Source organism: Ylistrum balloti, unplaced genomic scaffold (assembly GCF_031769215.1).
Source record: "Ylistrum balloti isolate Yb309-2 unplaced genomic scaffold, AGI_CSIRO_Ybal_v1 Utg370120, whole genome shotgun sequence".
NCBI lineage: Eukaryota > Metazoa > Mollusca > Bivalvia > Pectinida > Pectinidae > Ylistrum > Ylistrum balloti.
Genome location: NW_026782137.1, coordinates 1,247,738 through 1,319,826, shown reverse-complemented (window position 1 = coordinate 1,319,826; position 72,089 = coordinate 1,247,738). Strand labels below are relative to the sequence as shown.

At 33.3% G+C, this 72,089-nt stretch overlaps 3 protein-coding genes across 3 annotated transcripts; 1 reads left to right on the top strand and 2 right to left on the bottom strand.

Moving 5' to 3' along the window:
• Window positions 1–6,997: 6,997 nt before the first annotated feature.
• Window positions 6,998–7,726, bottom strand: LOC132550322 (con-Ins Tx1-like). The gene is made up of 2 exons (XM_060214367.1): window positions 7,531–7,726; window positions 6,998–7,263 (listed from the first exon to the last, which is right to left on the bottom strand). Exons 1-2 carry the CDS (start codon window positions 7,724–7,726, stop codon window positions 6,998–7,000), a joined length of 462 nt encoding a protein of 153 aa, XP_060070350.1.
• A 14,877-nt stretch (window positions 7,727–22,603) lies between these two features.
• LOC132550321 (uncharacterized) lies at window positions 22,604–43,299 on the bottom strand. Its single transcript, XM_060214366.1, has 18 exons — window positions 43,203–43,299; window positions 42,894–42,953; window positions 41,399–41,742; window positions 39,756–39,891; window positions 39,356–39,576; window positions 38,629–38,761; window positions 37,075–37,222; window positions 36,685–36,839; window positions 36,205–36,340; window positions 34,942–35,187; window positions 34,213–34,348; window positions 31,810–31,855; window positions 30,732–30,880; window positions 30,093–30,314; window positions 29,804–30,041; window positions 29,321–29,427; window positions 24,224–24,520; window positions 22,604–23,413 (listed from the first exon to the last, which is right to left on the bottom strand). Exons 1-18 carry the CDS (start codon window positions 43,297–43,299, stop codon window positions 22,604–22,606), a joined length of 3,681 nt encoding a protein of 1,226 aa, XP_060070349.1.
• A 10,703-nt stretch (window positions 43,300–54,002) lies between these two features.
• Window positions 54,003–69,680, top strand: LOC132550367 (afadin- and alpha-actinin-binding protein B-like). Its single transcript, XM_060214419.1, has 13 exons — window positions 54,003–54,212; window positions 55,707–55,840; window positions 58,092–58,260; window positions 63,069–63,207; window positions 63,495–63,567; window positions 63,936–64,101; window positions 64,602–64,683; window positions 64,935–65,042; window positions 65,268–65,402; window positions 66,027–66,223; window positions 67,442–67,541; window positions 68,467–68,590; window positions 69,104–69,680. Exons 1-13 carry the CDS (start codon window positions 54,003–54,005, stop codon window positions 69,318–69,320), a joined length of 1,854 nt encoding a protein of 617 aa, XP_060070402.1. The 3' UTR covers window positions 69,321–69,680.
• Window positions 69,681–72,089: the final 2,409 nt, after the last annotated feature.

The following is a 72,089-nucleotide window of genomic DNA, read 5'->3' as shown; positions in this document are numbered from 1 at the left end:
ACAAAGTTCTTCAACAGTACACACATAACCCACAAAGTTCTTCTACACATATAACTACATCCAGTAGTGCAGTTGTTTTTGTGTCATCCCCCCACGCAGATTGGTCTTGGTTGTGCGGAGAGAAAAAAGAACCTACCTTTCTGGAGTCGCTGGAAAATAATTTACCGGAATTTCTGAACACCGCAGCCGGACACACTGCACTGAATGACTTATTATGATAGAACTTCTAATCATATTCATTGTTATCATAAGAAAATAAATGTTATGTCTTTAAGAACAAGTAGCAATGTTGGTTGTCATGCCGGTGAAAACGATGTAATATTAGACATTTTTACCCACGTCCTTATAAAATTAATTTTAGCTAAACATATAAAGCAAAGAGTTGCAATTACTTGTACAAAGAAATAGAGATAATATCACTATGACGATCGTAAAATTCCCCCCATAATTTTCATCAATCTGCACCTTTTGGAGCCATGTGTTACGAGTTTGTCCGTCAGTTGACTTCTTGCACGGAAATCGTGATAATGGGAACAGGCCCTTAAATATCGAATCATGTGCGACATGTAAACACTGCAGGTTAGGGATGCAGGGATGTATAAAATGTTTATCAGTATAAGATTATACAAAATGACAAACATGTACTGTCATTGTTAAGAAATGTGCAATATATATCACCAATGCAGGAAAAGTAAGAATTTATACGATATATCTACGGGAACAGACATGAATTATTAATTCTTTTATGGTTGTGCACATCAAGTGGACTGTATTAGGAATCCAGAAAATGTGGTAAATATTGGCTGAATCTCGGTTCCTTCCATTTTAGAACTTAATCTGATCCAAATACGATCTCCGGTCTCCAGTAAAACTATAGCCGTCGAGGAACCGGAGTTGGGATAAGCACTGATATCCGTTCCGAGGACACTTCCGTTTCGTACCAGTTCACTGACAATCCAAGAGTTGTAGTCGGATTTTACAGTCCAGTAGAAAGCATAAAGTCCCGCCTGAAGGCTTGTGAATATTCCAGTGAATTTATTAAATTGTCCACCCACATTTGTCACCACGTTCTCAAACATCAAGGGGATGTCTTGGCTCACGTTGGGAATTTCATGAGCAAGGATAGCATAGAATGCCACGATGGTATCGGGTGCATCTGGAATCAAGAACAGGAGAGTTTCCACTAAGAGATGTAAAAGAAACAATTTCATTAAAAATCACGTTTGATAATAACTCAAATAGAGCAGCTCATAATGATCATGAAATTTTGACACATTTTTAATGTTTGACACGTTATTATAGGAGTTTCCAGAAGATTAAAAACAAGTAACCTGTCGGAGTATCCCGTAGCTCTTTATTCATCTTCGAATTGGCACTGCCCTTGTCTGTTCTGATATCACCGTTTTTTTCTGCTTTGGCTACTTTTCGTATTTTAGATTCCTCTCCATTGTTGGGATCTGTTGACCACTGCGTACCCGGAAGTAGTTTCGTGAGCATGCCTAACTTTTTTTGTAGGAGTTCATTTTCGGTCTTCAACTCGTCAATGTTGCTTGTCATTTCTGCAACTTGTTGCGCATCCCTTATGTGCCTAGTCTCTAGATCTGATAAACGACTTATGACTTCCGATAGGATTCGCTTGTCTACGTTATGTTGATGCTCCAGTTCGTCCATTCGTCGAATAACTTCGGACAAAATTGGATCAAGTGAGTTATCCAAGCCTTTGTATTCACTGAGGGTCTGACGAGAAAACTGTCCGTACACTGTAGACAAAAAGAATGAAATGATGGTCATGCAAATAATATTTTTGGTACACATAGTAGATGCAGCGGAATCCATACGCATGTACACAATAACGATAAGACAGTACATGGTCATTTATCAGGCAATAGAATTAATGGTACGGTTCAAGTCTGGTTAGTTTAATACCAACCTGGTGTGAACTTAAAACAAAATACGCTAAACTTTTAAAGGGTGTTGATTTAAAAAAACATTTTTATACATTTATTTGGACCATTAAAAGCAAAGCAATATTATAATTTTTTAAACATCACCTTTAAGTCTCTTTTTTCAGAGAATTATAAAGCTGATCAGGATTTGCAGCATTTGTAAAGCTGATAAAAATGGGGCTCGATACAGGGTTGTCTGTAAGAATTCAATGGCGTTTAACCATTGATGTATTTCACGAAGTTTTGTTTTTTATTGGGAACTCCAAATGCGACACCTTCATTTTTTCGTCTGTGTTGTATGGAACTAACGTATAAAAGTTAAGGTCAACCTGTAAGTACAACATAAGACACCAATTGAAGTGTTCTGTAAAGGAAAGCGTGTGATAATTAAATAAATAAAACGTTCTCAGAATATGAACTTGAGTTATGAAAATGAAATTATCGGGCACAAAGGCAAAGATAATGACTAGGAAATTGTTACGTCCAGGTCCATATGTAATGAGCCTCTAAGACTGTACAAAGGACACATAGTGAAAAGTACCTCCCAACACAAATTTATTCAATTAACCTGGATTTACAAAGTGCATGTAGCCACTTTGTACGTATAAAATTAAGTAAGGTATATATCTATTCCGTTGCAGCTACGAACTTGTTTATCAAGGAACGAGATAAGATTGAGATATTCCACTTGTGTGTGAAGCAACCTGACTCAAACTGATCTCCACCTTATAGCTGGACTAAAGCTTATACTGAACATACAGAAGCATTATTTGACAGTACCGAGGGCTTCTCTATTTCGTACAAACTCTGTGAACATGCAATCCATAACATGTGTTTCAATGGAAGGCAAACATGCCTGGATATACGTGAAAACGCCGGTTTTCTGACAATAGTGTTATCGAAGGCGATGACATGCCCGTTTCCAGGACTCTATGATTTTGCCGAAGAATTGCATGGAAGGCAGGAATGTTACTTGTCGAACCATGTAACACAAAAATAAGAATTGTTTTGAATGAATTTAATTATCTGCGAAATTTGTGTCATGGGAACTGACAACAATACATATCTACACGTGTCTTCCTTTCTAAAATGTTTCCTAGTTTTTCGTCTTTGTACAAGTTTCTAGCAAAATCCACCTACAAATTCATGGTTGTGTCATTACCGTTGCTTCCTCTACCCATCTCGAACTATTGTGCATAGCCTTTTGGAGACTAAGGTTTAATTCGCTTGAATGTATATACAACAATTGCTACATCAACATTCGCGTTAATTTAATAAGACATCGTTGATTTACCTCTTACATGATATTTTTTGGTTACAAGGACTCTTAAGATCATGCGATATGATGTCGACGTTCATTCATATTACTGGTGCTTTCTTCTGTTGTATGCCTGTAACATATTAATATGCCGAGTGGTTTCTTTTGTTATAAGCATGTGACATCATCTCCTTGATGTGAAAATGGTGTGTGTCGTCTATGATGTAGAAGACTCTTATCCTTCCGGAACATGTCCAAATTCTCTTGTAAATTTATCTCTTGATCATATTTCACCATCATCGGTTTTCAGATTGAATTAAGATTCTTTTAGAATGTCTGTATTTTCTTGTTGAGTTTGTTTAGGACGAAATACTGACCCATGACCACTGAATGATAAGAAACCACTTGACATCAAAGAACCATATCAGTCGTAAAAATGCTGGATTTGTGTTTAACACGTCCATGTTTATTATGTTACACATGTTCTTTTCCCATGCAGTTTTACGTTAGGTTTATAAATTTGAATATTTTGAGGATTTATTCCTCTGTTGATTGATGAATTTATTTATATATATAACTGTTTCAATGGTACGACGAGAAACTTTATTGTATATTTTGTTAGGCAAAAGGTCCTGCATGTTACATCAGGAGCATCTTTCTGGCTGATTTATAAAATACTTGGCTACGAGAAAAAAAAATAAAAACTTGTAATATTAAGCTTATGTAAGGACTAATGTACAAGCTTTGCTTGGAGAAGGGGATTTAGCAATTATATATCAGTACCTAACATGGATGGTCACTGAAAGAAAGATAAAACATCGAATAAAAGTTTTAAAAGCACACATTATGAGAGAATGACAAATGCATGAAATGCTGTAGACGTGATTATTTTCATATAATCAGCTTCAACAGGCACACTATGATAATTTTTTTACTTATCATAGTCTATATATGTTATAAAATAGTTACCAAAATGGCATGTGTATGACATAATCAGATAGATGATGGTGATGTCCGGAAATAAATGTTTTGGATTGTTAAGTGTACGGGTCAGTACCATGCATGTGGTACGGTTATTGTGAGGAATGTCCCGGTTAACAATTTATCAATATGTGTATTTCAAAAATGAGAAACACTTTGCGTATCGTATATATGAAAATACAAAACATTAACTTGCAAAATGAAGCTCTCAGCTCGAGTATAATATTTTCCTTAACCTTTCGTTAACCTGTATAATCCTTTGAGAAATGCGATAAAGCTACTCCTGAATGTAGATTGGTGCCTGTTATAATTGATTAAACACTATCTAATATTGACATCCCGGTTAAGATTCATACAATAATTGATTTCTAAGATCTTGAATTTCTTAATGGATATTGTTGTCAGTTACCCTTCAAATTTGAGGAACAACACTGGAAACTTCCGATGGAAATCACTTTTGGTCCTTGAGCATTACTTACTCTGAAAATTCAAAATATTTGTCTATAAAGGCAAAGAAGACTAAAAACTTTCACCAGAATAAATCAAAACTAGTACATTATTGACTGAATTCCATTTAATTGTGAGTTATGGTTTGAATTTCTATCACAAGCTTTATACTTTTAAATAAATGAAAAGAAAAGATTTGAGGTGAAAATAAAATTAATCGAGTTCTGGTATAATATACATATGAATTCTATCGACGAACATCTGAGCGTTGTGGAAACTATTGATAAGAAACAAAATAGTTTCCGGAAGTCACCAGTCATTCATATAAATGATATCATGGGAGCTTAAAACTGATATTCATAAGGACGACAAAAATATTACGATAGCAATTTGAGAATTCACCACTAATGGTAAATCAATATACCTCATAAATCGGACCATTTCAGTCAGAAATCAAAGTTCTGTAGCACGCTGGAAGCTTAAAATCTTTGCGATGGGTACTTTGTGGTAAAGATATCGCTTTCTGCTTATATAGTTGAAAATCCGTCAAAAAGATACCAATTTGCAGCTACATCTGTGATCACATACATATGTCAAAATCTAATTGGACAATCAGTTGGATACCCGGTATGGAATTGCAATTGGATAAACGTTAGTGCACAACTTTCAATATCAAGTGTTTTTCAACTGTTTTCGGAAAGTAAAGCAAAGGAAAGCAAACACTAAATTACTGGGGAGTTTTTCACATAAAGAAGACATAAAAGTTTATTATCATATTGCTATATCTCAGAAACACGATATTGTTATAGAAGCTGGCCAATAACATTTCCAGCCTTCTTCATTACATACCTGACTGAATCAACAATGCTGATTCATTACATCCATACATAAATAACAGAATGCGGACAGAATAATCACGTTACCAAAGAAACCGTGGATTTTTTTATCATTGACGTCATAATTGGATCCGGCCTATTCACTCGACATATGATGTACAAGCAAGGCCAATCGGAATCGTTAGACAGTCGACAAGTGCTTTTACAGGAATAGATAATCACTAAAAAAAATTCAATAATCTTTTCGTACGCCCCTCGAATTTTGGTGGACTAATTATGCAATACAATTTCCCCCGTCTGTCCGTCCGCCCGTTCTTCCGTCTCTCAACGATAATTTGTTCAAACTTTTGGGAAGTTTTCTTTAAGATCTAAAACAAGCAAGACTATAAACGTTTACAATCCCTCTTTTGCTGGTAATGTTTTCTTTTTCATTTCTCTCCAGTAACGTAAAAATATGTGCCACGTTGTTGAATCTTTGCATGGGTGTACTTGTGTGGTTTAGCTTTGCTCTCATTTTGTAAATTCATTTTAAGAACTATCTTTTTTAAACTTTACGTTTAAACTTTTTCTCATAGATCTATACTTCCGCAAAAAAACGTACTACATTTTTTTTCTTCAAATGAATGCTATTGTATCAAACAGATCATTTGACAGAATGTTTTGAAAATAATTTCTGTTTTTCAAAATGCTATTTTTGCAACTTCCGTTCCTGGCCATTTTTCTAATTAATCTTTATGCTTTTGTCTTATTAGCACATACTTATTTCGATATGTCTAGATTTATAAGGAAGTATAGCAGTTGTTATTCTGCTGAAAACAAATGGATGTATAACGAAATTTGTGTTGTTCATTTCTATAGATGAGAAAGTGATAATTTATTCACCATTAAGTAATTTGAAGACAACATGGAGATGAATCAAAATATCATGAAAGAACACTAGGTATTGGAGAAATGACAGTGACAGTACAATATGACATCTATATTTAATCACAGTTTCAATATTTTTTAAAGACAATATAATATGTCGATATTCTTGATCATTTTTGTGACTTCAAAAGCCAGATACATGTACATTCTCCAGATCGCATCTAACATACATATATTAAAAGGAACGAAAGGACTGTATCCAAATTGTGACCGGTAGCTGAATGTCTTCATGATCTGATATGCTTCAAACGACCTCATGTGCATGGATCTAACTTCTGTTCTCACATCAATATTATGTTAAGGTTTAGTTGGTATAATCCCGTTGAGAAAACAATATGCGTAGAGTGGGCTGCAGCAAATGTTCAGCTGGTTTGCGCTTCCCATAATATTACAACATCGTCATGACACAATTTAACCGTCAATCTCCCGACAAAACAGGACAAAGTGATATTAAGAGGGAACAGAAATAATTCATATAAAGTATCACATGTTTTGAACATCAGACACACATTTGGCGAAAAAATGATAACATCCTTTGAATGTGCCCAAAATTATCTGACTTACAGTTACTGCAAATCTAACGCATTACGAGTTTGATCTTGTCACTGGTCGTCTTCCACATTTCCACAGTACATTTTCATTTCATCAAGACCACAATTGTGAACACAACACTCGCACACCAATCCTCCTTGCCTTATTGTAGATATATAGGCGAAAGCGTTTCGTTTTTCAAGTGCTACCTTGCCAAGTTTTTCCATGTTTTTTCTTTTTACTTTATCTAACATATTCGCAGTCTTTGCCCAGTCCACTGTAGGGATATTCGTGTCTCTCTTCATCACTATTTTCGGGTACTGGGACCACGTAACATCTGTAAAAGGAAATAAATGTATAGGATGTACAGGATGATAGTTTTGTGTAAAAACAGGTGTGTCTAACGAGGCTGGGATGGGTTGGGAGCCATAAGAAAAAATTATATAAAAACGACCACTTTAAACTATTATGTGAACATACTGAGACTCAACTGAGTTATTTTTAAAAACTCACTCATATACATGGACATTTATGATGTATGGCAAGATGGCATAAAGTGAAAACTATTTTGCCTGAGCAAAGATATTTTTTCTGTTTGGATTACCTCGAACTTCAGAAGTTCCGCGCTTATTGTATACTGCACGACAGACTAGAGATAGATCATCTGCAAGATGTGTTCCGCAAACACCCATTCGTTCAGTTTCATCAGATGAACACAAGTGGTCTGGACTAGCCACGGCATTGAACAGGTAAAATGTACAGATGATGGCAACAACCATGAGCTTCACCGAAAAAGGCATCACTGCAATTAAATATAGATTAATTAAAGAATGAAAGTAATGAAGAGAGAGCGGATTTAATGCCAGTTAGTAATATCGGTTTCTTTGATTTGTCGTTGTAGTAAAATCAAGAAGAAGAAAAGGAATGTGATTATTTTGCACGACCTGGACATTCATTGTCACAATGAGAACGAAAGAGACTTTTGTCTTTGTGACATTTAAATAATAATTTCCTATGAGCGATGACTGCAAACCACTACATGAATCTGCTACAGTGACAAACCTTTAGAATATGTCCTATACAGACTTGTGAGAGACAAATTGGCTAATGGGCGAATCCTTAACTACTTTATCAATCAAACAAATATACAGTGAAGTCCTTGTCAGTTTTCTTGCTACGGGCGACTAATCCACTCAATCGTAGAAAGATAGGCTAAATAAGTTCATTCGGCCTCACAACTATATTCGTTACGAAGACTTTATTTCATTAAAAAATCATTCTGAAATAGTAAACTAACAAATGATCAAAGTAAATGACGCATTCCAATTTATAGTTAAAGGTTCAGTTCAATTGCGAACCAGTTAAATATCATAATTAGCGGTCATTGTTGATCATAATTTTTGCCTACATGGTAAGATTTAATATGACATTTAACGACTGGCGCAATTGGTATTGAAATAATTACCATATTGATAACCACACATTAAAATCGTCCTAACTGGTTATTTCCATATGAAAAATATGCAATTCGCTCTGTAACCTATAAACGTATTTAATGAATTTAATTACCTACTATTCAATATGAAGATGAATTAACTTCAGGTTTATTCATTTAAATACTGAAGAGTAAAGAATGCTTTTATAGTACACTGGCTAAAATAATGGTACACTCACATTCATGATTTCAGATTTAATATTAAGGACAGTCAGTTAATTTTTTACAGTATTAGAATAGCTAACGGTATATTAAGCCAACTGAACACTACATGCATGCTATCATCAGAGTGTCTAAATCGTTAATGAATTATAACATTGAAGGGCAATTTTTCACATTAGTAAAACGTACTTAATTAAACATATACTTTTGTTCTGAAATATTCAAAACCTAAACTGATTCAATTTCAAATACATGTCTTGTTGAAATATAATTTAAGTATAATACGCAACTAGAAACAATAAAGACAAAAGCAGTGTATTTGTAACAAACAGCAGAATGTTTTAAATTCGAAACTGGATTAAAACCTGAAGTCATTTTTTCTTACCTCAAGTCAATACTTCCTGTTTGTTTGGACCGAATAATACAATCTTCTACGTAAGCTCCAATATTGTAGGCACCAATTTTGGTTTGGTTACGAATCCCAGCGTCCTTATTTATATTGTCCAAATGTATATAAATCTGTTTCTTATGATGGCGAATCCTTACAACTGTTTCAATATCCGACAAATATCCTGGGCAGAGAACAACAGGAGTTTAGCAGAGACCGTTTTAGCCATCTGTCACCTCATGTCGACATATTGACGATGTGTATGGATACTTTATTACTAGAGGAAATGTTCAGCTACGTGTATCTAGTAATTTTAGTTTTTGTATCAAAAGAATATACAAAATGTCTTATTCGTTTAAGCATTACTTTACACATATCTACGCAAAATTCCTTTTAAACGGCAGATAACCAGCCTACTTAACCTTTCTAGCCATTTAATAGATTATCAATATGAAGTATTTTCTGAAAATAAAAATAGTTTAAACTACAACATTAATGACACATAATTAACTTACATCTGTTCATCCCAGGCGCAAGTTCGAGAACATTTGTATTATTAAGCCTATATATCCAGATCAGAGTTTAAAAGAATTAGTATCCCGAATATGGATCAGAGTGCTATTATCTAGGTCATGATTATAAACACATTCAGTTAGCCTCCAATGTTTATCCAATCGGGATTCGAAAGTTTTGACTGTTGGTGACGTTACAACGGCATTAGGAAGTGAGTTCCACTGGTTTACCACCCGTTCGCAGAAAGAATACTTCCTCAGATTTAATCTGCTCCTCCTTTTTAATACTGGAAAACTGTGCCCTCTTGTTATCTTGTTATTGTTTTGTATCAGGAAATCCTCCGCGACAACCCTATCATATACTCCATGTGTTTATTTGTATACTTGAATAATACCTCCTCTCAATCGTCCGTGCCTCAGTGTCGGTAATTTTAGGATCCATAGCCTGCTTTTATAGCTTACGTTTTTTTGTTTTTTTGTTTCGTTGCTCTTCTTTGCACATTTTCCAACTCATTTCTGTCTTTTTGCAGATAGGGATTCCAGACTGTAAATTTCCGTATCATCTGTAAATAAATATGTTCTTGCGTTAATAGTTTCCAGAAGATCATTGATGTAAACTACAAAAAGGGATGGGCCTGTGGGATCCCACTTGTTACCGCTCTCCAGTCTGACATTTCCCAATTTACTGACTTTACTGTTTTCTGCCAATTAAGAAATTTTGAACCCATTTGACTATTTCTGGTGATAGTCCATATGTCTTTTATTTGCCCAAGAGGCTCTGACATGGGACATTGTCGAATGTTTTCATAAAGTGTAGATAAACAGTCTGGATTGATCCGCCCTGATCGATAACCTCTGTCCAATGATCAATGACTTTTATCATCTGTAAGACAGTTGACCTTCCGTTGACGAGTCCAAATTGGTGCTTACTTAGGAGATTATCTTCCAGGTGGGTCATTATTCTTGTCCTGGTGATTTTCTCCGTAGTTTTGCATAGTACACTCGTAAAGCTAATTGGCCTGTAATTTGCTGGTGATGTATTGTTCCCCTTTTTATGTATTGCAGTAAATCTGACCTTCCTTCCAACTTTCAGGATATTCTCCAGACTTTAAGAGTTAAAGATATCACATAAAGGGGTTTTCGATATATCAGCAGTTTATTTAAGTACTCTCGGATGAATGTTATCTGGTCTTGGCGATTTAGGGGGGTTCAATGATTTTAAAATGCTATTGTTGAAGCTCTGAAATTTCGGTATCGACACACGGACTGTTTACGGAAAAAAACCTTTTCAAAACTGGGATATAGCCTTGCGGTTCGACCGTGAATACACTCGAGAAAAAAGTTTGCTAATCATTCGCCTTCTCCTTATCAGTTTTAGCGACTAATGCTTCGTTTCCACGCTTGATGAGCAGATCAGGGATTCTGGATCTTGTTTTCGTTTTTGAGCTTGTATATCTCCAAAACTTCTTACGGTTAGTTTTTACTGAAAATATTGTTCCGTGATCACTTTTTCCCCAGTGTGCTTCGTTTTTTAATATTACTTATCATATCCTTTTCATTTGAAAATAGCAAACCTAGAATGCTGGGCTCGTAATTCGCTCTTACTCTTGTTGGAGTATTGATATATTGAAACAGAAATGAGTCTTTCACCGCCTCTAGAAATTTATATTCCAGACTATTTGATCCCCTAGACGATATCCATTGATACCAGTCTATATTTTTCAAGTTGGAGACTCCCATTATCAGTAAGTGAGATGTTTTTATTTCCTCTATATTGGTAAATAGTGTGCATAAATCCAAATCATTTTCATCTATGCTGTTAGGATTCCTGTAAAAGCATCCGATTGTTAAGACATTCCCATTATCCAGATTAATTCTAATCCACATCTGCTCGTCAAACTTAATTGTTCTTTCCGCTGCTCTTAGATTTTGTGCCGTGTATATATCGATTCCTCTCAATCCATGGTCTTGGTTTATTTCCCCAGGAAAAACTTCGAAGCCTTCTATGCACAACTCATATTTGTTTATCCAGTACCTTGAATTTTTAGGAAAAGTCTCGACTATTCCAACGATATCCAGTTTCTCCTGTCTGGTGATAGATTTTAGTTCTTCTATTTTGTTTGTAAGTGTGTCAGCGTTTGTAAACATGCATCGGAGTTTATGTGTATGTTTTATTAAGCCCTTTTCACTGCAAACCGTACGATCCTCCTGTTCCACGGCGGTCCCAGTACCCGGAGTATATATACCCTCGACTCATTTCTTTCTCTTGATTTTGCCTCTTCCCTCAGGGCGGCTTCCTCTTCCCGTTCCTTTATGGTAAGATCGTAACGTATCCAGATGCTGCTGTATTTTCATTGTCCTTAAGTGCAGATATATTTTGAAAGAAAACTTTCTTTTTCTCGGACGATGAAAAAGAAACTAAGATAGGCCTACATTTGTTCTTGGATTTATCGTACTTGCCAAGTCTAAATACTTTGGCGACATTGTCCTCATATTTCACTCAGCATGTCTCAAACATTTTCTGTATTTCCGTTTCATCTACAATTTTCCTTGCTCTCCCGTCGTTAACAGTTTGTTCCTTTACGCCGAATACAACGATGTTTAATTCCTTAGATTTTCTCTCAATTAGTTCTGAGATAACATCTTGCTGTGTATCTTTATATTATATATCTGCTATGAGTTTGCTTACCTCTTTTCTAATTAGTTCCTTAACATGTTCCTCGTTGCACTTGCTCTGTATCAAATTCTCCATGGATTTGATTCTGTCCTCCAAGATCTCAATGATTTCGGCATGTATTTGCTCAATTTGGATGTCTGTTTGGAGATTTTTTTCTCTACAGTAGCGAGATAACAAGAGGACTAGCGGCCTTGACTGTCACCTGAGATAAACAATACTTAATATAAAGGTTAAAGGATAGTTATCAAGTGTAAGTCATTGTCAATACATGCATACCATCAAAACTCTCATCCTAAACTGATAGTTCTCACAAAATTATTTCCAGTAGGAAATAAACAATGTTATGCTCAAAAATGCAATTTTCCTATGAAAATAACAGTAAAGTCTCAAAAAATATTCCTCCCCAGGAAGAAATATGAGACTTATTTTGGTAATAAAAACACCTTAAGATGCTTCCATCCTTGCAGAGCTTTTTATTCTTCCATATCTGGGTGTTGAGAAGAAGATTTTTGAGATTTAAGTCAATTTGACTGGACGTCAGCCAGGATCAATATGGGCATACATCAAGCCATCATCCTTCAATCATAATTCTAACAAAGTTTGAAATATTTCAATAATTAAATTTTAGGCCCCAGAAGGTTTCTACAAAATTTCATTGAAATCGCATCTGGGGGTTTTTGAGAAGAAGTTTAGAATGTTTAATTGTTTACAGATGCACACTGCTGCATGAAGGTGATTAGAATAGGTTCCCATGAGACTTTGTTCAACATAGTGCAAGACCTGAAATAACACATCAAACCACAAACAAATGCAATTGTTTATTACTTTACTCATTCATCTGCAATACAACGAAATATCTTAAATATTTAATCACTTGGTCTACCTAAAATATTTGTACTGCAAAACTTACATATGTTAGTATGTTAATAAAAGAACTTATAGATAAAGGACAGGAGACAGGTCAGTTTTCATCAGTAAAGGTAAGAGATTGCCAGTGTACATCTGTATATTTTGTCTCGTTTATTAATACAAGCATTTACTAGCAGAACTTTCAGCTAGCTATTTATATGACAAAACATCTGCATCACTATTGTCATTAGACATATGAATAACATCTCCATTATAAAAATAAAAAAATATACTTGACTTTCTTTTCAGCAAAGACTGAAAGAAATGGAAGAATGACCTATCAGAAAACACACTGCCTTCTTATGAAACCTTCCTATAATGTCAGCCTCATTGTTCATTAATAATTATATGGATGTCATAGCTCAATAATAATTATATGGGTGTCTTTGATACATAAATCAAAGAATTCTAAACATGTTCGTGTTTATCTACATCTGTTACATTGTCTACATATTCCGACGTCTTTGATAAATAATTGTCTATTTATGCAAGAAGCCCAGAAAAATGAAAAATTCTTATACGTTTCACTTAATTCAATCTCGCACCAAATGGAAACAACTGTAAGACACTCTATATCAAATCTTTAATAAGTCAATGTGACCATGGTGTGAAAAAAGGTTTTAAAATTTGGAAAATGGTTTTACTTTTGATTTTGATGGTCTATACAAGAGGTTTCTCCTACCCAAGGAAGCAAGATATCAAACTTGTGCTTAATGTCATCAAAGCCTTATTGCATATTGATTTTAGTAGCATTTGAGAGGCATCATTGACAGCTCTTCTTCAACAAGAGGACTAGCGGCCTTGACTGTCACCTGAGATAATAATACTGAATATAAAGGTTAAAGGATAGTTATCAAGTGTCATGAAACAGAAATTGTGACACTGAATGCAGTAAGTCATTGTCAATACATGCATACCATCAAAACTCTCATCCTAAACTGATAGTTCTCACAAAGTTATTTCCAGTAGGAAATAAACAATGTTATGCTCAAAAATGCAATTTTCCTATGAAAATTTCAGTAAAGTCTCAAAAACATATTCCTCCCCTGGAAGAAATGTGAGACTTATTTTGATAATAAAAACACCTTAAGATGTTTCCATCCTTTCAGAGCATTTGATTCTACCATATCTGGGTGTTGAGAAGAAGATTTTTGAAATTTAAGTCAATTTGACTGGATGTCAGCCAGGATCAATATGGGCATACATCAAGCCATCATCCTTCAATCATAATTCTAACCAAGTTTGAAATATTTCACACTATAATCACACTATATCCGAGTGGACAAGCTTATAATTAGATATATATGTTATGTGTTAAGATGACCTTTGACTTAAAGAGTAGCATCGGCCTCATACAAATAATAATAGAAACTAGAAATTGTTGTTAACAATTTGGCGGGCTTTTCACTTCTTTGGCGACAAGTTGACCGGAAGTTGACATTTATCCTGATAACAATATATGAAAAAGATTCCTTGTTTGTTAGTCTCTACAACATATCCAAAGATGAGCTTTGAATCTCACTTTGAATATGTCACTAAATGGTAGAAGACATCTGGGGAAATCTTCTCAGTAAAAATTTGATAAAATATAGCCTATCAATATTGATCTAGAACGAGTTTTTCCTATTTGTCGGCATTTTTAAAAGATCAAAGGAAATTTTCAAAATGGCGCACAGCGGAAATGGTAAACGTTTCAGAAGAACTGAAAACACTAAATTCATCGGAGGGACGTTCTGCATCGATCTGCTGAAAAAAATATTTTAAAAGTTCAAAATTGAAAAAAATTAAAAATTTGTTAAATTTTGAAAACTTTACCCAACAGCGAGCTTTTTTATTCGACATATTCTCTGATAACATGTCATGACAAAAATTTAGATAAGGAAATTCTCTACAAATAATATACCCTGCACAAACTCTGTATAATCAACGGTTTTGGAGATATCGTCGTTTTTAAGTTTATAACTTATGACGTCATGGCGGCCATATTGGATTTTTGACCTACTTAAAAAATCTGCATCGTCACCTTCCAGTATGTACCTATAACATAGTCAATACATATTAGGTGTGGTCTTTACCGTTTAAAAGATTACGAACCCACAAATTTCGGAAGAAAAATAATAATAATAATAGAAACTAGAAATTGTTGTTAACAATTTGGCGGGCTTTTCACTTCTTTGGCGACAAGTTGACCGGAAGTTGACATTTATCCTGATAACAATATATGAAAAAGATTCCTTGTTTGTTAGTCCATACAATATATCCAAAGATGAACTTTGAATCTTGAAACATTAAGGAGATATAATTACATAATAACAAGGAAATACACTTTTTAAAGGTTCAAACATATTTGACCCCTGTGACCTTGAATGTCGGTCAAGGTTATTCATATTTGCAAGCCTTATAATGTAACATCTGATAATCAATATATCACCAATATTAGTTCTCTAGACCTTGTGAAACTTGACAAGAAGATTGTTGAACACTGGTACCCTATTTTGTATATTTGAACTTTGACCCCTTTGGGAAACCGGAAGTCGACCTTTTGAGGGAAGTTTTCCTTATGACAATCACTTGGAAGTCTCCACAGAAGGTTTATAATCAATTTTCATCATTGTATGCCTTCTAGAAATTGCCAGTTACATATCCTTCTTGTACATGAAATATCAAGCCTCTAGGCCTTCCAGAACTTGAGAAGAAGTTTTTCAAAGATTGGTACCCTTAATAGCACTTTTCAACATTGACCCCTACCGCAAACCGGAAGTTGAATTTTGAGGTACGTTTCTCTTATATCATTTGACAGGAAATGTCCACAGAATATTTATGTCCAAAATTGAAGACCTTGGGCAGCTTAACAAAGGAGAAATTACCATTACCAATTTCTACATAATTGACCCATGTGACCTTGAAAGTGGTTCAAGGTCATTTATATTAACAAACTTGATAGATAATTGATCAGATATCTTACACATGAAATATCAAAAAAAATCGGCATCGACAAGTTCATATACTTATCTACATATAGGTGAATAGACTGTATATCTATATATTTCAATTTAAAAGATTACGAACCCACAAAATTGGAAGAAGAATAATAATAAGAATAATAAGAATAATAAGAAACCGAACAAAAACAATAGGTCTTTTCACCACTTAGTGAAAAGCCCTAATAATAAGAAACCGAACAAAAACAATAGGTCTTTTCACCACTTAGTGAAAAGCCCTAATAATAAGAAACCGAACAAAAACAATAGGTCTTTTCACCACTTAGTGAAAAGCCCTAATAATAAGAAACCGAACAAAAACAATAGGTCTTTTCACCACTTAGTGAAAAGCCCTAATAATAAGAAACCGAACAAAAACAATAGGTCTTTTCACCACTTAGTGAAAAGCCCTAATAATAAGAATAATAATAATAATAATAATAAGAAACCAAACAAAACAATAGGTCTTTTCACCAAATGTTGAAAAGCCCTAATTAAGTTCCTTGCTTAACTATATACTATCTATTATTAATGTGTTCCCCTTACATAAATTGGGTGGGATGGTGGCTTGAGAAAATCCAAGAATTATGCACTGGTTTTCTAATATAAATCTGGTATTTTGAGACAATTTTTACCAAATTGTGCAAATTACATTTATCTGAATATCTTAATACATTTAAAAACATTTTCAACTCTAATATTTTGATAACTACTGTATGATAAAATGCAAAATGCACTGAAATGTTAAAATACAGCTGTTAATATGACATGTGCAACTTAAGAGCAAGAAAACAAGTAAAAAAATGAAAATTCCCTCTACTCTACCTACTTCAAATTCTCAGTTAAGATCAACATCAACTTCAGATTACACTAATTTTAAAGTACTTTAGTACCTTCCACATTAATGACAAATATGAATATAAAAAAAACCCAAAAACCCTGAAAAAACAAAAATCAGGTGTGCTTATATACTGATGCTATCATTTACACTGGAAAACAGCAATTATTAGGAATATGATCACCATTGACAGTAAATCTGTTTAATCTCAAACAATTCACAAATTCATTTTGAATTTTCAACATGTTTGTTGTGAGGTAGAGAATTCTGGCATGGAAGAGTTAATTCCCCTCTTTAGTGTTATTTATGAAAGCATTATCTATCCATTATCCAGTATTCTCATAACTAAGTCACCATATTTCCTCATTTCTTCAGAACATTGCCACTTTAACATAAATACCATAAAAACAAATAACCAAATACTAGCTAAAACAATTATACATATTGTATGAAACTCCAATGAAATATATGTTTATATATTGCATAACTTGCATTACATAAACTAAGATGAAATGATACACCTTCTTGCTTTCATCGACACGAGTTTCAACTAATTATTGCTTCACAACTGCTGTTAAATACATGAAGTCAACTAAATATGAAATATATAACAAAACAAATAACAGACAAAAATAAGATGTATCACATCCTTTTGTTTCAATGAATATTATCCCAAAAAGACTTTGGAATCACATCTGTTCAATAGATTGTCCTTTATGAAGTTCCTCACTGAATTCGGTCAAATTCTAAAAATATTGGTATTATACAATTGGTATTTTTTAATATTTGACTACACAAGTGATATGTTCTGATTTTTTCTTTGAATTTGTCCATAAACATAAAATAGTAATGACAGGATACTAGTCAAACAAAATGTTAGTCCTGGATCACAACTTCTTTCAGAAGTAACAGAATTTCTAATAGCTTTTCTTTGTACTTAGTACTTGATAATGACATCTCATTTTCACAAATATGTACCTAATATCCAAATAGTTCTGTCTATCTCAACATGTGATCCATTTCTGTATCCTTTCTGATCAAGTAATCCCATTTCAATTATAATCTCATAATGTGACTCATTTCAATAATAATCTCATAATTTGACCTTTTTCAGTATCCCATCTCATAATTTGACCTATTTCATTATCCCATCTAATGATTTGACGTATTTCATTATCCCATCTCATAATTTGACCTATTTCAGTATCCCATCTCATAATTTGACCTATTTCAGTATCCCATCTCATTATTTGACCTATTTCAGTATCCCATCTCATAATTTGACCTCTTTCAGTATCCCATCTCATAATGTGAAATAATTCAGTATCTCATCTCATAATTTGACCTCTTTCAGTATCCCATCTCATAATTTGACCTATTTCAGTATCCCATCTCATAATTTGACCTATTTCAATATCCCATCTCATAATTTGACCTCTTTCAGTATCCAATCTCATAATGTGAAATAATTCAATATCCCATCTCATAATTTGACCTATTTCAGTATCCCATCTCATAATTTGACCTATTTCAGTATCCCATCTCATAATTTGACCTATTTCAATATCCCATCTCATAATTTGACCTCTTTCAGTATCCAATCTCATAATGTGAAATAATTCAATATCCCATCTCATAATTTGACCTATTTCAGTATCCCACCTCATAATTTGACCTCTTTCAGTATCCCATCTCATCATGTGAAATAATTCAGCATCCCATCTCATAATGTGAAATAATTCAGCATCCCATCTCATAATGTGACCCAATATATAGTATGCTGTCTAATCATCAGATTGATCTGTTCAGTACCTTGTTCAATTTCTAAACAATCCAATTCAGCAAGATGCAAATGCAAATTTTTGTGAATTAAGACAAAAATGAAGCTATGAAACCTTTATCAAATTTAAATGATAATTTAAATAACCATAATCTGGTCCATACTACATACAAATACTAAAGAATTCATAACAAAACAGATAAAATTACACACCGGGATTATAAGAACTATAAATTTACACTATAACGATCTAAGTGAAAGTAAAAATTCATGGAGCACATCTGTGATTACCCAACATTAAATATGATTACCTCTTGGTACAACCAAACAGTGTACCTGCATGAGTAAACAAGCAACTCTTTTATATGGCACATGTAATGCTGTAACCTTTGCCTGGGTTTAAACTTGAAAATTTACCACAAAATATTATTATTGCTAAATATCACACCAACAATTTTTCAATCTTAATCTGTATTAGGTTTAATCTAATTGATGACAAAAGAGGAAAAAATGAAAATATTTCAAATGTCATTAATATATATATATGAAATTCCACAGGCACAACATAATTATACCTTACCTAGCCTACTTTGTTAGTATGATAATTTGTTAGCAAAATGCAAAATACATAAAATACATGTCTCCCACACCTTTTAAAATATCAAATTTCCAAGTTATTTCTAACAGACCTACACAATATTCAAGACATCGACGTTAAAATATCTGAGTAAGATGGAGTTATTATTATAGTTAACACTGAATCTTAAAAACACTTAATCTTAAAAACAAACAGGATGTTTCAGGATTTTCTTTTACATATGAGATTCGTGAAACAAATTTGATTAAGGTTTTTATATTTGACTTGACCTATGGCAACGTTGAATGAAAAAAAATTGTGACAATTTCACATAACTTAGATACTTTTGCAAACATATAAATACATATAAATTGGCAATACATCTTATTCTCACTCTAGCTTTATTTGATGATGTCACATGCATAAATATGATGTCACAATGAAAACAATGAGAATTTTCACAGCTACATCAGGTTATATTACCAGGTAAAGCAAATACCTATCTAATATGTGCTGACACAATAGGGTAGTTGTGTGAAATATCTAAACAGTTTCAAGCACTATACCGCTATCAGACTGTCAAAAAGATGTGAATGAAATTCTAGCAATTGTCATATACACGCATAATTAACTTGAATGGATAAAGAGGGACTAGTACATGTAGAAGATTTAATATTCTTATATCAATAGTGTTACGATGGTTAAGTACTAGATTACTTGTTAAGTTCTGTAAGTCTTTCAGTAAAACAATGGATAAGAGAAGCAAAAGTGGTTCAATAAAATGTACATGTTATTATTATCATTAGTAAGTAAAAATAATGATTATATTGATATATAGCTTCATGTGACATATGCCTGCATTTGTAGCAGAACTATTTCTACTGGGTTTTTCTATGATAAGAAAAGCAAAATACAATTTCAAAAATAACTTTTAAGGCTTTTTTCTTCTGTTTCTGAACATATAAAGTTCTGAATTGTTGACTTCGGTATTGTGATCGCTTTAATTTGTATAAATTTTTCTGTCTTAATCAATACAGATTTCACCTAGTTTGAAATCTTCTTTTTTCTGTCTTCATTAATAGAGATATAATCTAGTTTGATATCTTCATTTTTCTGTCATCTATTCAGATACAACCTAGTTTGATATCTTCATTTTTCTGCCTTCATTAATACAGATTTAACCTAATTTGATATCTTCATTTTTCTGCCTACATCAATGGAGATACAACCTAATTTGATATCTTCATTTTTCTGCCTTCATTAATACAGATTTAACCTAATTTGATATCTTCATTTTTCTGCTTACATCAATGGAGATACAACCTAATTTGATATCTTCATTTTTCTGCCTACATCAATGGAGATACAAACTAATTTGATATCTTCATTTTTCTGCCTTCATCAATGGAGATACAACCTAATTTGATATCTTCATTTTTCTGCCTCCATCAATGGAGATTTAACCTAATTTGATATCTTCATTTTTCTGCCTCCATCAATGGAGATTTAACCTAATTTGATATCTTCATTTTTCTGCCTTCATCAATGGAGATACAACCTAATTTGATATCTTCAGTTTTCTGCCTACAACAATGGAGATTTAACCTAATTTGATATCTTCATTTTTCTGCTTACATCAATGGAGATACAACCTAATTTGATATCTTCATTTTTCTGCCTACATCAATGGAGATACAACCTAATTTGATATCTTCATTTTTCTGCCTTCATCAATGGAGATACAACCTAATTTGATATCTTCATTTTTCTGCCTTCATCAATTTAATATCTTCATTTTTCTGAGATACAACCTAATTTGATATCTTCATTTTTCTGCCTCCATCAATGGAGATTAATTTGATATCCTAATTTGATATCTTCATTTTTCTGCCTCCATCAATGGAGATTTAACCTAATTTGATATCTTCATTTTTCTGCCTTCATCAATGGAGATACAACCTAATTTGATATCTTCAGTTTTCTGCCTACAACAATGGAGATTTAACCTAATTTGATATCTTCATTTTTCTGCCTTCATCAATGGAGATACAACCTAATTTGATACCTTCATTTTTCTGTCTTTATCAATGGAGATTTAACTCAGTTTCATATCTTCACAACAGTAGTTACCATACTCAGTCTTACAATTCTCTGACTATAATGTAATAATCACATGACTACCTTCAAAAAATGTAAAATAGTACTGTAACCCCTATGAAACCATTACATCATCACTATTAATACATTTTCTGAATTTCCACAATGACGATCAATATAACTGCATCAGATGTGGGTAAATGATAGTAGATAGCACAATCATGCTAGACCAGAATTAAAGACTTGCTGCATATTGAATTAATGATACTTACAGCTTATCGTCTATCATCAGTGGGTCAAACTACATGTACCTTTCTACGAAAGTATGGCAGAGACCTTAGATTAATCTAATTCAAAGTCCTTCAGTTGGTCCTATCTCTAACGTGGGGACACATTAGCTTGTTTGGTAAAATGTTGGCCTACATGTAGCTATAGGTATTGATCTAATGCTTTGTTTCATGATCCGTTCTCATGATCAGTGCAGTTTTTTTTTCAGGAAGCATAAAAACGGACCAGTCTGTGCTGCTGTGGTTGTGTCTTTTGTCAAGACACCTTACCTAAATTGCTTTGGATGGCATGTGCATGTTGGGACTATCGTACATTGTTCTGTGAGGTAGTCATCAGGTATTACAAGGAAATCTCGCTGTGAATGACTCTTGGTTGTCCATGTAGCAGTAAACCAAGCAAACGAGGTAACTAATTAACATATCTCTCTCTCTCTCTCTCTCTCTCTCTCTCTCTCTCTCTCTCTATATATATATATATATATATACAAACATCATACACACACATGTGTCTTTAAAAACTCAACTTTCATAGCAATCATAACAAAGTCATTAGTGCTGTACTTAATTCAGTAACAAATATTATAGACATCAGGTACAACTGAAAACAATTCCATTCCATGTGTTTAGCACTATGTTCATATCGTCTTCCTTTCTATCAACATGTATATAGCTTACAAGTACATTACATGCCATACTTTTGGACATATTATAACATATATGAAGTAGCACAAATGAAAAGAAAGACATTTTAATGTCCTGTAAGCATCTCAATCAAACAATCTATTGCTTATCTATAGCTTACATAGTTGTACTCCTTATCCCTCACCTTTTGCCTCTGATCCAAATCTATGGAGGATTTAATCCATCAAGGAGGTCTTAAGATATCTTGTAATCAATCCTTTTCATTCAAAAATCAGGCACACTAATATTTGTGAATTTTGAATCCATTGATTGTAAAAATCCTATTTCATACTCTAGAAATCCTGGTGTAGTTCAGGGAATTTTGAGTCCATCAACTGTAAAAATTTCTTTTTGCCACGATGTAGGCGTCTGATAGAGTCAGTCACATTCCTTTTAAACAGAGCACTTCCATTGTCAACATATTGCACACAGTGGTTCCGTGCTTCTTTCATCTCTTGCAGCACATATTCATATGAGCATCTGCCACAGGTACGAAGACGCTTTTGAAATCGCCTCTGATAGTTACCAATCAGATGCTCTCCTAAAACTTGTTTTGCACGGTCAAACAGGGGTCTTGACTTTTTCATTTCACTGAAGAATGAAACAAGCAACTGGGAGTCATTTCTGATAGTTTTGGCTAGATCATCCATGATTGTTGAAAATTGTGAGCCTTTCACAATATCATTACCATAGTTAGTACCAAACTTGCCACAATCTGAGATTTTCTCAAAAAACCACAGTAGATGAACACGAAGATCTACAGAGAATGTCTCCACCTCTTCATTGGATTCATTGCTTATTTCTCTCAGCCTTCTAAATGCCTGCTGTATCAAAAGGAACACATTTTCAGAAAATATATCTCCATATGGTAAAATGGAAGATTCCGATTCATTATGTTCGATTTTTGCCAAAAGTAGTAGTGCTGTTGGTGTGTAGTTCTTGTAGTTATAGATGACCTTTTGTAGTGCATCTTGCCTTAGAGCACGGTCATGGACAAATCTGAGGAATTCACTGCACTCCTCATCATGTTTATAGGGAGCCTCAAAGTACTTCAGCAACATGTCAATAATCTCCTTTGGAATATTGTCAACATCCTTCATAACCTAAAAACAAAAGAAGCAAGTAGACAATAACACTTCCTGTACCGCACTTTTGTATCTTTGATATACCATGTATATCTTATTTCACTTTGTACTCTAGATCTCGTTACATGAGGATCTTAGTCCTGTGTATTAAAATCACTATGTTGATAACCAGACATCACACTTTTAACAGCCAATCAGGGTGGTAGAATTTAGAATTTTGCACTAAGAACATTACAAAAACACACCCACTAAATGGTGTTAATAAGGAAACAAAGATGGCATTTCAATGTCAGTGCTAACCAAAATGTGATGTGGGTTTGACCTAATAAAACATTATATTTTAAAAGACAGCTATAACTTTGACATAATATTATGACAAAAGCTGAAAATTTCTTGCGGAGACCATCCCCCACCCTACACACAATTGTCAATCTTTAATGGAGTGGATCAAACTGAAGAAACTGAGGGGGTCAGCCATTTTTTCAATTTCAGAGAAACAATAGAATGAAAAATGACCTATGCCTGCATGGGAGATTTCAGGCTCTGTCAGATGGGCATGTATAGTATGAAGTGAAAAGAAATTTGATTTTAATTAAGATTGAAAAACTTCTAATGACTCCTATGTTTACCTTTACAAGTATCTCATCATCTTCTAGTTTGTTAAATAAAGAGCAAAAAAAAGGGAAAGAAGAAAAACTATGGTGAGAATTCTCTAGAAATAAAAATCAAAACAGACAATCAGATCAGTATTATGGCTAGTATGAAGGAACAGATGGACCAATTAATTACTTTAAAGTATCATAACCTTAAATGGGACTCTACGATTACCTGTATGATCTTCTTGAGATGCTCTGTGTGAAAGAAGAGACATAACTCCTGCCAGTCAGGAAGAATCAGGCTAAGAAATTCCAGATGAATGGGTAGGCCTACTTCCACAAATGAGGTACAAAGCATAGCCTTCTGTCCTGCCTCTGACTTGTTACAAAGCTTGACCAATCGCAGTAGAAATTTGATACAGGAGATTTTTTGCTCAAGCAATGTCAACTCTTTCTGGTAGTCCTTCAGTACATCGTAGATTAGACAGGCGTACTCCACATCATCAATACTTTCTATGAAGGCCAGGAACTGAATAAAATCATTCTTACAGATATAGTCATCATCTGAATGTTCATAATTACATTTCATGTGTGCTTTATTTTTTTGATAACAATAGCTCTCATGTTACCTAAAACAAGTATAAGACTACACTGGGTACGACAATATCCCCCCATGTCCAAAATTCCATAAAAGAAACTACCTGGGCACAATTTACAACAAAAATGTTTTGGACCATTTGGTTTCAAGGAAATGTTACATTTTAACATTCAGACACTTTCAGATCACTGGTCTGACAAGTCTATATACACTATCAGAGACATGAAACAACACAGAAACAGTGAAACGGATATATTTGTTATTTGTTTCCATGGTAACTATAAAACTTTTAACTCCAAACTCTAGCGGCTTCCCTAGGGCTGCTTTGTGCCAAGTTTGGTCAAAATCCATCCACTGGTTCTTGAGAAGTAGTCATTTAATGAAGGTTTTTACATATGGCCCCTTTTATGGAAATTTATTTAATTTGAGTTTATACACAACATATCGTCATCCTTATTTGCTGGCTGGTGTGTGTAAGCATGGGTGTATAGGTTATAAATTGATGTAGGTTATTAGTACAGACTTATTACTGACGGTAGATATTAGTTTGTTTACACTTATGTAGGGTGTCTAAATTTAGTATGACGTATAAGTTCACGTGATCAGAATCAACCAGTGAGAGCAGTTGTTTGTAAGAGAGAGAAAAGTGTTGAAAGTGTAGAGAGAAGCAGCACGTGGGCAGGTTTTTAGTGGCATTGGACAGTTATAAAACTTTCCCACCCACCATCCCCGTACATCACCCTTGCTTTGTATATATTTCTTAGTATTTTCAAAGCCATTGTTTAATTTTACATTTTGTTAAGAACATGTATTTGGGCTACTCATCATGTTTTTGTTGATGGCTATTCCCAATCTTTTTTGCATATGTATTTGTGTGAGTGTTTACCTGGTATGTTACAAATTTAATGATGTATTATTTTAGTCATATAAGCTGTTTATAGGTTACATTGTGTAAGTTTTCAAGGAAATGTTACATTTTAACATTCAGACACTTTCAGATCACTGGTCTGACAAGTCTATATACACTATCAGAGACATGAAACAATACAGAAACAGTGAAACGGATATATTTGTTATTTGTTTCCATGGTAACTATAAAACTTTTAACTCTAAAATGTCTGACCGCAAAAGCCACATCTTGCTGGCACTAGCTAGTGTGCCACATTTTGTTATGATATGCACAACCATTTCTGAGTTGTAGTCTGTGAACTATTTGTTAAGTTTGTTTGGAAAGATTTAGATTACATGGACTGCATAATTAAAGGTAATAAAATTGATAAGAAACCAAATGCCACTTGCTTAAAACATCACATACTTATACCTGTAATACAAGTTTTACAGTGTTGTTGTTTACCTTTAATAAAACTATTAGTGTTGTTGTTTACATTTAATAAAACTGTTAGAGTGTCATTGTTTACCTTTACTACAACTGTTACAATGTTGTTATATACCATTAATACAACTGTTACAGTGTCGTTGTTTACCATTAATACAATTGTTAGTGTTGTTGTTTACCATTAATACAACTGTAAGAGTGTTGTTGTTTATCATTAATACAACTGTTACAGTGTTGTTATTTATCATTAATACAACTGTTACAGTGTTGTTATTTACAATTAATACAACTATTAGTGTTGTTGTTTACAATTAATACAACTGTTACAGTGTTGTTGTTTACCATTAATACAACTGTTACAGTGTTGTTGTTTACCTTCAATAAAATTATTAGTGTTGTTGTTTACATTTAATAAAACTGTTACAATGTTGCTATTTATCATTAATACAACTGTTACAGTGTTGTTATTTATCACTAATACAACTGTTACAGTGTTGTTATTTATCATTAATACAACTGTTACAGTGTCGTTGTTTCCATTAATACAACTGTTCAATGTTGTTGTTTACTTTTAATACAATTGTTACAGTGTTGTTATTTACAATTAATACAACTATTAGTGTTGTTGTTTACAATTAATACAACTGTTACAGTGTTGTTGTTTACCATTAATACAACTGTTACAGTGTTGTTATTTACAATTAATACAACTATTAGTGTTGTTGTTTACAATTAATACAACTGTTACAGTGTTGTTGTTTACCATTAATACAACTGTTACAGTGTTGTTGTTTACCTTCAATAAAAGTATTAGTGTTGTTGTTTACATTTAATAAAACTGTTACAATGTTGCTATTTATCATTAATACAACTGTTACAGTGTTGTTATTTATCACTAATACAACTGTTACAGTGTTGTTATTTATCATTAATACAACTGTTACAGTGTCGTTGTTTCCATTAATACAACTGTTCAATGTTGTTGTTTACTTTTAATACAATTGTTACAGTGTTGTTATTTACAATTAATACAACTATTAGTGTTGTTGTTTACAATTAATACAACTGTTACAGTGTTGTTGTTTACCATTAATACAACTGTTACAGTGTTGTTATTTACAATTAATACAACTATTAGTGTTGTTGTTTACAATTAATACAACTGTTACAGTGTTGTTGTTTACCATTAATACAACTGTTACAGTGTTGTTGTTTACCTTCAATAAAAGTATTAGTGTTGTTGTTTACATTTAATAAAACTGTTACAATGTTGCTATTTATCATTAATACAACTGTTACAGTGTTGTTATTTATCACTAATACAACTGTTACAGTGTTGTTATTTATCATTAATACAACTGTTACAGTGTCGTTGTTTCCATTAATACAAATGTTCAATGTTTTTGTTTACTTTTAATATAATTGTTACAGTGTTGTTATTTACAATTAATACAACTATTAGTGTTGTTGTTTACAATTAATACAACTGTTACAGTGTTGTTGTTTACCATTAATACAACTGTTACAGTGTTGTTATTTACAATTAATACAACTATTAGTGTTGTTGTTTACAATTAATACAACTGTTACAGTGTTGTTGTTTACCATTAATACAACTGTTACAGTGTTGTTGTTTACCTTCAATAAAATTATTAGTGTTGTTGTTTACATTTAATAAAACTGTTACAATGTTGCTATTTATCATTAATACAACTGTTACAGTGTTGTTATTTATCACTAATACAACTGTTACAGTGTTGTTATTTATCATTAATACAACTGTTACAGTGTCGTTGTTTCCATTAATACAACTGTTCAATGTTTTTGTTTACTTTTAATATAATTGTTACAGTGTTGTTATTTACAATTAATACAACTATTAGTGTTGTTGTTTACAATTAATACAACTGTTACAGTGTTGTTGTTTACCATTAATACAACTGTTACAGTGTTGTTATTTACAATTAATACAACTATTAGTGTTGTTGTTTACAATTAATACAACTGTTACAGTGTTGTTGTTTACCATTAATACAACTGTTACAGTGTTGTTGTTTACCTTCAATAAAATTATTAGTGTTGTTGTTTACATTTAATAAAACTGTTACAATGTTGCTATTTATCATTAATACAACTGTTACAGTGTTGTTATTTATCACTAATACAACTGTTACAGTGTTGTTATTTATCATTAATACAACTGTTACAGTGTCGTTGTTTCCATTAATACAACTGTTCAATGTTTTTGTTTACTTTTAATACAATTGTTACAGTGTTGTTATTTACAATTAATACAACTATTAGTGTTGTTGTTTACAATTAATACAACTGTTACAGTGTTGTTGTTTACCATTAATACAACTGTTACAGTGTTGTTATTTACAATTAATACAACTATTAGTGTTGTTGTTTACAATTAATACAACTGTTACAGTGTTGTTGTTTACCATTAATACAACTGTTACAGTGTTGTTATTTACAATTAATACAACTATTAGTGTTGTTGTTTACAATTAATACAACTGTTACAGTGTTGTTGTTTACCATTAATACAACTGTTACAGTGTTGTTGTTTACCTTCAATAAAATTATTAGTGTTGTTGTTTACATTTAATAAAACTGTTACAATGTTGCTATTTATCATTAATACAACTGTTACAGTGTTGTTATTTATCACTAATACAACTGTTACAGTGTTGTTATTTATCATTAATACAACTGTTACAGTGTTGTTATTTATCATTAATACAACTGTTACAGTGTCGTTGTTTCCATTAATACAACTGTTCAATGTTTTTGTTTACTTTTAATATAATTGTTACAGTGTTGTTATTTACAATTAATACAACTATTAGTGTTGTTGTTTACAATTAATACAACTGTTACAGTGTTGTTGTTTACCATTAATACAACTGTTACAGTGTTGTTATTTACAATTAATACAACTATTAGTGTTGTTGTTTACAATTAATACAACTGTTACAGTGTTGTTGTTTACCATTAATACAACTGTTACAGTGTTGTTGTTTACCTTCAATAAAATTATTAGTGTTGTTGTTTACATTTAATAAAACTGTTACAATGTTGCTATTTATCATTAATACAACTGTTACAGTGTTGTTATTTATCACTAATACAACTGTTACAGTGTTGTTGTTTACCATTAATACAACTGTTACAGTGTTGTTATTTATCATTAATACAACTGTTACAGTGTCGTTGTTTCCATTAATACAACTGTTCAATGTTGTTGTTTACTTTTAATACAATTGTTTCAGTGTTGTTGTTGTTTATCTTTAATACAACTGTTACAGTGTTGTTGTTGTTTATCTTTAATAAAACTGTTACAGTGTTGTTGTTTAACTTTGAAACAACTGTTCAATGTTGTTACTTACCTTTGACACAACAGTATTGTTGTTTTCTTTGTTGTCAACAAAACCAGAGAATATACTCTTGATGATCAAAGTCCATCTACTCTTCATATCATCATCGTTCGTTGTGTCTGCAAGGAATTCATTTCAAGATAAATTGAAGAGAAACTCTATTATTTCTGAAGCAAGATTCTTGAGTGATACATATACAATATACCACAAATCCTTGTCTCTGATATCTACCAATATGGCACTTTGGACAGCAAAAAGATGGAGAGATGCATAATCACAGATTGCTTCAGTGCATCTGTGTAAGTTCATCTATGTATAGCCCTAATAATGCTACATATTCATTACAAAAGTTAATTTCTGGTATGGTTCAATATGTGAACCCATCATACAGTACTTCAACACTGGATTTTGGTTTACGGTCATGGTCTTTAAAAGTGTTGTAAAGGATGCCACTAAATTTGTAATTTTTGATACAAGACAAAAAAAGACACTTACCAAAAGGATTTTCTGGTATAGTAAGCTTCTTCAATGGACACGTGCTGAGACAAGCCCCCTCTAATGATAACATCTGTGCAGTCTTATCACTTAATAGGGAATCCTGTATTAAGAAGCTGAGCAATCCTACGGCGTAATGATCACCATAGAAACTAGCCTGGTGCTCTTGGAGTGCTGAAGTGTACTTCTGAACAGCCTGCTCCTGGTAGGTCTGTATGGTACAATCACAGTCTGAAAGCTTGATGTTTAAATCCTGCATTACACTTGCAGTGTAATTTATGTCTGAAACCTTAAAGTATGACTCTTGTATCTTCTTGTCAAGGAATACCAGCCAGCTGTAATCTTTGACTGATATAGTGTCCTCTTGTGCTATTGCTCTGAATCTGCCAAGCTCCATAGCACGGAAAGTAGCATCCAGAATTACTGGAAATCCATCAAGTCCGAGACTGAGTAGGTCTTCCAATTGGTACAGTGTGTAGCAGACAAACAGAAGACCATAGGATATCTGAGCCTACAAATAAAATAAAAGGAAATGAGTATAATCTCTGCTTCCTTTGAAAGTCAAATTATACAATGGTTTACTAAATACATGTTGAAAGAAAATGTGCATGTAATGTCTGTCAAGTGTTAACCAATATCAAAACACATGCATTATACATTATAATCCATCTATATACTAATCTTATCTTGAAAGCAACAGCAAAATAGAATCAGTGACATGGCAATAACGTCAATAAATAGCAACAGAATCTCTTGTCTGTCAACTAGATCTGAGCATTGTAATTTTGTTAAGATAATTAATGGGAAAAAACAGTTCATTACTTGATACTGACATGGCATTTCACAATTAAACACTAACTTTGCTAAAAATAATTGAGTGCCTGAACTTCAAAAAATCTAATTTCCAGACATGCCCATAGAATCTCACCTTTGTCATGCCTTCCATATCAATCTCCATAGTTTCTAAACGAGGTACAGAACACAGTTTCTTCTTTGGTCTATTTTTCTGTTTACGTATCCGCTTTTTTGCATAGAAAACCGATTCATTCTCTGATTCATCAGTTTCTGAGGATGAGACTGAAACCAACAACAATAAATTAATCAGTGTCAGATTTATGTTATAAAAACCACTTTTTCTACGAAGCAGAACTAAAAGTCAAATACAAACAATAACAAAAAAATGGGAATATAAAGCATAAAAAACACCCCACAAACACTCTTTTATTGCGCATTTTCCAATGTCTATTTGAATGTCCTTCTCACTTAAGCTGTTGAAATGGTTGGATCGGTTGAATCAGAGAGAATAATGATAAGTACAGATCAACACAAAGGCTGTTGAATTTTTGGCAAAATCAGTGGGAGAATGCCAGTGGTATTAAATAGAAACAAACTGAGTGAATATCATTTTTTTCAGAATCCTTGTGTAAAATAGGGAGCTCTTATTATAATGTTTCTAGCATCTGGTACAAGTGCATTTGGACATTATCATTTAGGTTACATGAAAGTGATCTCAATAAAGTTTGCAAAATCATGAGTTGTCTCCCTTGAATTATGCTCGATTGCTATAGCAAGTTTTCATTTCCAATTCTTCTATATTTCATTTTATCACTCAGTGAACTGTTCCATTTTCTATCAACAAATCACATAACAACATAATCTCTGTACAACAGTAGTACTTTGCAGTTGTCATAAATCCAATCATTATGTAATTACTGGAGGAAAAAAGAACTGTAAAGAGCTGAAATTAAGCTTAGAAGTATATCAATTTGGAGATTTTTGTTTACTTTTCCTAGAAATAAAAGTGACATTGTGATAAACAAGTTTCATATCTATGCCATTTACACTATCATGGAAACTATCAAACTGATCATCAATATTTAGACATGTCTTTTAAAGAATTATGATTTAACAACAGCTATCTAGATCCTAAATATCCCTGGTAATGAATTTTAATCCAGGAAAAAAATTTGAATGTCTTCTGAGTGACTATCAACATGGTAACATACCTTCACTGGAAATCTCCTGCACTTTGTTACAACCAATGACGGAAAACTGAAACAAAAAGTTTGTAATGTCCATAATAAATTGTCACTCAAATTCTAACAGATGGTCCCTGGAATCTTGAGTCTCAGAAATACAAAATATTTTGTATGGTCAAACTGTAAATTTTTATATATTCGATACGCATATCATATGTTAAAAACAAACCAATGAATAATCTGATGCCGAATTATTATCCATCTTAGCTTTAATTCTACTACTTCTGATTGTAAACAACATAAAATTATCAATGATCAGACATTCTTTTAAAACTTCTATGTACTGATGTGAAAAATTCTGTTCAGGATGATCTGGGTTTTCTCAGACATCTACCGGAAGCTGTGGATAAGGATGCACTGGTAGTAACATTTGATGTCATCGACCTGTACACCAATATCACTGTTAGAATTAGAACTGAAGGCAGTTGAATATCAAATAGGAAAACACCCAGAAAAAAGGAAAAAAGATTTGAAAAGAAATTTGTATTGGAAGCCATGGCAATAATTCTGAGAAACGATACATTTACATTTAATAAGGAACAGCAACAGGTATTAAGATAGTGCCAATGTATGCTGCACTTACACTTGGCTACTTAGAAATTATACTATATGATAAAACTAAAGAATTTTGAGAAGATTTTGTAATATTTTTAGCAGAAAATCGGAAGAAATTTTTTAAGTTGGCTGTTTCATCATTTGGATATACACAAGTGTATGCTTACTAGAATCCAAAAAATTAATGAATACCCTTGATCCGGATATAAAAATTAATGATGGAAGTCAAAGATTATCAAATCCCATTTTAAGACATACCAGTGATAAAGCCAATATGAAAGTATTACTATAGATATCTACCACAAACCAATGGAAACGTCAATATTTACATTTTGGATCTTGCCATCCGAGACGCACAAAACATGCGATCCTGTACAACTTGGCACGAACTATCGTTAGCATTGCGAGCGAACAACAGGTCAGAGAGGAACATCTCACAAATTCAAAGATGTATTAAAAACTACAGCATTACTCCCATAGAAAAATAGAAGACATGATAAAAAGAGCCAAAGAACTAAACAGGGCAGTATTGCTACAACCCAGAGAAAAAGAAAAAGCTAGCTTACTAATTTATTCAATTTGTATCAACACAGAATCCAAGAATAACAAGAAGCCCAAAGGACCTTAACGGTCACCTGAGGAATATATGTCAATAATCTTGGGATTTTAAATTGTTGCAAAAATGTAACAAGACTTGTGCAGGACCATGTGTAAAACATCTGTACCAAGTTTGATCATGACCCACCCAATGGTTCTTGAGAGGAAGTCCATAATGTCTTAGCCAAACAGAGGCCAGGGTGGCCATCTTGGATTTTGAATCGCCCCAAAAAGTTAGAACACTTGCCTGGACCTTGTGTAGAACATTCGTATCAAGTTTCCCCTTTTCCCCCCTCCTGGGACCCCTATTGGGGCCACGCCCTTTTTCTTCGCAAACTTATAGCGGCTTCCCTAGGGCTGCTTTGTGCCAAGTTTGGTCAAAATCCACCCACTGGTTCTTGAGAAGTAGTCATTTAATGAAGGTTTTTACATATGGCCCCTTTTACACCCCTTATGGGCCCCAAAGGGGACATTATCTCTTTTTTCATCATAATTTCATATGTCCTTCACTAAGGGATGCTTTCTACCAAATTTGGTTGAAATTGGTCAAAGTTGAATTTTTGACCCTTTTGAGTGCCCCTAGTGGGAGCCGTTTTTGACCCGATGCCATAAGAACCCTAAATATCAAATAGGAACTTAATCTGACTGTTGGTTCATGAGAAGAAGATTTTTAAAGATTTACCTAATTTAACCCCTTTTTTCCCCCTCCTGGGGCCCCTATTGGGGCCACACCCTTTTTCTTCGCAAACTTGAAGCGGCTTTCCATGGGAATGCTTTGTGCCAAGTTTGGTCAAAATCCATTCAGTGGTTCTTGAGAAGAAGTCGAATATGTGAAAAGTTAACGACGCACGACGACAGACAAATCATGATGGCAATAGGTCACCATGAGCCTTCCGCTCAGGCGACCTAAAAAAGTACTTTCAAATATTTTTCAGTATTTTATAAAGTTTTATCAGACAATCATATATCAAGGAAAGAGAAAGAAAAGTATTTTATAAAAGCATTTAATTATAAACTAAATTGTCTTACCTAAAATTATCAGAGCTGTAACTATATTATCTCCCGTGTCAATATGACGTCACTATTAAACTGTAATTCATGACGTCACATTTCGTATCTATGTAAAACATCTGAAGAAGAGATGAAAGATAATTTGTTTTACAACTTTTCCAGTTTTCCAGTCTTTTACCTATTGTATATATACATACTAATAAATACCTGTCTAGACAAGTTCAACAACTTCCTCAATATGACCACTCCTAAATTGTACAGCTTTTTGTCCATTTTTTTTGTTCCAAAGTGCATCAAGGCCTCAAACCGCAATAACATAACAGGAAGATGTTCCTCGTATGATCTAAAATATAGACATTATGTTTAGGACTCACAATGCTCTGTGTAACATATATCAGTAAATCCCTACATCCTCATCATAGACTCTAATAACAAACAATTATGTCTACATCTTACAGACATAGGATTTTTCGGTTGTGTATAAAAGAATTTATTCCAGTACTAAACTGTCACACCTTAACCAAATTGTTTCTTCAAATATGGTACTTACCAAAAGCATCCCAGAGGTCTACTGAAAGAACTGCAAACTATTGTTGAGGCTTTCTAAACATTCTAACTTATTTCTGTAATAAGCCTATGCTTGATGACATGCTCATCACTATAAGAGACTTACATGGTAAGTGGTATGACATGCCTGTCACTATAAGAGACTTACATGGTAAGTGGTATGACATGCCTGTCACTATAAGAGACTTACATGGTAAGTGGTATGACATGCCTGTCACTATAAAAAACTTACATGGTAAGTGGTATGATATGCCTGTCACTATAAGAGACTTACATGGTAAGTGGTATGACATGCCTGTCACTATAAAAAACTTACATGGTAAGTGGTATGATATGCCCATAATAAGATACTTGCTATAGGATACTTACGTGGTAAGTGGTTTTTGTCTCCCACACAGTAGATCCTCCAGAGAATCGGGAGGTTCAGGGATCAGACTTGCACACACAGGCTGGTAGAAAGGTGCCCGTCGAGAAGCTCCCAGAATACCCTCTGAACTGTTGTCATGGTAACTCATGCAAGTACCTGTTATGTAATTCTCCAGTGGGATTGAACCAAAGTCTGACCATTCTGAAGCTATTACAAACTCATCAGAATTGTCCATGCTGTGGATGATACTAAAAAGACAAAACCAGAATTGTACTGTATAAGGACAACCTTAATGAAGTAGACTGTTGTAAATTGAAATCATTATGGGTAGCGAAACTTGTTTAATCAGACATCATTTTGGAACAGAATAACAGTTAGAATAGAAAGGATCTCAGTTAAGAGGCCTAGCGGCCTTGATGGTCACCTGAGATAAGCAATATTGAATATAAAGGTTAAAGGTTAGTTATCAAGTGTCATGAAACAGAAATTGTGACACTGAATATAGACAGGGTCAATACATACATACCATCAAAACTGTCATCCTATACTAATAGTTCTTATCAAGTTATTTCCAGTGGGAAATAACCAACGTTTAGCCCAAAAATGCAATCTGACACTGTTTGGCCCCGCCTATCACCCCTGGGAATCAGTCAGGATCAAAATGAGCATACCGTGAAGTCGTCATCCTTCATTCATAATTCATTCATAATTCTAACCAAGTTTGAAATATTTCCAAAGGAAATTTAACAAATAATGCTCAAAAATCTAGTTTTCCAATGTAAACTATAGTAAACTTATCCCACTTCCATCAAGGAAATGCAAGATACTGGGGCCATGACATTCACAATTTTGGTAAAGCACGTTAAGATACTTTCATTCATGAAGAGTTTTTGATTCTACCATACCTGGATCTTGAGAAAACAAAATTTGAAATCAGAGTCAATTTGACCCCTTTTGGCTCAGGACCCTGGGGGGAAGGGAACTGTATAATTTCAGTTCATCTTAGGACACGGAAGGTTTCTGCAAAATTTCATTGAAATCATCTTGGGATACAGAAGGTTTCCGTAAAATTTCATTGAAATCGGATCAGGGGTTTGGGTAGATTGTCATGATTGAACTGAAGTGTATGTCTCCTGAAGACATGCAGCAATAGATTGCTATGACTCAAACAGTATGTATTAGAAAATTTTACTACAATTACATTCAAAATTTTAAAAATTGAAATAGGATGTATTTCTAATTCTACAAATACTTTGTGTACAGACCTGTTGATATCAATTGCAGCTTGGACAAGATCTTCACAGATCTGCCCTTTGAAACTGGCAACAAAACAGGTAAAGAGCCTCTCAATGTCATGAAACAGACGATTGATACACATTGATTGTCTCTGGGTGTTGATTTCTGTAAATACAAGTAGCGGATTCATCAAACACATCACACTATGGAAGAAAAATCCCAGTTCTGATGATCAAGATACATTTTACTTATATCTATCTAAATTGATAAATACTAGTATTAAAATGCAGAGTTTAGAATGTAAAAGATGAAAAATTTTCTTTGAAAAAGGGAAAAATTCAGATGACAACAAAAGTTTGATTGATAAATTGTCACCTTGTAATGATCCTAGTTTTCTTTGTGACATTTGATTTACAATATCTAATTTGTGATATCTGATGAGGCAGTTTTGAAACAACTGAAAAACAATTTGAACAGTATCACAGGGTTAAAAAGCGCTGAGACTTAACCATTAAGTGTGCTGTTGGCCATGTTGATGAGCACTCTCCCTGCAGAGTCGATTTCTGCACTGCCAATTAGTTCTGCTACCTTTTGGAAGTAACAGCGGTAGATCTGTGTCTTGGCTTTCTCGTCAAAGTTACATGTGTCAGGGTATCGGATACTGCTTAGTCTGACAGGAAAATCATTACAGATTTAATTGGAGTCTATAGATACACGGTATCAAAGAAATAAATGTTAAGTACACTGTATACTAAAGTTAGACAATTATAATCTGTAATAGTTACCTTTCTCAGGTAAAATTTGAAGAAGTACAAACAAACCAATGGTAAACTTTATATGTGGGTTACTTGGGTTAAATGGAGCTGTAACTACTTCAAAAACAGGATAACTAAATATACCTGACCCTCTGTATATCATCCCTGAAGTCCTGGTCGAGTTGGGTCAGTGTCAGATCAACGGCTGGTTTCTGGTCAGGACAGATACCAAATGTTGGATCAGGTGCACCCTGCATTTGATTAATCTCTGATCTAGAGTCTCTTATAGTATCTAAAAACAAAATGTAACTATGTAACATCAGTTGGAAGAAAACTAGCAGTTGTTAAGACATAAGTTTTCAACCAAATTTGAATTAGATTAGACTGTAATTATGCCATGAAGAGTCAGTGACCTTGACTTTTGTTCAAGTAAGAATAATCCCATTCCTGCTTGTTGTCCCTCCCTGATTTAGAAGAATTCCCCTATGTTAGAACAGTTCCCCTATGTTAGAAGAATTCCCCTATGTTAGAAGTGTTCCCCTATGTTAGAAGAATTCCCCTATGTCAGAAGAATTCCCCTATGTTAGAAGAATTCCCCTATGTCAGAAGAATTCCCCTATGTTAGAAGAATTTCAATAAAGTTGTTCACAATTGCTACTTTTGCTGTTGTATTTATTGGGCAAAAAAGCCCATGGCTGGTAATAAGCCCAAATTTATCTATCGCAGATGAGTGAAAATGCTGACAATAAACCTAACTCCACTTGGAATTTTGTCAAATTGGGCATTTGTATATGAAGATACATGACTTTAACTCCATGATTCATAGTTCTATGGTAAGGATTAAATGTTTACATTTTGTCACACTGGATCATTAGCAGCAAAGTACAAAGCAGTTTATGATCCTGGGACGAGGCTATGTAGCATGATTATCTTTGCCTTGTCATGCATAGCATAAACATACAGCTGTAAAGTTGTAGGGAAGTGATTTGAACAGTTTCCTAGTTATGACCCAAGGAATCAGTAGTAGGGTATTTAGTGAGGATGACAGCATAGAAATTGGGTCCTCAGTTTCAATAATCAGAGAAGAAATGTGTTTGGATCTTTTATTCATGAGATGGTATCATTCAGTTAATATCCTAATGGTCAAGTTCCCTTGGACAAAGCTCCAATGTTATACTGGTAGCATGATGATGCTAGGCTCTTTAGCATACCAAACAGTGATTTTGTCTCACTTCATCATCCTGGGTGGTCCGAGACCCTCGATTTGTACAATTTTGGTTCATCATCACGTAAAATTGCTTCTTTTTTCCAACCAGTAGTTGACAATCAACAACCATGATATATTTGACATAAAGTAACATATATGGCCACACGACCCTATTTTTTTCACCTTGCCCCTTATCTCCCTGGCCTGGTGGTGGGAAGAAACATGGTCATGAGTCCCTCAATTTGTGTATTTCAAATCATTACCTATGGATATGTAAACCAAATATGGTTTATATTCCATCTAAATCTTCCCGGGGATAGTTTACTTAAAGCAATATGTCTATGCATAGCTATCAGTTTTGGTGCATTTAATGGGAACTTCATCCTTTACATCAAATGAACTAAACTAAGACAAATGCATGCAGCTAGTGCCATATATCAAACAGGTGAGTATGACAATGATTTAAAATGGTACTGAACCTTTTGACTTACCCATGTGTTTGAAGACACGACAGATAATTCCACCAGGGTCTTCACTGATGGCATAATGAAGTAACTTTTGCATCTGGTCTCTGCTAAGGGTGGACAACACTTCTGTGACAGGTGCATGTACATTGAACAGGAACTAAAACACCAAGAAGACACTAATATTGCAGGCAGGCTTGTTTGTTTACTAGGTTTATTGCCCTGTCAACAGCCAGTGTCATTTTGAGGTAGGGTGCCCATATAGGAGAGGGAGGGGGGGGGCACTGATAACTAATGTAGATACAACTTTAAGACTGAAAAGCAACATGCAAGTGAATAGTGATCTGGAAACAACAACATCAAGAGGACTTATCATAAAACAGGTAAACAACATATTACTTGAACTGGGGTGTGTACAGGAGCATGTAAAGTGATCTGGACAGGACAACATCAACTACATGCATATAGCTGTACTAGAAAAGGCATAGATATTAATGTTATCTCTTACAATAATCTTTTCAATTATCTAATTATGTGTTATGTTCATTGTTTTGAAGACTTCTGAGCCACTGTTGGTAGCGTTCTGTTCCATATTGATAAGTGTTACTGATACAGTACACTGGGCCATGTGTGCAATGATTGCCCTCTTAAAAGTGAAAGACAAATATTCAAAAAGTAATTTCTAACAAATTGACATCCATAGTAATTTGGTATGGTATGCATGTTACTTCTGTTTCTTCCAAGGGAGCCCTACCTTGTCAGAATTACGTATTCTGTAGATTACCACAGCAACAATATGTCGACACCAGATCACCTTTGGGCAGAGGCTACAAGTTGACGCAGTCACTTTTTGCTTCTCAAATGAAACTGTAACTTTGGCATCTTCCATCTTGGATTTGGTGGTAATAGTAGTAGAGTCACTTGCCTCAGATGTTAAAAACACAGGCTTCGATAATATGGCTGATATCATAAACCCTGAAATTTTGAAAGAAAAAAACATTAATCTCATTTTTCATCTCATTACACTTCCTTACATTCAAAGGAGGGGTGGGGTAAATCAATACCATGTAAGGGAGTTTGTATAACTTACTGGCAACCCAACAGGTGCATCATTAACTATTTATCCTTTTGATATCATTCTATCATCAACTTACCAACTTGTGCAATTTCTATGATACGCTTTTCCTCGATTAGTGTCTCCCCATCCCTCCAATCATCCTCTTTGTAATGTGCCAGCTTAACATAGATCTTCACACTGCTTTCACTTTGGGGAAATGCCCAATAGGCTACCTGGGAAGACAAACATTAGTATAGTGTGATGCTGGTTTACATTACATAATTAACTTATGTAATTATTGCGCAATAAATCCAGGGGAAACAACAAAATATTCTGAAACAGAAACTGAAAACATATCAGATTGTGGGCTTATTGCAGGGCAATGACAAAACATATTTTGTGTAATTTTACATAATATTGAATAATAGTATGTAAAGGTAGGCTTGTTAACAAACATGGGCACATTGACAGACCAATACAGTATGAGTATGTCAAACTGCCAGTGTTAGATCATTTAGCTAATCAGCCAATCACATTATAGAAGTCACCTATGTAATATTTCTGCATATGACACCACTGAAGTAGGCTTGCAAGAACAAGAGGCCCATGGTCCTTAATGGTCATCAGACTATAAAGACCTATGTATGAAAGAGGCAAAATAGGCCTAAAATATTGCTCATTTACTCTACAATTTACATAGAAGACAATGTTGGCTCATCAAGACATTTTCTGCAAACTTGAACTAGAGAGTTGGTCCAATATCAGCACCCTGGGCCTTTTTGGTTATTGAGAACAAGTCATTTAAACATTTTTTTCACATTTGATACCTGTGACCTTGAAAGTGGGTCAACATCATTCATATTGATTAAGTTGATAGTCCTTCATCTTAGCATGCTACAGGCCTCATATCATCATCCTTGGCCTTTTGGTTATTGAGAAGAAGTCATTTAAAGATTTTAATATATTTGATCCCTGTGACCTTTCAAGCCAATCAAGGTCATTCTTATTAACTTGGGGTCAAATCAAATTTCCGTATTTAAGAACTGATAGTTCTCACCTAATGATGCATCAGACCAAATTTGGTTGAAATCAATCCAGGCATGAAGGAGGAGTAGGGTTTTAAAGAAAAAGTTTATGCATGCCGATGGAAGAAGCACAATGCATATAGGTCATCTTGACCCTTCTGGTTAGATGACCTATAAAAACTTCTAAGACTTGTTTCATTAAGTCTCATATGAAATGTATGCTCATTTATATTATAATATATATGTATTAGTAAAACTAATGATTATGTCTTTTTATTTATATCAAGGAATCTAAAAATTGTTAAATTTTTGAAAGTGTTTTCGAAATGTAAATATACAAGAAATAATGTGTATTCCTATAGGAAAGAAAAGACCATTTTAACAAAAGAGCAGCATAGATATGCAGTGACACATGGGAAATGATTAAAAGCCAGTGATCAAAGAAGATAGGAGCTGCATAAAAAGTTATACATCCTAGAATTTTAGATGAAATAACTCTATTTCTGTTTATTTAAACACCATTCTTTATTTATATCATATATCTTTTTAATTGATTTACCACTTAGGAACAATCAATGTTAGTTAAATGTCACAGAGGTTAAGCCAATAGGGCAAAATGGTTCTATTCCAAAGGAAATCTGCACAGAAACCAATTACTCATTGTCCTTTTACTTCTAAAAACATACAAACAGGAAGTCTTAATTGCATACAGTACCTTCTTAATCATATCTTCATCCAAAGGAGGGTTATGATCTTCTAGAAATTGACAAGGATAATGTCCACCAGTTACTTTGGCTGCTAAAAAGGAAAGAGGCAGTACTGTGGACTTTTTGAAAAGATTACTTGTGTCTCCTGACGGGACCGGTGAGGTTGAATTTGACCGGTTGATGTTGACCTGAGAGGACCTTTCCGAACAGTCATCACAATCACTGCCATACAGACTGTCAAAGACATCCTCTGACTCCGATTCATGATCTGTAACATTTTTCAAAAATAAAGCAAAAATTGAAAAAAAGATGTTGAAGTGTGAAACGACTTTAAACTCTTCAGTAGGCAAATCTATATTGATGATGTAATTGCTAAAGGCAATGTCTGAAGACTTCTGAAGCTATTCTAAATGGGCTGCCAAATTTCATTTTTCAAAAAATTAACTACTAGGAAAAATGCACTACAATGCAAAATTTATGATTTGAATCAACCAGGACTTTGGCTCAATACTATTCATTCACCAATGCGAAATGACCATATCTTTGGAAGCCAATTCATGATCCTAACACAATCAAAACCGATTATAACCTTGAAAGTTTGAAGATGCAGGACTTCTTGTATATGTATCTAGTACGGTACCTGTTGGATCTCTACCTCTACAACTTTTTGAGGGTTGGGGTGGGGTATATAAACCAATCATGTCTGTCTCGCTTTGTTGTGGGGCATATATATAGTTGTATACCCATCATATCTTTCTGCTTCATTGCATTACATCAAATTGAACTACATGAAATTGAACTGCATCCCATTTTAAATCATTATCACCACTCTTTTCTTGAAGAATCTTGATAACACTTTATGCAAAGGTAAGTCAGTAGAATTGTATTTCATGGTTTAAGGTCACCATTAGTCTATAACATTTGTGTGGGAGTGGGGGCATTAATGTTTTTCGACATTTTCTAGTTTATTCTACTTACAGCATCCTAAACAAGAAAATACTGTAAAAATATTTTTTTAACAATTAAGAAGACATATATGAGACAAGGTTTTTATTCCAAATCTTTCTGGTCCACAGCCTTTATTTGGCTGTATAAAATGGCACATCATTTGCTTGCTTTTTTGTTGGGTTTATTGTGATGTGAACAGCCAGATAGGTGGTTATCCAAGTGGTAGCTGTTATATGGGAAGGCATGAAGTTTACATTTTATCTTGATGTATACTGTCCATGAATAAGTGACCATTGTTACTAAGGCACCAAAAAGTCAATCATCTCAGTAACTGTTTATCGAACTTAATCTAAATCCATCTCTTATGTTCTAGGATGATTGTTTGATCAGGGACGTATAATACAGATACGTCCCTGGTTTGATGAACAAAATATATTAAGTTGTTATAAATCATACTCATTCCATGTGCAATATATATGTATATGTATATTTACATATTTTTACGTAAAATTTTACATAATAAGGAAGCAAAAACTTTTTCGCAATCAGACTCACCATCCATTCCCTGAGTCTGCGATCTATCTGAAATGTTTCTCCAGTTCTTTGTCTCGGATTCTATAGACAGAATTTTACAATACAAAGAATTTTCGATAAATCTTATTTTAAATATGTCGTAATTTCCAGGAAATGCGCATGGTTTTTACAAGGAAGTATAACGTGATTTTTTGTTAACACAATCAGCCGTGTTTACGTATTACGCAGCAATATTTATTTCACGAAAAAAATATTTGGATGTATATATTTAAATCATTAAAGCATATCAAACTAATAAGAGGTGTTTAAAATTGACAGGAAAAATCATACCACTGTCTGACACGACGTTGTGTATCTGGATGTGGCTGTGACAGAGTCTCCGAAGTCGTTTGTTCTGCTTTAGAGCAAAACGTGACAGACCTGCCATTTTTCTTGTTTACATCGATTGATGACGTCATATGGCGCCAAGTATAATTTTTTATCGCATCGCTTTAATTTTGCACGTCAATAGAAATATCGAATAATTTAAATATATAGAAATCTATACTTTAAATTGTGTAAGGTCAACACAAAAATTAATTGCCTATGCATATCTACTGCATAACACAACTACAAAAATACGAAACTATTTTTTTGTCGGTAGAGACGCATTGCTGACTCCATTTAATCCGTGACTGAGCATTCGGAACACCTCGTCTAGATTACTATAGGCAGCAGGTTAATTTGCACTTGTCTAGAAGTTACTGGTTACGTTTGAGATATACAGGTATAGCTGCTAGCAGTTTGGTTATGAAAAATACATCCTTACATGTATATATATTTATTAACTGTATAATTATTATTTTAATAGCAGAGAAATAAAAATTGTGTAAATAAAATATTCCCTCACATTTCTGGCATGTGATGACCATGGTTACAAACACGAAAAACATTCTGCTAATTCCAATCTAACACCACAACTTTACAGAAGAAATTTATTTCTGAACACCTATCTTTAAATTAACAATACTGTCATGGTAACAAACTATTTACATTCCAACTCGGAACGTCTTCACAGCATGACATTTAATTAATGTCTATTGAACTTAATCTAAATGATGTAAAATGGCTATTACATAGAGAATACATGATCAGTGGCTTAAAATATAACCTGTATTTTGGCATGGGTAATGAAAGACAAAAGTGGCGAACATAACAATTTGAGATTCATCAGATTGTTTTGTTCTTAGGATATTGCAAAAAATTCCTTGTACGAGTATCGGGGCCGGGGACGGCGTACACAATTTTCACCCCACAAGATGACCAAAATCGTCCGAGGTGTTCCGATTGGTCAAGGAGGGCATTGGTAAGAAAGAAGAAGGAATGGAAAAGGTATCCTTATTTCTGCTTTGAGTGGAAGAAATCGGGAGTAAAAAGGTGGGATTTCTTATAAAATAGATCTTGATTGGAACTTTTTTCATTGTCAATTTTCTGATAGAACTTAGATGTAATATGAAAACGTTTTTTTAACATTTCAAGTTTCATTACCATAACCATATCAACCACAAGTACATGTGATATCAACAGGTTGCTATCACAGTTTCAATTTACTTTTAGAAATGATTTGAGTCTTGATATTTCGTATCGTTGGTGATGTGTCATGGTTCATGCCATCACTTTTAGTATTGGATATGGAAATGTACAGCTTCATATGAAATAGGCACTGTCAAAAATCGAGCACGATGTTATGGAGAAGATCTATCATTTTTTCAGTCAAGTTGTTTACACATCATTTTAATGAAACTTTAAAAAAAAATAAACATAATATTGAATTGAAATAATCATATGTTATTGAATGCTTGCATTGGAGTGAACATCCAATTAATGCAGTGATCAATTTCATGCCAATTCGGGATCCTATGGCACCAACGCACTTCTCGTTATAGAAAATAACAAGAAGGTCCCGAATGAAATCAGATGTACTCCTATCTTGATCGGTTATTTTTGTATTTTTTCTACATGTGTTCTTTTGGCAATGTGATATATTGCATACAAATACACGTACTGGTAAATTTATCAATTAGTATCTGACCCAATTGAAGGGATTCAGAAATGCAGAAGAAAGACCAGAAACAGGTAAAAATATATGTTACCAGTATGGGGACCTTGACATGATCATATATATGTATGATATAATCCAACCCTATTTTAATTTACCCATGCCAGAAAGTTGATTTATTATGTGGCAGCCACATGAACCCAATATTAATTATGCAGTCCTTGCATTCTGATGAGAAATATAAGTTTGATAAATATTTTTCAAATCATCTAGTTTTAAAGAAGTAAAATGTGGTGAACAGACTTTAAAAGCTTCCTTTTGAGTTGGCCATTTCCAAAGTCAGTTTTGTGATTAGTTTCAACCTTGGGAAATTTTCAGCAAGTATGGAGGACCAGACAACATCCGTAGGAAGAATTAAAACTGTTTAATAGTTGATATGTTTCGGCATACTAAGTTCTGAGGACATGTTAACTATTAAACAATTATAATTCTTCCAACGGATGTTGTTTGGTCCTCTATATTTGCTGTTTACACATCTTTGAACTAGAGTCCTGTATTCCACTAGGAATCCATCCTCGGAAGACTGCTGATATTACTGAATCTACAATACAGGATGTTAGATCTGATTTTCTTTGTACTTTGGAAATTTTGTTAGCCTTTGGTTAATTCAAGGTTATTAAAGTATTTTCACACCTCAGATACAGTTATATGTGGTTATACATTTACCTGAATCTTGACAAGATGAACCGCTGAGGTGCTAGACTATCCTGTGATACTATCAAAAGATCTGAAAAAGCTTTGCAATATAAATGGTTTGAAATAAAAGACACTTTTGATTTTGGGTCTGATGTCATTTTTTCCTGTCTTTATTTCTGTCATTACAGTGTCTGTTCACAGTAGTATAAAGCATTGATACTTGAATTTCACCTGTTGTTGACTATCTGTTGCATGGAATAGAAATGCCAAAAGCTAACAGAACTGTCAAATGATGGGACTGGAGTGATACATATTAGAGAAAATCTTAGCTGAAAAGGAAGCTATTAAATTGGTACCCATTTGAATTTTTTTAGCTAGAAATGTGTCTAGAAATAGAATGATAGTTTTGATAATGTTTTGCCAGTTTTTAACAATGTGTGTGTTTCAGTGAAGATTCCTTAAACTTAATCATTTTGCCACAATTATTTTCTTGATATACATGTATATGTATAAATTAATGTATGTAGTCCATTCTCAATAGAATAAGAATCACGAGCTCTTTCGTTTTTGCTCTTCAGATACTTATGATAAAAATACATTGATGATATCATATAGAAAATGACATTTAGTAGTATTTAGAAGTAGAAGTAATCCTCATGTTAGACTGTTTAGTTTGGGCTTGAATAATTTGATAGAGTGCTTTTCAGTACTTTTATTTTTTTATCATTTTAAAATGTATCTCTTTGCATTTTGTAGAGTGGAAATAATTTGAAAATCTTCTGTCCACTATCAAGAACTTACATCCAGTTAGAACTTTCTATTCTCTATGTTATGCATATATATATACTGTTTATGTACATAGACACAGATTCTTAGTTGGTCCCCATTTGTCCAATGTAGAATTTTCTGCTTCCATATGGAGGCCATTGAAGTTAATTGAAATTAATGAAGGATCTATATATATATAAATGTAAGTAATCAATACACGTTTCCCTGTATTTGTATGTTCTGTTAGCTTCTTATCTGCATTATTTCTACTACAGTCTTTTCATTTGAAGGAGTAAAGATTAAATATCACATCCATAATTCATATTAACCTTTTGGCGACATGTACCTTTTAACAGGGATGTTTTTAAGTGAAACTTGTGTATTTGTGGAGAAGCACTTTGTACAGGACCACAACTGACTTTTGCCAAAATTGCAATTGTGGGTCATGATTTTTAATCATGTTAATTTTGTTAATGCAGAACATATGGCACCTTTCATATGAGGGTTTAATCACATGATGACTTGTCCAGTGTTTATAGGATTTTAAACACATACATACAGTTCTTTAATTTCTTGACAATCTCATTTGAATACAGGGTTGGATTTCAGAATACAGTTTTAAGACTGCGAACTTTGATGTAATTGATCAAGGAACAACTGTAGTAATAGCAAATTTGTCTGTTGATTATGTAATGCTTCCTGCAAATGTAATTACAAATGTACTGTAGCCATAAGCACCTTCAGGTGCTAGAGCTTAATGTAGTACAGTATTTTAATGCTTCCTGCACATCTGCACTCTAAAGAGAGGCGAGCAGTGTTCATTAAGTTAGGGTTTGATGATTATATCTCTCTTAAAATAATATAAAAACAAAGAAACTAGGTGGTGGCATATCATAGTGTCATTACAGTATTTATAGAAACATAGCATTAAAGAAAAGGACAGCGAGGACCTAAATAAATGTTCAACATAGGGAAAACAAGGGAATTTCCCTTAAGTGCTGTGATCATTAAGTACACTTGTGAAATATAGCAGAACTTGCGAGTTAGTGGTTTAAATACAAGAAAAAGTATAAACAAATATTCATACAATAACACATGTTTAGTTATAGATTTCTGTGTAGCAATGTTTTGTGATCATTACAAAATGAAAGAAACTGTTACTGGAAATTCCTGAAATACAATTGTATGTAATATACGAAAATCTGTTATTTTAGCCTATGAAATCATTTTAGCATGTAATTATTCCAGTCATATGGAAAAAAACTTACATGCCATAGTATTTTCACACTGTGTTATGGTTAATTTCTTGACCCAACAAAGCTACAGATTTTTAGAAACCTGTTACTCGACCTGTCTGGCTGAGACATCAACATCACACTGAAGCCAATCCTCTTTCTAAAGCACTGTCAATATCTTCCTGTAATGGAAATACCCAGAAAATTCTCAGGGTATGTAACATATTCACAAATTTTACTGATTTGACTGAACAACAATATACATCCAATTTATACAGGGATTTTAGTAGTAGCTTAAACAGAAAAAAGTCTGGCACTAAACATTGCATTATTGGTTGGTGAGTTTTGTTTAGATATAGACTGTGGGTAAATGTCATCTGACATTTAACTGTGATCAATATTCACAAAAACAAATCAAAACTACCAAAATTTGTACATAGCTTACTGTATAAACCCTTATAAATACACCCACATTATTTGTAAATTGCTGATGATTACAATGTGCCTAGATTTAGAATTTAAAATCCAGGTTGTTGTTTACCAATGGCGTTTTCTTGTAGCCTTTAGTACACTTTTATTTTCTTCTGAATAATTTTGAACAAAACATTTCAAATTTCAAGAGAGAATTTAATGACCGAGTTTCTCCTCAGGGGAATTTGTGACCTGAAAAGTATTTTAGGCTAGTTCAAATATTGACCATGTGGCCAATTCTAACAGATTATTCATCGAAAATCAACACAACAGGTACATAGCAAAGGTAAAGACTGTGTATAAAACGGATATAAACTTGGTTATAGTCTGTCACTGAGATGTGTGTACGTGTACGTATGGGACAGATATAGTCCGAGCTTATACAAGTTGTGTACATGCGAGGATGTGTTCTAATGGATTTATGGTTTGAACATTATAATTATGAAGATTATACCTAGTAGTATAACAATTTACAACATTTAGCTGTTGTAGTAACTTGGGTGGTAATAATTTACAGGTATGTGTTTTTTATTTGAGAATTTATTACATGTAATGATGTTTGTGACATTGTTCACTGATCCAAAGTTTATTTTTGTTGGTTATCAGGTTATCAGTGTGATAACACTCAATTTGTGTAATGTAACTAATTTATGAAATTTTCCTATCACTGTTATTTGATACTTATAATTGAGATGACTGAGCCAATCAATTTTGGTTGTTTAAATACCAATTCCTATTCAACTAAATAATTGCTGTTTTTTTTTTTAATCTCAAAATTTACAAATATTTTTTTAAGTACCAGTAATCTTGTTTAAATCTGAAATGTCAACTATTACTGAGTATATATCATATTTTACAACATCTAAATGATATATTTACTGCAATTATATCAATAGATCGCAGTGGTTAATACTTGTGCCTCACACATTTTAAAGTACTTATTATTATACTGTAAATGTTAAATGATCTATGCTATATTTTGAAAAATCAATTATGAACTTATGCAAAAGGAACAGAGTGGTTTGTAAATTTGACAGGTTACTTTGTATGCAGTATTTTAATACATTTGGCTTCCTTAAATACTGTAGGTATACACTAAATGTTCACACTTTACACCAGGATCTCAAGTACTTGGTTTTAAATACACTTGATAAAGGACAGATTGAAATGTATTGACTTGTTATTCATGATGAGGTCTTCTTGAATTTATGGTCAATATATCTGTGAAGATCAAGGGTGTATGTTATCTGTTTGATGAGAAGATGGTCTCTACATTAGGAGTGTATTAGGGACTTCAGTGAGGACAAGGTTGATAACTTGTCACCTTTGTATATTACATGTATATATCTATACAGCTACCATTAGAGTATCATGGACAACCTTATATATGTATGGTAAATAGAAAGTAAACCTGGGTTTGAAAACGTTCAGCATTACAGACTGTAATCTTGAAATGAAATTTTGTCCTCTAGGCTTTTATCCAGCTTTTCATAGCAAAATAATTCTCAAATCTAATAGAAGATGACTTCACTGGGGACAATTCTGGGAGCTGATCATGAGAGCAATCAATATACAATTTTTTAGCAACTTTTATTCAGTGTCCAAAAATAAGGCATGTCAATAATAGAAAGGTCAATTTCAGTTTTAAGGGGGCCAGGACTCCTTGGTCCTCTCCAGGATTATCCCTGTCTCACCAAGGTCTGGGAAACAGAAAATGTAAATACATGAATGATCACTGCGTCATGGATATCAATGTTTTTTCTTCTCCTAGAAGTCAAAACTTTATCCAAGCTGCAAGTTTTTTGTACTGATTTGACATATAGTAATTATGTTGTATGATACAACAGCTTAACAGTATAACTTCTGTATAATAGCTGACAAATACTGGATATGTCACATAGACATCAGTGATTGGAGAGTTTGACAATATTGAAACATACAAGGTAGGTAAATGTATACCAAAGAGGATTAGTAATGACCAAACTTGAATATTCCAGGTAAAGTTCAACATGACGTATGATTCTTAAAGGATCATATGGATATAATTCTTCATTATAGGGACAAGCCATTGAGCTTAATAATGAAACTGCAACTGAAAAAACAAGTGCAAAATTTTGTAAAAAGGATTTCAGTAAATATACTGTATGTCAATTTGTTTCTCCTGATATTTAGAAAAAAAAATTCTCATATATTGTTTTCCAACTTTTTTGTTTATTTTAAGAAAAGCAGCATTCAAGTTTTATATCAAAACACATATGTAGGCCATATTTGACTAGAAAACCATCTGTTTATTAGAGAAAAGCTTTTGTTTATGGATGTTTGTTGGAAATAAACTTTTTTGTAAGGTTATACTTTATGTACAATGTTTTCTCTAGATCGTCCCTATTGTAAGGTTATACTTAATGTACAATGTTTTCTCTAGATCGTCCCTATTGTAAGGTTATACTTAATGTACAATGTTTTCTCTAGATCGTCCCTATTGTCTGGTTATACTTAATGTACAATGTTTTCTCTAGATCGTCCCTATTGTAAGGTTATACTTAATGTACAATGTTTTCTCTAGATCGTCCCTATTGTAAGGTTATACTTAATGTACAATGTTTTCTCTAGATCGTCCCTATTGTATGGTTATACTTAATGTACAATGTTTTCTCTAGATCGTCCCTATTGTAAGGTTATACTTAATGTACAATGTTTTCTCTAGATTGTCCCTATTGTATGGTTATATATAATGTACAATGATTTCTCTAGATCGTCCCTATTGTATGGTTACACTTAATGTACAATGTTTTCTCTAGATCGTCTCCCTATTGTCTGGTTATACTTAATGTACAATGTTTTCTCTAGATTGTCCCTATTGTAAGATTATACTTAATGTACAATGTTTTCTCTAGATTGTCCCTATATGATTAAAAAGATAAATTAATGTACAGGAGCAGTGAACAAACCACCCAAGGATTTAAGATGAATAGAATGTGTAGAAACATCTTTTTATATATGATACCCAAACAAAAAACTGAAAAGAAATTTAGTGAATCTGATATTTTTTATTTTCGCACATAATTTTATATGATGTGTAATATTTAAAAGTCAATATCAACGAACAACATCAGATTTGGGTAAATTTCTTGTGTTTTTTCTGACAATACCTCATGAATGGGTACATGTATTTGTGTATTTGAGTGAAAATGTGATGTAATGTGAGACATGGTTGTATTGCTGTATGTATATACTAGGTACATTATTCGAGGTTTTGATATGGTATTTGTGTCACTGCTATGTAATTGTGATTGTCACGCGTTCCTCCATCATGAGAAAGGAAAATAATATTGATTTCTTAGATTTGACAGTGATTTTTCACACAGATATATTAACACAGCATACAATTTACTTTACATTGACTTTTTCAGTAAGTTTATATATATATATGTATATAGACCAGTATCAGCTGATGATAGCTTGCATGTTGGTATCATCAAACCTGTCTCAGCTAAATGTATGTAAAGGTTTGGTGTTTACCATATTTATCTAAATATAAGCCCATGCCCGCAATTACGCCTCCTTTTTGCGTTTTTGCAGAGTCATCAATTTAGAAAAAATAATCTATAAACTATTAAGTCATTCCCAAACTAATTCTAAGCTTTACACTTCAGAGCTTGAGAAGGCTTATTTCAGAAGTACATTTAAATATATATACAGTAAGCTAAAAAATTATGGCAATTATAGGAGTATTGAGAATTCCAATTGAATCATTATTGATACATAACATTCATGGGCTATATTAGTTTATGTGTAGCAACTATATACCTCTTTAGTATCTCTTTTCACAAACAAAAACATTAACTTTGATTTTGATTTTGAAATTTGTAATCAAATGAAATACTATCTCCTTACTATGTGATACTATACACGTACTTGGAACAAGGTATGATTTCATTTTGTCATTTAGCTATTTAACCTAAGTTAGTCTGTATACTTGTACAGGATTTTATGAATGGCCATATCAGTTGCAAGATGGTATCAATCTGTACATGATCTTCCATATTCTTATCAGAAAAAACTTGTCCAGTTAATTTATGCTTAAACAGGACAAAATTGCTCAACATAATTTATTGTTGAAGTTGGCTGAATTTGAAGTTCACATTTTAAGAAAAAAAATAGAAAAGTTTGTTTTGTAATGTCCATGTCTTTTGAAATAAGATTATTATCAACTTGTATCCTTGATTTAACTATCCAGCTACTGCTGTAATTTTATCAATACTGAACATTTTAAATATTGCATTAGGTTGAAGCAATATGAATTACTGTGCATTACACCATGAAGATTATAGTGAATTATTGCACGCAACTGAAGTATTTCTTCCAAGCAAACATATCAGTAGTGTCTCCTTGTTTAACTTGTGTATTTGTGTCATTGGCGCCAAACATATACTGCTGATATCCTTATATAGACTTATCCTATTGTGGACACTTGGGCTTCCTGTTCTAAATGATCTTGCCTTTTTTCATTATACAAGTATTAATCATGTCCCCTGAGGATTCCCAAGGTCATGGGATCTTGTTTACTGGCCAGACTCTAGTGTTCACCAACAAAATCTGTCAGTGTTATCATCATTTATTTCTAGAGACATCATAATCAGTACTTTAATAGGAATCTCTTTTGGATGATTTTTGTCACTGTTTTCTGATTTATGTGGGGAAATGGGGAAATCACATTTGTTTGTGGAGAAGGTAAACTGACCTCTTTGATAATATTTACAGACATTTACATTTGCAAATATGAAAAGGGAAATAATGACATTATTGTATAGATATCTAGTGCGTGGTTTACACTACACATGTGTTAAGTGATACAACAATGATATCACAGAAAGGTGCAAGTTTCCTGAGAATTACAAACTGCCATGATTAGGGAGTATTGAACCATGTGTCTCAGAAAATCACCTGATGTTATGAGGCCAAAACTCTATCTACTAAATGATTTGAAATCAACTGACAGATATATATTTGATGTGATTATCAGATTATGATGAAAAAATAGACACACTGTGTATGGAAGTTTTTAAGAGAAAAGTAACAAGAGATTTTGATATTGAACAGTTGAAAATCTGAAAGCATGAATTTACCAACAAGAATGCTGTTTTATTTATCAAACCCTAGTAATGTATGTTCTTGAATCTGTCCCAAAGTTAGATATTATTTCACATCTTTAGCTTAAGAAATTGCTACCTAACTCTTAGATGGGAATGTTCACAGGCATTTATATGTGGAATGTTTTGATCTGTTTGCAATTTTCATATTACATTAACTTTTGATTTTAGACGACTCTTGGAGAGGATTCATAGTGAAAGGAAATAAGACTTTCAATCAAAACAAAATTAGGAGTGAATTTGATTATGATTGGTGATTTTAACGGTTGACATGATTTCAGTTGTGTCAGTGGTATGACCACATAAAACATTTTCATACTTCATCAATTATAATGTAAATACAAAGTCCTGCATTTAATAGGAATACAACTCCAAAATATTAATATTGACATTAATATTTACAATGGGCCTAGACATATGAATGGTGATGGCCAATAGGTGTATTATGACACTTTGGTGAAAGCACTTGAAGTAGTATAATGTGTATAGACTGCTGTCTATTTATGAAATTTTCTGTTGACCAACAATTATTAGGAGCTTGTATCAGGATTGTGCTACATGTTGATTTTATAACAAATAGTGATCAGAATCAGATATAGAGATTTACTACAGATAGCTGCATTCCTTCTGGTGTACTGAAGACCAGATAATACATAACAGTTCCACAGTACTATAAAGAAATCCTCTTTGTCTTGTCTCCTACACGGCATGCAGAACGACCTGGATTTGATCCCTTCTGTATTGATTGCCATTCTACAATTCTCTTTACAGCATGGCTGACTGGAGCGTCCTGAGGAATGCTGGGAGGGACTACCTGACCCTATACGGGAGTCGTGATGTCACAGCTTCACTCAGTGCAATGACAGCGACAAACTATACGGTGAACTCACCGTCATCGTCCTTTTCGTACCTGGATAAAACTGATGAGAATACCTTTTGTTGTTCTGAGAATGTGGATGATAGCGTTACATTTCTAAACCAGGTAAGACTTTTACCTTTGTACCTATTACAGTTGTGAGGTGATTTAATACAGTATATCTGTGGAAGGAGATATTTTCAACATATCAGGTAAACATGTATGGTTTCTTGTCTGCAAGATGGCTGTAAAATCATCAGATATTATATCATAGCTTCATATAACGGTCTGTAAGAGTTGGATTCTAGTTGTTCATTGATATCAGATGGCATGAAATACACACACTTTTTCCTCATTTACATTGAAGTCCATTCATGTAGTGACATGGCTCTCATTGTAACTGTTTTATGCTTGTCTTTACTATTGACTGACTGAGCTAACCACACATTTGTGTTTACATTGTAACTTTTAGACCAACAGTTAAAAGAGTAATACTAGACGCGTACACACACCTTTTCAGGTGTGCACAGCAGACATGTAATTAGGACAGGTAACAGAATTTCTCGTCAGCTGTAATGTTGTAAAGTAATGGACCGCATAATTAATAGGATATCTGTGGTCCTAGGTATTGATTTCTGTGTTAACCATTGTGTATGTGTGTTTGTGTATAGGGTAGGATACAGTGACAATGTTGGTAGTGTATAGATCTCAGGTGTAAGTCCAGTATAAGCTGTGGATGTGTTTATTTGGTATATTGGGTACCTATTTATCACTCTATGTGTATATTTTGGAATGAATTACATTGTAATAAAGGTATTGGAGATCTGATAACAAAGACTGGTCAACAATTTGTACAATTCTTTTATAGTCATCCTATCCATTCTGTTCATTAGTATGAGATATACTTATTATACATAGGTACCTCCCAAGTACAGGACTAACCTGACAGTATTTGTGGTTATTTTAAGAAAGAATGCATGGTTGGGGATAGACATTCATGGGTCCACTAATTACATGTAACATTGAAGGTACATGTAATTTGTACTCCTGTATCAGTTATGTGCTCTTTAAGTTCTCACTTGTTAATAGCATGTTTTGAATATTTATTGAAAATCAGTTTCTTAAAATATTTCACGAGTGTGTGCAAGGCAGATAAATTGTAGGAAGGACACCCAAATGAATATCTTCTTCAAATTGAAAAAAATTATAGTTTGATACAGTGTGCAAAAAGCCAGTGTTGTTCTTTAAGGACTCATCTACACTGCCTAAAGGCCCAAAATTGTTGAAATCTAGCAGGTGAAGAAAATAAAAATTGGTAGAAATAAATGTTATTCTAAAGCTGCAAACAAAAATGTGACAATGGTCATACCATTGGAACTTAGAGCTAGACTTAATCTTAGATTCACTAACAGCTTTACCAGACAAAGTGTGGCTCATCGGTGATATCTTTACAGATAAAGAGGAGAATTACATTTAGCCTGACTAATCTTGATAGAATTGTAGAGTCACCTGAGTCCTGGTTCATTATGCAAAGGATAGAAATCTCCATCTATGAATACTTCTCTATTGAGAAGTGACCTTGTGACCGATATATTTACAGAAAATAATTTGTCATTGTAGGAACTGACCGCTTTGGGTTTCCAGACCATCGATAATGGAGAAGGAACTACAGAGGTGTCCCTGGTCAACAGGTTGTATGAAATATTCCGATTGTATCAGAAGGCCAGACGTGTACGAGAAGAGCTTGAAAACAGGTACTTTATCAGGAAGTTAATACTGACATTTTACTACCTTGGTAGAATTGATAATCATAACCTGGTACATGTACTATTGTAAAATCTCTTACTTAATGAATTTCTCTCATGATTTAATCCAGATATTTCAAAACTCAATTTCTTGAGAAGTGCTTCTAACCCATAGGAAGTGTAATTCCGAAAAAGAAAACCTAATTAAAGAAAATCCTAATGACTTCTGGAGCTGTAATTTACTGAGTAGAAAGTCTCACCTTCTGCTCCTTGTAAAAGTTTCCTCAGTGTAACCATATATCTAATTCTTTTGTGACGATCATTGATCGTTTGCTAGTCATAGGTTACTTTTCTTAACATGTTGCAGCAATTTAGGAACAAAATTAACACCCTACTGGTATTAGGGCTTGATGTCTGTCGAACTTGAGACATAGCAGTGATTAAACAGAGCAGTACTTGTTTAATCAATGGTAGTAATATAACAAATGTTTCTCAAAAAGATAGAGAGCTTTCAAGTCTAACATAAAATATTTGACAGCAATGTTTATACTACCCATTGTTATATTACTGCATCTATCATAGGTGTTAAACTTGAAATGAACATACAAGCATGAGTAAAACAGCTGAACTTCCTAAAAACACACATGATAGGTTGATAAGACATTCAATTTCCAGTATTATAGTGTTAAAGAGTTCTTGTTTACATGTTTTACTTTGTGACACTGAAATCATTGCATTTTTATGACCTTGTCCATCTTTAGCTAACTCTACTGCATTTACGTGGATATTTAATGTTGATTGAAAAAATCCATCAGCAATCTTATACCAAGTACGTTCATTTTTATATCAAATATATCTATTCTTATATCAAATATATTTATTCTTATATCAAATATGTCCATTCTTCGATAATGAATTCAGTTTGCTGTGAGGTTTCTTGTGTATGTATCATTGTTAATGTGATTTAATTCCCTTACCATATCTTACCAGAGACAATAGGACCATAATTTTAAAAAGAAAATGGGTACATACTGAGTTAGAATGGGTTTATCTTTTTGAGAGATTGCATTATTTTTTAATTTATTTTTCTAGAAAAATATCTGGTTCATTGTCATATTGAAAAACATGTTAAATCATAGCAACAAAGTATGAACTGTTTTTAATCAGTCAATGATCTTATGCCTTACCAAAATGAATTTAGTTTCGTGTCAATTTTTCTCCAAAATGTAATTTGTAAATATTTTTGAATGATTAGTATATTAAAGATAATGAGATTTTGTGTTGGTGATAAGGATGTTATTTATCTGATTCTCCATTGCTTTACATTTATAAATTATTTTGTAAATTTGGAGATTGTTTGGTAACTGAATAATTTTCTGACAGCTACTGTCGATACATGGGTGGGCAATATATCATCTGATGGTTTGGAGCACTAGATATATTGTTATCATTTAATGGATTGAAGTTATAGAGAATTTCATTACCATTATAGAGAATTTCATTAATATTTAATGGTTTGAAGTTATAGAGAATTTCATTACCATTATAGAGAATTTCATTAATATTTAATGGATTGAAGTTATAGAGAATTTCATTACCATTATAGAGAATTTCATTAATATTTAATGGATTGAAGTTATAGAGAATTTCATTACCATTATAGAGAATTTCATTAATATTTAATGGTTTGAAGTAATAGAGAATTTCATTAATATTTAATGGTTTGAAGTAATAGAGAATTTCAATATCATTTAATGGTTTGGCGTTCTAGAGAATTTCATTAATATTATAGAGAATTCCATTAATATTTAATGGTTTTAAGTAATAGAGAATTTCAATATCATTTAATGGTTTTAAGTAATAGAGAATTTCAATATCATTTAATGGTTTGAAGTTAAAGATAATTCCATTATCATTTAATGGTTTGGAGTTCTACAGAATTTCATTACCATTTAATGTAAACATGTGTTTTCAAGACTATTTTTGCCTTTTTTGCTGTTTTTGCATCTAAAGGTATGACATATTTTTTGTCATTAGAAGGTTTTACCATAATTGGCATTAGCCAAGAAAATATAGCTAAATATGTGCAACATGTTATATTGAATCATATCATGGATAGATGTATACAAAACTGGAGAAAAAGACGGTTTTTGCTATTTCATTTTGCTCCCGATATCTGTTTACTCTTCTTTTGTTGCTTGTGACATAATTTGTGGTAATAACCATATGACTAATGGTATATTACATTTATCTATTACAGACTACGCCGACTGTCGAGTGAGACCGATCACTACCAGAGCTCAAACCATCGCCTAAAGAATGAAAAGATTCAGTTGGAACGTGAAGTGGCAAAGGAACAGGAAAAATGCAGACAATTTGCCATTAAACAGAAGTCCTTGGCAGAGAAATTCAAGACTGAGAAAGATGAGGTTTGTATATAACATTATGTGTAGATAGAGATATACATTTGTGTGGTAAAACTGTGGAACATTATAGTTGAAGTTGTGTGTAGTGATGATAAATTGCTCCCATTTTTATAAAATACTTGTTAGAGATTATTTTCATACCAGATTTTGCATCTAAACAATCTAAACAGGAGGAAAATTCATATGACATTGTCATTAGTGAGACATGTGCAAATAATTCGACTCATTGGGAGATAAGTGTTAACAACGCTACAGAACAATGATGTTCGTCAATGAGACAGAAATGGGAGGAGTCGCAGAGACTGAAAACTTGTCAACAAACCAACCTAAAGAGATATGTGTTCAGAGCACAGAAGTAAAATGATAAAGTTGACAGTAAAATGATCATTGTTTGACGTTGGTTTTCATAACGGTAAACATCATACATTATATCAATAATTGTTGGTTTACAATGCTTTCTGGAATGTCTAAGGTAATACAACATAGTCAAGAGATATCACTGATTAAATGGTTATAACACTTCATTTGATTGGTCAATGGAAATAATTTGTGAAAGCCTGAGACTATTTAACCATGACGTGAATAACTTCTGGAGATATTTCTCGTTTTTAACAAGAAACTTTGATAGCAATAGTAAATGAACTCATTATTAAATGGTGTTATGACCTTTGAAAAGAGATCCTTGTTATTCTACTAAATTCCAATTTAAGGATGTCCTTAATTTGTAGCAGAGTGGTAGAAATTTTATATTAAAGTGCTGAAAAAGTGGTTTTTGTGTCCGTTTGTAAAGTCTCTGTAATTGGTACTTCCCTGTTACATCCAGAGGACAGAATTTTCTTAAATCAAAATGCGTATTACTTTATTACCGTATTCGATCCAATAAACACCCAGGGCACTTAAAAATTGCAATTAAGGGGGGGGGGGGGGCTTATTAATTAGAGACCATCTTAAGTGTAAAAGAAACACATTCAGTACTAACAAATTTACTGTATGGTTCATGTATCTATAAAATCACTAGTTTTTTTACATGCAATAAAACCATCTTAGATATAAAAATTTTTTTCTTTTTTCTGGAGTATATCTCCTTATAAACCGACTTAAAACATTTCTTGATCATGAAGAAAACGTAAGTAAATCTAGACTTTTAGGGATCTGAAGGGGGAAGGGGCATTTATAGGGACATGGGCACTTATTGGGTCGAATACAGTATATGAAAAATAAAATGACCAGACTATACCACCATGTAAGCATTGTACTTTGAATGATGAACAGGAAAATTCGTATTTGTGGGTTATACTCAAAACATCATATTTCAAGGGTTCTGTGTAGAGGTGCTTGGCCAGGCTATCATATCACAGATACTCTCGTATGCTTACCTTCTTGAACACTTTGTCTTATTTTCCTGTATATAAATTTCTCTTTTATTTATATTTTGCCCTAGTTTTATGGAAGTTGAGTTTAAATCAATGTTTTGTTGACCAGTCAGTTCTTTGTTATTTCCTTACCAGCAGTCATCTGTTTTGTCTTAATAGAGAAAATTCAATAATGAAAAGAAAAATTTCACAGAAAGTGACATTTTTCTTCCAACTTCAACAAATGTAATTATAAGAGACCCTTTCGGAAAAAAGGATAGATTGGTTACAGAAAATTGTCTACATCTCAAAATTGGTTGATAATTTGCAACTGTCTGTCGTACCTTGGTGACGTTAGTGCAAAGACTTAGTGTACAGTCTAGTTATAGTGTAGGCTGTGTTGACATGTATAGCAAGTTTATACATATCAAAAAGTCAATATTTTGTGTATAATAAAGGAAAGTCGTATGATTAATCCCAACTTAAGTACTTAATGTTACATCATTTATGAGAAGCTTTTACAAATTGGTGTATAAATAGCTGACCTATTTTGATCATCTTGATGATAAACAGATCTTTGTACTCACATTTTCTTTGTTTTATCATTTTTACTAAAAGTAATATTATTGCATGCACCACTAAAGGTACCTGTTAAATGATTTGAATTTTTAACAAAACAAAAACCTCTACTTTAAGTATCATGTAGAACTAAGTTCTGTAGCGCATGGTGTGTTTTTAGCCTTATAAGGATAAAACATCCAGTCTGTGGGTGTTAATTCCCAGAATAGACATAGTGATGAACCTTGTTGTCTGTGTAGTATCACAGAGATGGTTAATGTTTTTACATGCTGTTTGCTTGTTTCATGTTTTGTCTGTGTGTCAGATGTAGTGATAATCTGGTGATTAATGTTCCAATACAAAGGCTGCCACAGACAATTACATTATGTTTACCCTATAGTGGTGTTATACCATATCAAGGAACGTAATAACACCTCTCTTACCTTTCCCATTCTCAAGCTGTCATGTAGCAAGTGCCCTATATGGATAATGGTTGGTGTCTATATTTCATGTTAGTCGCATTAAAAAAAAGGAAAAAATACAGGGCAGGTTCTAAGTATAACAGATTATGAAAATATAGATAAAACATATAGTATAGATTTAAGGAAATTGAAAAAAATATAAAGTAAGGAATAAAAAGGGAGAAAAATTGTAAAAAAAAAAAAATGTGCTGAGGTGTGTGTAGTAATTCCCCAAACTGCATGAATCACAATAAAGAAACAGGTCACCTGCAGTCTTACATTAAAAGAGATCTAGACTGCAAGTTTTATTGTTCACTATGCAAGTATTCTCTTGATGTACATCTGTATGTGTGTGGTCAAGTATACATGTAATCATGGAGGTGAAAATGATTGTGTGGAGGAGTGTTTCTCACATGTATAACTGTGTCAGTTCATTTTATTGAATAAAAAAAATTAATTAAAAAAAAAAAAGTTTTATTGTTCAGGAATTTCTTTTCAATTTCAAAAGACTCAGGTTTGTAATTGTATGAGATATCCATGTATACTTTTCAAACAAAAACTGTATAATCAGTAAAGTGATAGGAGTGCTATTGCCATAGATTGCATGGTGCTTTTTTTGTCTATTTGGGGCTTAGATGTGGAAGCTGCTTCAGAATTCTCATTTTAACTTGCTTACATGTACTGGGTATATATAATGCATGTGTACCAAATCCCTTCCTGCCTGTGTTTTATATTGTCTTTTAAGATTGGTAAGCTACGGATTATTTCGAAAGAAAAATTGCTGTTTAGTTCATCTAATAGATTCTTGATGCAAAATAGGGCCATGCAATCTTGCTATTTTGGAAATTAATCTGATTTGTCTCATGAAAATGGTATTCAGTTATGATGCAACAAATCATGAGAGATCCTAGGTAATTTGATTTTAAAGAATTTAGGACTGAGGAAAAAGAAAGTAATGAAAATTTCTAGGTAAAAATAGTGTTATCGAGATAGTTTAAACTTTTACATTGTGCATAATACATTTGTAGTGGAGCTAAAATATGTGCTGTGGGAATCAACAATTAATGGTTTTACTGAAATGAAATTCCTTTAATTGAATTTGTCACTCACAAGGATAGGTATTGCTCATGTTGTACCAAATTATATAATGTTACTGGATTTTAATCTGATATAACTATTTAAACTCAATGTTAACATTATGCTACTCCTGATAATGCTCATGGTATATGGGATTTTTTTTAATTGAAAAAGAAAACCAATCATAGGCCTGAAATGATGTTGACAGATTTGTTAAGATTCTGAAGGATTTCACCAGTGTACAAAAATCTCAAACGGAGATTTGAGGTAATGGAAGATTCTCATTAAAATAGTTCAGACACTGCAAAGAGTTGAGAGGAATTCTGATTCACTGCTGGATAGGAAATTCCAATTTGAAATCATTAGTTTGACTCAATAAAACCGATAATTACACTGAAATAAGATCTTAGCAAGTTGACAGAAACAAATCAAATTGCCAGTTTTGGGATTCCATTTCTTTTTTGGCCCATGTTAACTAGCTGTAGTACTGCTGAGGCTGGTTAGCTTAAAATTTAGTGTACAAGTTGTTTTGAAGAAAAATAATTAGGTAGATCTGTGTGTGTATATATTATTGATCAACATTTTTTAAAATTAATAATACAATGATGCATTTAGCAAAATAAAGCTGAAAACCTACAAGTACAGCTTGGGATTGAAAGTAATATGCAAACAAGTCTTAGAGATTTTAAGCATTGGAGAATATAGTAATTAAATGGTGAATAACTCCAAAACATCCAACAGGTCTCATCTTAAGTATGCACTATACTCCATTTTCAAAATCAAACCATTTGAGATGCTTAGTAGGGAATGATTTTCACCATTACTGTCACATTGGTCTGGGCTATACTTTTAAATTTGCAGTTTATAGAGATATTGAGGATAATGACTGCTTCTGTGAGTTACATGATGGAGGTTCTGTTATCTGGTTGTTTTCTTAAATATGTGAATGTTATCTGTATTTAATATGATCTCTTGGTTTTAAGACTAAATCCTCTCTGAGACAGATAATGGATTTTCACTACACAGACTACAGTTTATAACCTCAGTACATGTAGCGGGTTGGAGCATTGTAAATGTTGGATGAGATTGATTAATGACCTGATATAAATCTGGTACCCATCAGTCTACGGAAGTGGCCCATCCCTCCTAGAAAACACAAAATCAATCTTGTTTTAAGCTGTTGGTTACAAGTAACTGTTAGCTAATATACTGTCCCTGGCATCTGTTTACAGTTCTAAGTTTACGGTCACAAGTCGTTATGTTGTTTTAAGTTTACAAGTATATCTCGGTCAATACAGATGTAGTTTTGAGGTATGTCTTTGTCAAAGGTAAAGTTCATGTTAGTATATCTCTGTCTTTTCAGGTGAAGCGACTACAGTGTGTTATTAAGGATAGAGACGCCCAGTATAAACATGAACTGAAGAAAAAGGAGCGAGAAATCAATAAAATGAAAGAAAAACTGCACCACCTGATAACGGACAAAAATCCTCACAGAAGAATGGGTATGGAATTCAATTTAGGCAAAGTCATTTCAGATAAAATATCTCATAGGAGAAAGGGTAAGGAATTTGATTTAAAGCAAAGTCAGGGCACTTAGAAATCCTCATAAGAGAATGAGTAGAAAATTTAGTTTAAAGCAAATATATCACAATAAAAATCCTCTTAGGAAGAGGGATAGTGATTCAGATAGTGATGTTCACTTAATATGTGATGTTAAAAGAACTATTAACAATATAAAGTTAAGTGTTAAGATGAATTGACCCGTTAAAATGTTTGTTAATTTTTACAGGTCTTGACATTGCAAATGCTTTACAACGAGCAGATGGCAAACGGAGTCAGTGGAAAACAGGGTCACATGACAAGTAAGTCTAGGATGTATTTGATTTCTAATCAAATTCTTCAAATACAGGACTAAGAGTAGAATCTCAGAAGGTTTTACGCCATATTTTATCACTCTGTCAATTTAATCCAAGACAACTCCAAATACTCAGTTGGATTGATTAGCGATACTTAATTCTTTATTGATACACTACCTGTCTTTTTCCTGCATCAATCTCCCAGACAATGATATATAGATTAGGAATTTAGGAATGAATTTAGTTGAAATAATGACATTAAAGATGTCTGTAGTTTTATATTTAAAACAATTAGGGACACCATTTGAATTGAACATAAGTGTCTTATATTGAAGACTGAAAAGGTTATGAGGTAATTGTTTTGATGGTTACAGACAAGAAGAAATGTACCAACTAGTTATTAATAACTACGAGGACAAACAACGGGAACTAATGATAGAAAATACAGATCTCCGAGACTGCCTTGTACTCATGCAGCGTGAACTAGGCACCATCATAAACCACTCATCTGATGTCCCTACTAGTCATACAGACACACAGGTAAATATAAGCTCCTGTATTACTGAACATTGTGCCACAGTTCTACTGATAAATCTGGTCGCAGTTAGTTCCTCAGGTTTATATAAGCTCATCAATATCTGCACATGTCCTACAGTTCTACTGATGAATCTCTCTGGTAATACCTGGGTGGTAGAACCCTACATGACTAGTCCTATGGTTCTACACCAGTCTCAGACCCTCGGTTAATCAGATGTGATAACTGATCGAGTCACACTGTCCACAAAATAAGTTATTGGGTCATCCTAACTTCTCACAAATTCCATTTAGTAAGCCACTACTGTATATATCTTTTTTAGACATACAGTCCATTTAATAAGTTAGTCTGATGTCCAACTAGTCACACAATCCGATGGGAATAATCAGACTAGGGTAACACAAGCACTCTGGTTTTGATCTTACAACTAAAGCTGAAGTGGCAAAATAGCTTCATTTATTTTTTTATACTAGTTCCATGTACATAAGATTCTTTCTTGTTACAGGACAATGCTGGGGAATTAGGTGTCACCAGTGAAGATGAAGATGATGGTATTTTCTCTGTCACTATCAACGACCTTTCAGATGGTACATTTTTATTTACAACTTGTATTAAAAATTGTTTTAAAAAAATATGAGTCATATTTGAGGAACACTTTTGAGTTAGAGAAATTTTGTTTGACATACGTGATAGTTTTAAGTCCATAAGGTTGTACACGTTATCATTTACTTTAAATTTTATGTATGAAAATATGCAATAGTTATTTGTTCACCATATTGACTTCTTTATTTTTCTTTGGTGATAACTTACAAAGCAGATCTAAATTTTACTCTTAAAGGTTATTTCCAAATGCCTTATGGCCTGATGAAAGACAACCTACGACATTCTTTTAAGGAGATGTTTAAACTCATCAGGAAATCCATGGACAAAAGAAACATATCACCAAGTAAGTACAAGATCTTACATAATTAGCTATAGGAGTGATCTGTGAGCCAAGATGCTTTAAGGTTTGGAGAATTTTCATCATATTTTCATCTTCAACATTAATAATTCAATATTTGCCTGTTATGATCAAAGACAATATCATCAAAGTGTGGAAAAGACTTAAGACTTCCACTTAAATATTTTGAAATTTAAATTGACAATAGTTTATTAATTTCTTATGCTGTAGGTCAGCTTGAAAAGACCAAATCTAGTCCCCCACGACACAGCCCGGCAGCACAAAGAGTACCGAGTGTGGATACTGAAAAACTACAGAAACAGGTCCAGCAATACAGAGATATCATACAGCAGCAGAAAGAATTCATTCAGGTGTGTTCATGTCAACAAGTTACCAGGGAAATGTCTTTTATATTATACATGTAAACCGAAAGTAGACCTTACTATCTGGAGGTGCGAACTATTAAAAGTTAATATGTAACATTAAATTATTCAAAGTTGTGCTAGACATAAGTCAGATGTTTCATCATTATGTATCTGCCTTTGTTAATTTATTACCAACATCTGTTGTGTGTAAGACCATGTCCATAACTCAAATAGTACTCAATCCTAGGTTACTTTTTAGCTAATGTGTAATAGTACTTAATCAGTTTATTAACATGGCTAGTATAAATACGACCACTTTTCTAGCCAGTTAGTATTGATTCCTGACGGCCAGACAGGAGAGAGGCTAGTCTCCATGGCGGGACCCTGCTCACTTGGGCTTTTGCCCGAGTAAGAACATCTCAACTCTCAATTTATGAAATATAACATTTATCATTTTAGGTGGATGTTGTTTAACATGAAGTTTTCATGGTAAAACAGAGAACATTATGTATTGTTTGGTATATGGTCAATTTTATTCATTGATCACGCTTTTCTTTTCTAAACTATATTTAGCCAAGGTTTCATATTCAGATGTTAATATGATATTTGTTAATGAATGGAAATTTACAACAATCCATGCTCAACCAATCGAAGGCAGCAGCAGAAACGTCGTACATCGATGAGTCAATCCTCCTACAGGAGCGCGTCCTACAGGAGCAAGAGAGTTTGTCTGAGCAACGTCGCCTGTTTTACCAAGAAAAGGCAAACTTTGAGGAAGAACGGAAACAGTACACAGAGGCAGCTATACGATTAGGCAGGGAGGTATGTGTGCTTAATAAGGACGTAGTGACAGGTATTTAATTATGGAAGGGAGGTAAGTGGACATAATAAGGACACAGAGGCAACTATTAATTAGGAAGAGAGGTAAATGGATATGATAAAGACACAGAGGCTGGTATATGATAAGGAAGGGAGGTAAATGGATATGATAAGGACACAGAGGCAGCTATATGATAAGGAAGGGAGGTAAATGGATATAATAAGGACACAGAGGCAGCTATATGATAAGGAAGGGAGGTAAATGGATATGATAAGGACACAGAGGCAGCTGTATGATAAGGAAGGGAGGTAAATGGATATGATAAGGACACAGAGGCAGGTTTATGATAAGGAAGGGAGGTAAATGGATATGATATTGACACAGAGGCAGCTATTTGATTGGGAAGGGAGGTAAATGGATATGATAAGGACACAGAGGCAGGTTTATGATAAGGAAAGGAGGTAAACGGACATGATAAGGACACAGAGACCGATATATGATTGGGAAGGAGGTTAATGGATATGATAAGGACACAGAGGCAGCTATATGATTGGGAAGGAGGTAAATGGATATGATATTGACACACAGGCAGCATGATAAGGCAGGGAGGTAAATGGATATGATAAGGACACAGAGGCAGATATATGATTGAGAAGGGAGGTAAATGGATATGATATTGACACAGAGGCAGCATGATAAGGCAGGGAGGTAAGCTCACCTTCATCATTTTCCGAGTTGAATAAGCTCAAGGTTTTCTAGAAAACAGCATGATATTCGTCATATAACCCCTGCATAGCAAAACATATCAGTCTTTTTTCCGACTCAGGTTTACCAGGTTTCTGTCTGGTTGTTCAGTATGTAGTGATGTTCTCTATCATACCAATAAATATAAACTTTATTTATTTTACAACAATTGCGAAACAAGTTTTGTCAAGTTGTACTAATCACTCTTGTTGGCCCGGATGTAAGGGCGCGAGCGGTCTTATTGTGGGAGGAAACTGGAGTACCCGAGGAAAACCCACGTGGTCGGGCAGGTGACCCCTTACCTTTTCACGTCCATTCCGGGAATCGAACCGTGGTCGGCTAGGTGAAAGGCGAGTGTGTTACCACTGCACCACTCAACCACCCTTGCCAATACTTTGTGTTGAAACATGACTTCAGAAACAGACCATAACTTCTATCTTGTTTTGTATAATATATATTTTTTCCCCACAATACAGAGAAAAGCTCTGGATGATGAGAGATCATCCATTATCAACCAGTTCCTACAGATCTCACCATTTGTAAAAGCCACTCCCTCCAAAAGAAGGTCCCATAAAGGTAGGTTAATGAACCATCTCGGTGTAGTAATGTTTGTGTTTTCTACTGTTTTTTATGACATTGAATTCCATGCTCTGATACATTATGCTTCAGTCAGAATAGTTCATATGTACTTAATTGCTCCTCTTTTCTCCTTTATTATCCCCCATGAAAAGTGTTTGCGGATATATTCATTTGGACTCTCTCTGTCTGTTGGGTCTGTTGGTCCATCCGTTCGAGGACTTTTCCGGGCTATGGGTTCAAAACCGTTAAACTTTACTTCACAAAACTTGCTGTATTTATTAAGTTAGTGCCCTAGTTGTGCCTTTTGCTATTGATGACATCACAATTTCTATATTTTTCCTGTTACTGTGGAAAAAGGTAAAAATCACAAAATTAATGTAAGCTTTCCTTTCTGGTCTACAATTTCGAAACCATTCCACTTAACCCCACAAAACTGTCTGTATATATCAGGTTAGTTCCCTAGTTAGAATTTTTCTGTTACAATGGAAACAGATAACCCTTATCACAAATTTCAATTTTTTTTCCCCAGTTCTCTGAAATCGTTCAAGATAACAGCTCAAACTTTTTACACTTATTAAGCTAGTAGTATCTTTTGCTATGGGGAAGTTCTGCATTGAAATACTTTTTTCTGTTACGATGGAAACAGATAGGCCAAATCACAGAATTCAGTTTTTCAGACCAGTTCTCTTAAACTGATCAAGGTCATTACCTGGTACTCAAAACTTTGTACAGGCATCAAGCTAGTACTTTAGTTCTCCATTCAATACTTTGTATGGAACAATCAAAAATCAGAAATAGAAATGAAGCTTGTTGTAATATTTACATATATACACATATATATATATATAATTGTGTGTCTCTTTCTTTTAAACAGCAGGGTGCAGGAGATAATGTCACTCTTTTCGTTATCTTGTTTTATCAGGTGAAGGAACCAGACTCTTGCCGTCCACACCAATGTTTTCACCAGCTCCGTCCAGTAAACCTAAAACTCCGTCCACCACAGAATTATACCGTGTCCTGGGGATCACTCCAAAAGACCTCCCAAAGTAGGTACAATATCTGATACAGAGAGTAGATCACTCCCAAAGTAGGTACATGTTTATAGATCTGATACAGAGGGGAGATCACTCCCAAAGTAGGTACCAGTTTATAGATCTGATACAGAGGGGAGATCACTCCCGAAGTAGGTACAAGTTTATAGAACTAATACAGAGAGGAGAACACTCCCAAAGTAGGTACACATTTATAGATCTGATACAGAGGGGATATCATTCCCAAAGTAGGTACAAGTTTATAGATCTAATACAGAGAGGAGAACACTCCCAAAGTAGGTACACATTTATAGATCTGATACAGAGGGGAGATCATTCCCAAAGTAGGTACAAGTTTATAGATCTAATACAGAGAGGAGAACACTCCCAAAGTAGGTACACATTTATAGATCTGATACATACAGGACATCACATTTACAGAATTCTCAATTTGTTTTATAATGCTGCTCCCTAATTTTGCAGAAGTTTACTTAACACCAGATAGTAGCACAATGTTTTTATTCCTAGGAGGAAGGAGGACAAATACTCTCCTGAGGAGGAGCCCCAAGTGAAGAAAGCATTAAGCTCAGAGTCTCTGTTATCTGGTCCATGTAAGTCATGTGATAATCTCCATACCTCCCCTGGGAAACAAAGCTCACCTGAAAAGTTGCCTGACCCCAAACGTGTTCTGTTCAGAAGGAGACGATCAAGTACTGGCAGCAATGAAGACCTGGAGGGGTTATAGTAGAACTGGGAATTGATGGCAACATACTGTTAATACAGTGGAAATTTTACTGTCACAACATCTAAAATATTAGCGTTATGTATCTTTAATTACTTGTATAAATGTGTTTCAAAAGGGTACCATTAGCTACAGTGTTATATTCATTGTAAAAAATCTGAAAATGTGGAACAAGTTTGTATTTCGACTCCAAAATTGCTAGAAAAGTACTCAGGCCTGAAGTTCTTGTAAGTTTTTTAACTGAATTTAATTAGATACATAAATTTTGAAATCTAGAATTTTGAGACTGAGATTTATCGTCAGACTTTGAAGGATTTATATCTTAGGGAGACAATATCACTTGTAATATCAGGACTCAACTACTTCCAGTATTATCTTGTTTATTTTGTATAATGTTCTATTCTTATCATAAGTTTAAAGACCTTTGGGTGTTCCTGAGGCTACGGAAGTTATGCAGGAAACATCGCTATGATTTGGTGCCTTCATCGTAATGGTTACTAAAGATCTCAAACCTACAGATAATCATTCCTTTGTATCACCATTAACATGGTAACAGGTAACTTCCAGAAGAGACGTTCAAAGAAATTTGTAAACCACATACTGTAATGAGTTTTACAAGTGAAAAAATTGTGTTGATTGTTTTTATTGTTATAAGCTGTTTAGTGTGTTAGAAAAGAATTTTCCAACAATCTTATTGTTAATTTTGTTTAAAAATGAATAATATTAACTTAGAAAAATAAGGAAAGCTTGGATTTGCTAACAACTGCATTGCGTGTTTACAAATATACATCAATATGTGTAAAGTATTAAAATTAAAGAAATTGATCAATTTCTGGTAAAATGTACTAAACAAGAAGCAAACTAGTGCTGTAGAATAACAATAGAAAATAAATGATTGTAGTAAATTCCGCTCAGCTTTTTTGTGCTGTTGTTAATTTTATAAAATCAGTTGTATACAATATGGTAATAAAGGAAAATGGGAATATATAAATAGCTTATACTTAAGGGAATATGATGTAAATGTATGAATTAACATTTACTAAGATGTATGATTACTGAGTGAATGACTTTGTTAAAAATGAATGCATGTTTAAATGTGAATTGTAATATGAATATCGCCGATTTCAAATGTGTTCAGTTCAGCTTAAGAAACGGGTATGTAATACCTTGTAAGACTGGTGTACAGCTGTCTAGGTTAGTTAGACTGACCCTTGTGACCTCTACCTGAGATTTTCTATCATTCACTGAGAGTGATATTTAGTTGGCCTAGTAACATTCCATATCTCTCTCAATTTATTCATATATTGAAGTCAAACATATCGTTACAAAGTACCTCGTTTATAACTTTTGCATATCAAGAATTCTTTATCATTCCATTAAGTTTCGTTGATGCATTTACATTATGTATATTATGTATGTTGAAATGTTGACTAATTTTTGCTACTACTTAATACATTTTTTTTTTTTCGAAATTAGCCTATTTATTTTACATTGAGCTCAGTTCCAATGATTTGTAATTGTTGTTGACATTTTGTACCTTGTGCCTGTGTAAATAATGTTTATTGTTGGTTGTGTACTTAACTGCTTCCTCAAATCAACAAGTTTTTTTTTCCAATTAAGGTAGTAGATACTTATATGAACTCATGAAAAGCTTTGTACATTAATTATTCTAATGGTAGGTAACAAATGTAATGAGTCTTCTTGTTTCATTGTTTGCAATTTCGTCCAGAATAATTTATATTATGTTCTGTTATTAATTTGAAATCTAATATATCTTAAACTTGGGATTCAGAGTATTTCATTATCCTGAAAGTAATTGGAAAGATTCAATGATCAATGATATTGATGAAAAACATTTTCAAAGTTGAGAAAAATTTCCATTGATGAATGATGGTTACAACTGACTTTCTCTATTATGTTTATACTTCTCTCTAGCTCATAATATTTGCAATAAATTGTGCCTTGTTTTGTATAATGGGGTATTCTAGATACAAGTATTGCCATAGCTTGATTTGCTTTGAGTTTGAACTGTGTTTCATGGCTTTTTAATGTTGTAAGTTGACATTGGTGATATGCAAGCTATTTTAAAAACAATTTACAGGATAACTTTCTAAAATAAGTATTGTAATAATCCATTTATCAGGTACATGATGATGTCTTTACATTATGAAAGTAGATCATTGAAATTATTAGCACTGATATATGAAGCAATAATGAAATTTGCAGAATTTCCTTTTTTTTAAAAAAGAATATTTGAGTTGAAACCGTGATTTATTTGTTACAGGTCAAAAAGGAAAATTTGAACCTGCCAATTAATGTAACATAAATACTTCAGTGTAATTCATGTTCTGTATTAATGGTAAATACTATATAGAATAATTGGTGCATTAAGGGATATCTCTTGATTCCCTGCTGTATATTATACAGTCTGCACTTCTGTTATGTATGTGTATAACCTTTCTAATGCCTTTGCGACATCCAATGTGCTATTTTTTGTGTTTCCACAATCCATATATTATATCTTATGTTTGTACTATGCTTTGTAGTAGATGCTTTAATGAGTGATATCAATTTCTATTGATTGACAAATTTTGCATGTATATTATCATTTTTATGTCAGAAATGAGAAATTCATGCATTTTCAAAAGTTGGAATAATTTGTAAGGGCCATTCCATTAAAACATCTATCCATCCTAGGACTTAAGGTTTTGTTCAGCTATAACACCTATTGGAAACTGCTGAAATAGATGTAAGTGATTTAATTTGTCCTGG

Coding starts and splice junctions, on each gene's coding strand:
- LOC132550322 (XM_060214367.1), bottom strand. CDS start 7,726: ATGCCTTTTTCGGTGAAGCTCATGGTTGTTGCCATCATCTGTACATTT. Junction 7,264..7,530: donor CGGAACTTCTGAAGTTCGAG/GTAATCCAAACA, acceptor TTCCTTTTACAG/ATGTTACGTGGTCCCAGTAC.
- LOC132550321 (XM_060214366.1), bottom strand. CDS start 43,299: ATGGCAGGTCTGTCACGTTTTGCTCTAAAGCAGAACAAACGACTTCGG. Junction 37,223..38,628: donor TCGTGTCTTCAAACACATGG/GTAAGTCAAAAG, acceptor TTTTGTTTTTAG/ATACTATAAGAGACTCTAGA. Junction 34,349..34,941: donor AGACAAAAACCACTTACCAC/GTAAGTATCCTA, acceptor TCTATATTTTAG/ATCATACGAGGAACATCTTC.
- LOC132550367 (XM_060214419.1), top strand. CDS start 54,003: ATGGCTGACTGGAGCGTCCTGAGGAATGCTGGGAGGGACTACCTGACC. Junction 55,841..58,091: donor CGAGAAGAGCTTGAAAACAG/GTACTTTATCAG, acceptor TATCTATTACAG/ACTACGCCGACTGTCGAGTG. Junction 67,542..68,466: donor CAAAAGAAGGTCCCATAAAG/GTAGGTTAATGA, acceptor TTGTTTTATCAG/GTGAAGGAACCAGACTCTTG.